Here is a 60,948-nt window from a genome sequence, read left to right as displayed (position 1 = left end):
TGTACGTGGAACGCACAGTCCGGAAGTAAGGTGGAACGCACAGGCAGAAAGTAGGGCATGATTGGCAAAGGCTGCTTCCTTGTTATTGGCCCCTCCCCTCTACAACACGCCCGCAGCTCCGCCCCCAATAATTATTAAAACTATAAAAGTCCTCAGTGCAGGAGGCCGGTGGCCATTTTCTTGTAGACCAGTCAGGCAGCAGCAATAGGTTCCTGGCCGTGTGGTGACGTCAGGAGCGGCGGCCATTTTCCCCTGGTCTAAGCTCCTTCCTTCTATCATTCCCACAAGGCAGCAGGAGCAGAGAGCAGCCATTGCTGTGTCTGGCAGCAGGTAATGATATTATTATTATTATTATTCTATAGGCTGAGCAGCTCTGGTGTCAGGTTCTGTACTACAGGGGGAGCAGCCTCTGGTGCCTTGTTATAGTGCAGCTGGAGCAGCCTCTGGTGCTGCATTATCCCTGTACAGGTGGCTGACACTCTAGTGTCCTATTACTGTAATACAGGTGGCTCAGACCCCGCCGTTACCGTAATACAGGTGGTGCAGACCCCGCCGTTACCGTAATACAGGTGGTGCAGACCCCGCCGTTACAGTAATACAGGAGGCGCAGACCCCGCCGTTACCATAATACAGGTGTCGCAGACCCCGCCGTTACAGTAATACAGGCGTCGCAGACCCCGCCGTTACCGTAATAAAGGTGACGCAGCCCCTGCCGTTACCGTAATACAGGTGGCGCAGACCCCGCCGTTACCGCAATACAGTGGCGCGACCCCGCCGTTACCATAATACATTCGGCGCAGACCCCGGCGTTACCGTAATACAGGTGGCGCAGACCCCGTAGTTACCGTAATACAGGTGGCGCAGACCCCGTAGTTACCGTAATACAGGTGGCGCAGACCCCGGAGTTACCTTAATACAGGTGGCGCAGACCCAGCCGTTTTCGTAATACAGGCGTCACAGACACCGCCGTTACCGTAATACAGGTGACGCAGCCCCTGATGTTACCGTAATAAAGGTGGCGCAGCCCCTGCCGTTACCGTAATACAGGTGGCGCAGAGCCCGCCGTTACCGCAATACAGGTGACGCAGACCCCGCCGTTACCGTAATACAGGTGGCGCAGACCCCGCCGTTGCCGTAATACGGGTGGAGCAGACTCCGCCGTTACTGTATTTCCATAAACGGAACATTACAGGTGTTGTGTCCTTTGGCATTGTACTATACAGGGGGAGCGGCCTGTGTTGTATTAATATTCAGGGGAGCAGCATGTTTTGTCATAATATACAGGGGTAGCGGCCTGTACTGTCATAATATACAGGGGCAGGGTCCTGTGGTGTCTTATTATTATTATATAGGGTGAGCGGCAAGTATTGGCTTTCTATATTAGCATCCTGTGCTGTCCTAGTATACAGGGGGAGCGGCCTGTGTTGTCATAATATACAGGGATAGCATCATGTGCTGTCATAGTATACAGCGGGAGCGGCCTGTGTTGTCATAATATACAGGGGTAGCATCCTGTGCTGTCATCGTATACAGCGGGAGCGGCCTGTGTTGTCATAATATACAGGTATGGCATCCTGTGCTGTCATAGTATACAGCGGGAGCGGCCTGTGTTGTCATAATATACAGGGGTAGCATCCTGTGCTGTCATCGTATACAGGGGGAGCGGCCTGTATTGTCATAATATACAGGGGTAACGTCCTGTGCTGTCATAGTATACAGGAGAAGCGGCCTGTGTTGTCATCCTGTGCTGTCATAGTATACAGGGGGAGCGGCCTGTATTGCCATAAAATACAGGGATAGCATCCTATGCCGTCATTGTATACAGGGGAGCGGCCTGTTCTGTCATAGTATACAGGGGGAGTGGCCTGTGTTGTCATAATATACAGGGATAGCATCCTGTGCTGTCATCGTATACAGGGGGAGCGGCCTGTATTGTCATAATATACAGGGGTAACGTCCTGTGCTGTCATAGTATACAGGAGAAGCGGCCTGTGTTGTCATCCTGTGCTGTCATAGTATACAGGGGGAGCGGCCTGTATTGCCATAATATACAGGGATAGCATCCTATGCCGTCATTGTATACAGGGGAGCGGCCTGTTCTGTCATAGTATACAGGGGGAGTGGCCTGTGTTGTCATAATATACAGGGATAGCATCCTGTGCTGTCATAGTATACAGCGGGAGCGGCCTGTGTTGTCATAATATACAGGGGTAGCATCCTGTGCTGTCATCGTATACAGGGGGAGCGGCCTGTTCTGTCATAGTATACAGGGGGAGCGGCCTGTGTTGTCATAATATACAGGGATAGCATCCTGTGCTGTCATAGTATACAGCGGGAGCGGCCTGTGTTGTCATAATATACAGGGGTAGCATCCTGTGCTGTCATCGTATACAGGGGGAGCGGCCTGTATTGTCATAATATACAGGGGTAGCGTCCTGTGCTGTCATAGTATACAGGAGAAGCGGCCTGTGTTGTCATCCTGTGCTGTCATAGTATACAGGGGGAGCGGCCTGTATTGCCATAATATACAGGGATAGCATCCTATGCCGTCATTGTATACAGGGGAGCGGCCTGTTCTGTCATAGTATACAGGGGGAGTGGCCTGTGTTGTCATAATATACAGGGATAGCATGCTGTGCTGTCATACTATACAGGGGGAGCGGCCTGCGTTGTCATAATATACAGGGGTAGCATCCTGTGCTGTCATCGTATACAGGGGGAGCGGCCTGTATTGTCATAATATACAGGGGTAGCATCCTGTGCTGTCATAGTATACAGGAGGAGCGGCCTGTGTTGTCATCCTGTGCTGTCATGGTATACAGGGGGAGCGGCCTGTGTTTTCATTATATACAGGGGTAGCATCCTGTGCTGTCATAGTATACAGGGGGAGCGGCCTGTATTGTCATAATATACAGGGGTATCATTCTGTGCCGTCATTGAATATAGGGGGAGCGGCCTGTGCTGTCATAGTATACAGGGGGAGGGCCCTGTGGTGTCTTGTTACTGTTATTATATAGGGAGAGCAGCATGTATTGGCATTCTATACAGAAGGAGTGGCCTGTGCTGTCATTGTATACAGGGGTAGCATCCTGTGCTGTCATAGTATACAGGGGGAGCGACCTGTGTTGCTAAAATATACAGGGGTAGCAGCCTGTGTTGTCATAGTATACAGGAGGAGCGGCCTGTGTTTTCATAATATACAAGGGTAGCATAATGTGTTGTCATAGTATACAGGGGGAGCGGTCTGTATTAACATAATATACAGGGGTAGCATCATCTGCTGTCATAGTATACAGGTGGTGCGGCCTGTGTTGTCATAATATACAGGGGTAGCATCCTGTGCCGTCATTGTATACAGGGAGAGTGGCCTGTGTTGTCATAATATGCAGGGGGAGTGTCCACTGTTATAATATACAGGGGGAGTGGCCTGTGCTGTCATAATATACAGGAGGAGTGGCCTGTGTTTTCATGATATACAGTATAATATACAGAGTGAGCGGCAAGTGTTATAATATACAGGCGGAGTGGCCTGTGCTGTCATAGTATACAGGAGGAGTGGCCTGTGTTTTCATGATATACAGGGGTAGCTTCCTGTGCTGTCATAATATACAGGGGGAGCGGACTGTTTTGTTATAATATACAGGGGGAGCGGACTGTTTTGTTATAATATACAGGGGGAGCGACCTGTGCTGTCATAATATACAGGTGGAGGGGCCTGTGCTGTCATAGTATACAGGGGGAGCGGCCTGTGTTGTCATAATATACAGGGGTAGTATCCTGTGCTGTCATAGTATACAGGAGGAGTGGTCTGAGTTGTTATAATATACAGGGGTAACATCCTCTGTTGTCATAATAATTGGGAGCGGCCTGTGTTGTCATAATATACAGGGAGAGTGGTCTGAGTTGTCATAATATACAGGGGTAGCATCCTGGGCTGTCATAGTATACAGGGGGATCAGCCTGTGTTGTCATAATATACAGGGAGAGTGGCCTGTGTTGTCATAATATACAGGTAGAGTGGCCTGTGTTGTCATAATATACAGAGGGAGCGGCCAGTGTTATAATATACAAGGGGAGTGGCCTGTGCTGTCATAATATACAGGAGGAGTGGCCTGTGTTTTCATGATATGTAGTATAATATACAGATGGAGCGGCCAGTGTTATAATGTACAGGGGGAGTGGCCAGTGCTGTCATAATATACAGGAGGAGTGGACTGTGTTTTCATGATATACATGGGTAGCATCCTGTGCTGTCATAATATACATGGGTAGCATCCTGTGCTGTCACAGTATACAGGGGGAGCGGACTGTTTTGTTATAATATACAGGGGGAGCGGACTGTTTTGTTATAATATACAGGGGGAGCGACCTGTGTTGTCATTATATACAGGTGGAGTGGCATGTGTTGTCATAATATACAGAGGGAGTGGCCAGTGTTATAATATACAGGGGGGAGTGGCCAATGTGTCATAATATACAGTATAATATACAGGGGTAGCATCCTGTGCTGTCACAGTATACAGGGGGAGTGGACTGTTTTGTTATGATATACAGGGGGAGCGGCCTGTGTTGTCATTATATACAGGTGGAGTGGCCTGTGCTGTCATAGTATACAGGGGGATCATCTCAGTTTCGAGTTGGTGCCTGCAGTAGCAGGTCACCGAACAGGAGGGCAGCACTGGGCAGCCCTGAAAAGCTTTTCTCTTGCGTCCTAGTGGATACTGGGGTCTATTACTTTAGTACCATGGGGTATAGATCGGTTCCACTGTAGCAGTGGTTCTCAATCTTGGTCCTCAGGACCCCACGCAGTGCATGTTTTGCAGGTAACCCAGCAGGTGCACAGGTGTATTAATTAATCACTGACACCTTTTAAAAGGTCCACTGGTGGAGTTAAGTATGTCACTTGTGATTCTGTGAGGAGACTTGCAAAACATGCACTGTGTGGGGGTCCTGAGGACCGAGTTTGAGAACCTGTGCACTCTAGCCTGGCACTTAAAAACTTTTAGTGTGTATGTGTGTGCTGGCTCCTCCCCTCTTTGCCCCTTCCACCAGATTCAGTGTAGAAAAATGTGCCCAAGGAACCAGGTTATTTTCTCTGGAGCTCCAGAGAGTTTCCTTTATTTTTCTTGTATTTTATTATGTTCAGGTAGCTCTGGTTGGCAGACAGACCACCTGCTTCATGGGGCTAATGGTGTGTACACACGGCAAGATTTTATCGGTAGCTAAAAGAGAGAGACAGATACCAAGAAGGCTTCTCAGCTCCCTCTAGTGGTTTCACTAAGAAATGTAAAATTACTCAGAGGTTTTTAACTACGTTTCGCCTCCCAGCTGAGGACAGGAAGGTATGGAACATCTCCCCCCCCCCCCTTCCCGTCAGTCTGTATCCAGGGGCTATATACCTGAACGAGCCGGCTGACCATAACATTGAGACCATGCTCAAGGCAATTTATACAGCAGCAGGTGCAGCACAACACCCCAGGGGTGGATTTCCAGGGCGGTAGTCAAGTGGTCTGATATGGTTATTGAGTTTATACTCTCTGGTCATTACTCTGCTCCAACATATACAGGATGCTGCAAATTTTATGAGCGAGGCTATTAAAGATCTTCCCTTTCTGCAGCGGGGTACACTGGTATTCCACAGGGAATAACATTGGGGTGTAGAGTTGGATCTTGATGTGAGGCACCAACAGGCTAAAGCTTTGACTGTTCCCAGGATGCATAGCGCCACCTCCTCTATAACCCCGCCTCCAGGCATTGGAGTGCAGTCTGTAAGTTGGTGCCTGCAGTGCAGGCAGCTAACGGGGGGGGGGGCTGCGCTAGGCAGCCTGAAAAGAGCTTTTTAAGAAGAAAGAAGACTTCAAGGTCCGCAGCACAGGCACTTGGTGCTATATGTCATGCTGACCTTCCGTGCTGCGGCTCCCTCACCTCCCCCAGCGGCGCTGTATACTCCTGTGCCCTGGTTGCCGGGTACTTACAGCGGGGGCGCTCCCGTCCCATCAGGCACACATACCGCCGTTGCACTCCTGGATCGCGTGGCAGCATCATCGGGAGGAGGTAAGAGGGTCCCCGAGGCTGGACCCACCGAAATCACGATCCAGCGCAGTCTCCGGAGACAGTCTGCACTGCTGGTGTGGACACTGTGGCCGTGCAGGGACCCCACTATATCCACCAGGGCAAGAGGCACAGGTCGGATTTACTAAATCCGTTTAGTATAGGCCCCGCAGTACCGGTGGTGAATTCCAGCAAGGGGATAATGCTCTGACCTGTAGCCCCAGCCCCAGGCGCCATTAAGAGTAAATGTTCCCGCCCCGGAGCTGCATCTCTCTGTCTCCCTCACTCCCTGTCAGCGTTTGGGCGCCATTACACAGAGCTGCGCTGATTCTGGGACTGCTGGGCGATGTCTTCTCTGTAAAGCCGCCTGTCTCATCAGCGCTGTCCATTTACAGACACTTAAGTATTCTACAAGTCGTTTAGACAGTGCATACATTCAGGGATATTTAATACAAGTATCCTGTGATATACACCCAGTGGTTACTGTGCATTGTTATACAGGTTGAGTCTCCCTTATCCAAACTGCTTGGGACCAGAGGTATTTTGGATATGGATTTTCCCGTATTTTGGAATAATTGCATACCATAATGAGATATCATTGCGATGGGAGCTAAGTCTAAGCACAGAATGCATGTATGTTTCATATACACCTTATACACACAGCCTGAAGGTCATTTAATACAATATATTTAATCACTTTGTGTATTAAACAAAGTTTGTGTACATTCATCTATCAGAAAACAAAGGTTTCACTATCTCACACTCACTCAAAAAAGTCTGTATTTCGGAATATGTGGATATGGGATACTCAACCTGTATCTGTATACGTACATACATAGCTTTACTTAGTATTGCTAGTCCAGTGCAGTTTTATTATTGTTTGTAATAATTCCTGCATTGCACATGTGACTGTGTGTGCCTATAGCTGCTGTGTGGTTCCAATTCTGTGTATCTCACACACATTGCTATCACTATATTCTGTACCCTGAGGGGGGCTAAGTGCGTCAGGGTCCTATATAGTGTTTCACAGGATAGGGCAATCTGCTACCGGGACCGGGATCGTCGTACAGTCTGTTGTCTCCTGGGTGCTCGGGTACGGCACATTGCAGACCGGGTAGAAAGATTGTTGGGAGGGGCCGGGAACAACCCGGTGGTCTTGGTGCACGTTGGCACCAACGACAAAGTTAGTGGTAGGTGGGATGTCCTTAAGCTGATGCCACGGATTGCTCGGAGGAAAACGTTGCAGCTGAGGGTTCAGGTATTGGGGGTTCTATACCCCCCAGTCAGCCTGCAGCACTGGGGGCACACGAAAACCCACCTTGGTCTGCTTTTTCCAATTACTGATTACGCTAGTAACGAGACTTAAGCCCCCTATGGGACCTCCTGTGCTATTGCAGCCACATATTGTCCCTGCAGTTAGTACGCCATGGGCAGATACTCTGTCAATTCAGTTACAGCAATTAAATCAGTCTTTGGTTAAATATAAACCTAACCCTCACCCTCCTAGGACCAAAGGGTCATCTAAGCGGGCCATTACTACCTCACAATCCACGCATGTTTCGGGTACTTCATCCGATGAAGATGGCGTATACACTGACCCCTCAGACACTGATGCAGATGCTTCTGATGGGGAATCTATTACACAGGAGGATGTTCCTGACCACTTGGAGGCTATCAAACTGATTCTTCAGATTGATGATGAATCTGAACCTCCGCATACGTCTAAGAAACCTGATAAGTTCAAACGTCAGAAGGTCACTAAATTAATTTTGCCCCATTCTGACCATTTCGTTGACATACGTCAGGTATCCTAGGAGTCTCCAGGAAAGAAATTCTCTCTGTCTAAGAAAATACTAGCTCATTATCCCCTCGCTGCTGTCACAACTGAGGGCTGAGGCTGACTGAGGGAACCCTCAGATGTAGGGGCTGGCATGTAAGTGAACCATGGAGGTGAGATTAGGTTCCTAGACATACTGGATGATTAGAACACCATGAACCCTCAGATGTAGGGGCTGGCGTGTAAGTGAACCATGGAGGTGAGATTTGGTTCCTAGACATACATGATGTTAGAACCCAAAGGCGTGATCACAACAACGGAGTAAAATATAACAGTCAGTTTATTGAACACACAGTATAACTCTTGGCAATGAGATATCTTCAACATTCCTGGGAATGCAACTGGTATTTGTGACTGTGGCTATGCAGAACAAGATGGTAAAGTCCTTGCCAAAATCCGGAGTTGGAAAGTCTGTGGCCACAGCTAACCGCTGTAATGAGGAACGAGCAAGTACCGCCCAGTAGGTGGTAGACAGAAGACTGGGATAGGCACTGATACACTGAGGCTGAAGAGATGTAGATAGGATTGCCATAGACTACTGGACGGACCCGGTGTGAGGAAAGATGTGCTGAACTCACCACTGGAGCAACAGTTCAATGGTGAGCATCGATGGATACTGTGGTCCGATGTTGTGTGGAATAATATGCAGAGCGATATATGAATACCGTTGGAGATGACGTGAAGCACCGCTGTAGGCAGATGGTAACACCAATCACTGCTGGAAGCTGAGGGTGATGTAAGTGACGCGCTGGAAGCTGGAAGCCAGTGACACTTCACCACAGAAGCTAGTGAGCGATGCTGTAGATAATGGAAGCAATAACGATACCAGGATACCGCTGGAAGCTGGAGGCAGAATAGAACCAACGCTGGAAGCCAATGTCAGGACCGCAGTAGAAAGCCAGGAAGCAGAGCTGGAACACTGCAGGAGTCAGGCTGCACCGCAAGATGGGGATTGGTGCCGGTCTCTTGGAGAAGCTGAATCACAGGAGCTGGAATCCCTGGAAAGTCAAGCTGAGAATTCACCAAACAGGACAGGCATGTATGCAGGATTGACAACCAAAGCACTGACCCTTACCCAGCCCTGGAGCAGGATATTTATACCAGCTGGTGAGCAGGGATTGGCTGGATAATTATACAGAGCCCAGACTGCAGTGGATAGGCTGAAAACAACATGTGATGCAAAACAAACATGGCTGCGCCCATGTTTGAAACTGGAGGGAAAGTCTGTTTGTATTTAATGTGTGAGAATCGGCAGTAATGGCGGCGGAGGCCGCAGAGGGCAGGAGACGCCATACTTTAAACAGATGGATGTTTAATATAATGTTGCCATGTCAGCGCTGCTGCGATCACCCGAGGAGCACCTTGAGATACAGATATGCAGCGCGCTGCCCGCAGACAGCGCAGGTAGAACCCAGGCCTGGAACGCTGGGCCAGTCTCAGAAGGCACTTAGCAGGTAAATAATGGGGGCTAATAACCCGGATCGTGACAGCTGCAGAGTTAAGTAAAAATTGGGAAACACCGCCGCCGGTAGATTCACAAGTGGCGCGTCTGGTGGTGTTATTTATTCTGCCTGTCACTTCTGTCACCTCTCTGAAGGAACCGACGGATAAGTGCATGGAGGTTTGCTTAAAGTCTATTTGCACTCTTGCGGGTGCTGTGCATACTGTAGTGGCTTCTTGGGCTGCGAAGGCTATTAAAGCCTGGATTCAAGAAGTTGAAGTGAAGCTACCTTCTAATTTTTCTGATATTGCCAGACAGTGTCTTTCATATATTATCACAGCCTCTCATTATATTCAGGAGGTGGCCTCTGATGCCGGTGTCCTGGCGGCCAAAGCGTCTACTACGTCCATTATGGCACGCAGGGTTCTGTGGTTGTGGTCCTGGTCTGTGGATCTGGACTCTAAAAATACCTTGGAGGTTATCCCTTTTAAAGGAGACATCCTTTTTGGGGAAGATCTGAACAAGATTGTTGCTGACTTAGCGTCTGCTAAAACTGCATGTCTGCGTCGTACTAATCCTTTGGTTCCGAAGGCTAAAAGTACCATCTTTCGTTCCTTTCGACCTCTAAGTAAAGTAAAGGGTCAGGCGTACCCGAAACAGGCACGCACTTCCAAAACCTCTAAGCCCAAACCTAAACGTTCCTGGGCTTCCCATCAGCCTGCTTCCAAACCAGATAAGCCTGCTGCATGACGGGGCGGGCCTCCCCTTGGGGGATCCCAGGGTGGGAGGCCGACTACTACGGTTTGCCCAGGTATGGTTACAGACCACTTAGGACTCCTGGGTAAGGGAAGTCGTCACTCATGGATACGCCATCTCTTTCAAGAAACGTCCCCTCGCCAGTTTTCCTAGACAAATATACCTTCGGATCCGGTGAAGCAAAAACTCTCCATTTGGTGGTACAATCCCTCCTGGACACAGGAGTGATAGTGCCTGTGCCTCTGGCTCAGAGAGGCAGGGGGTACTATTCAACATTGTTCCTAGTTCCGAAACAGAATGGTTCCTCCCAGCCCATTCTCAACCTCAAGTCTTTGAACAAATTTGTGTAGGTATCCAAGTTCCGTATGGAAACTCTTCGCTCTATTGTTCTGGCCTTGGAGCCCATGGACTATATGGTATCCCTGGGCATACAGGATGCTTACCTACATATACCTATTGCCATGTCACATCAGCAATACCTGCAGTTTTCTATTGGCAACCTACATTATCAATTCCAGGCCTTACCTTCTGGACTGACCACGGCTCCGCGAATCTTCACCATGGTCATGGCGGTTATGACGGCTCTGCTCCGCCGTCAGGGTATCGGGATCCTGCCGTATCTGGACGACTTGTTGATCCTGGCAAACTCCCCAGAGGTTCTCCTCCATCATCTGGAACTGACGGTCCAATTCCTACAAGAACATGGGTGGCTCATCAACTGGAAGAAATCCTCCCTGGTGCCTGCTCAGAGCATGGTGCACCTGGGGGCATTGTTGGACACACACAACCAACGGTTGTTCTTGTCCCAAGAGAAGGTCCTGCAGCTTCAGGACAAGATAAGATACTTCCTTTCTTGTCCGTGAGTGTCGGTACACTCGGCGATGCAAGTACTTGGCCTCATGGAGTTGGCTTTCGACATGGTAGAGTACGCTCAATTTCACTCTCGTCCTCTGCAGAAGCTAATCCTGGTCAAGTGGGATGGCCTACCTCACCGGATCAGATCTAACACGATCTCCTTGATTCCGGAACTTTATCTGCCACTGAGCTGGTGGCTAGAGGACCAACAATTGAGCAGGGGTCATTCCTTCTGGATCTCCAACTGGGTCCTTCTAAAGATGAATGCCAGTCTGCGGGGTTGGGGCGCGGTGTTATAGCAACACTCTCTTCAGGGTCGGTGGAACAGGGAGGAATCTCTTCTTCCAATAAATATTCTAGAGATGCTTTGATACTGGCCCTGCCTCTGTTACAGAACAGGCCTGTTCAAGTAAGGTCGGACAATGCCACCACAGTGGTGTACATAAATCATCAAGGCAGCATGCGAAGCCACATGGCAATGATGGAAGTGTCAAAGATTCTTCAATGGGTGGAACACCATCTGCCAGCCATATTGGCAGTGTTCATTCCTGGGTCCTCAACTGGGAAGCGGACGTCCTCAGTCGTCAGGATGTACACACCGGAGAGTGGAGCCCTTCAGTCAGAAGTATTTCAACTCCTAGTGTACAAGTGGGGCCTACCATATGTAGACCTGATGGTGTCTCGACACAATCACAAGGTTCCGGTCTTCGGTGCAAGAACAAGGGATCTTCAAGCAGCGTTCATGGATGCACTGGCAATTCCATGGAACTTTCGACTGCCGTACGTTTTCCCTCCGGTGTCACTTCTGCCCAGGGTGATAAGGAAGTTCAAGCAAGAAGGAGGAATACTACTTCAGATCGCTCCAGCGTGGCCCAGACGGCATTGGTTCTTAGACCTACAGGGTCTCTCGATAGAGCATCCTCTTCTGCTTCCGCAACGCCCAGACCACCTCATTCAGGGCCCCTGTCTCTACCAGGATTTGGCCCGACTGGCTTTGACGGCGTGGCTCTTGAAGCTTCAGTTCTGAGGGCCAAAGGTTTTTCCTGAGGCGGTCATTCAAATGATGTTGAAAGCCCGTAAACCGGCTTCGGCTTGGATTTATTATAGAGTCTGGAATTCTTCACCCTGTGCGCGGCTAAGAATTTTGATGCATACAAGTTCAGTACTGCGAACCTTTTGGCATTTCTGCAACAGGGCCTGGAATCAGGCCTTTGTCTGGCCTCTCTCAAGGTTCATGTCTCAGCCTTGTCGGTGTGGTTTCAGAGAAAAAATTGCGACTGTGCCTGACGTTCATACCTTCACTCAGGGTGTTTTACGGATTCAACCTCCCTATGTTCCTCCTGTGGTTCCTTGGGATTTGTTGGTTGTTCTGGATGCCCTACAAGAGTCTCCGTTTGAACCTCTTGAGCCTGTGGACCTTAAATGGCTTACACTTAAGGTCTTGTTTTTGCTGGCTATTGCCTCTGCTAGATGGGTTTCAGACTTGGGTGCCTTATCCTGTAGGTCTCCCTTCCTGATTTTTCACTGTGACCGTGCGGTTCTAAGAACTCGCCCTGGTTATCTACCTAAGGTGGTGTCATCTTTCCACCTTAACCAAGATATTGTGGTTCCGGCCTTTATCTCTCCTGATTTGTCCTCCAAAAAGCGGTCTTTGGATGTGGTATGGGTTCTCCGTATCTATGTGAAGAGAACCGCTACCTTAGGAGATCTGATTCTCTCTTTGTTCTTTTTGGTTTTCACAAACATGGCTGGCCTGCGAATAAGCAGACCTTGGCTAGATTGATTAGTATGGTGATTGCACAAGCTTATTTACAGATTGGACTTCCAGCTCCTTCTACTATCAAGGCCCATTCTACTCGGTCTGTTGGACCTTCTTGGACGGCCCGCCGTGGCACGTCCCTCGAACAATTGTGCAAAGCGCCTACGTGGTCCTCAGTGAACATGTTCATTAGGTTCTATGCCTTTTATATTCTGCCTCCCAGGATGCTTCCTTTGGACGCCGGGTTCTTGTGCCCACTACAGTGCATCCCCTCCCATGAGGAACTGCTTTAGGACATCCCCGATGTTATTCCCTGTGGTATTCAGTGTACCCCGCTGCAGAAAAGGAGGTTTATAGTAAGAACTTACCTTTGTTTAATCTCTTTCTGCGAGGTACACTGGATTCCACAAGGCACCCACCCTGACGCACTTAGCTTCTTTGGGTTTGTATGGCATTAGCTGCTGGTACTTTCTCCTGTCGTGAGAATGTGGTGTCTGTGGCTACTTACTGTTGTCATCTCTTTTACCTGCACCCCAATGTTATTCCCTGTGGAATCCAGACTGAGCAGTGTTGTCAGCAATCTGCTTCACAGTCAGCCACTGCAGATATATCAACCGACTGAGCAGTGTCGGCAGCAATCTGCTTCACAGTCAGCCACTGCAGATATATCAACCGACTGAGCAGTGTCGGCAGCAGTCTGCTTCACAGTCACTGCAGATATATCATCAGACTGAGCAGTGTCGGCAGCAGTCGGTTTCACAGCCAGCCACTGCAGATATATCATCAGTCTGAGCAGTGTCGGCAGCAGTCTGCTTCACAGTCACTGCAGATATATCATCAAATTGAGCAGTGTCGGCAGCAGTCTGCTTCACAGCCAGCCAATGCAGATATATCATCAGACTGAGCAGTGTCGGCAGCAGTCTGCTTCACAGCCAGCCATCACAACTCAGGAGACCATACCGATTTGGGTGTCTGCTTTAACAGGATTTATGGCTGACCTATCCTCAGAATTGGCAATTGCCAGGAGAGATAGGGAAATCTTTCATTCGCACACATTACACACCCCTGAGCCTATCTGGGAGCAGAATGCGGCAAAGAGTTTTGGTTTTTAGTCATGGACAGGGTAACAAAAGAACGGTCACTCCCTGCAGTACTAAAATCGTGGTGATATGCCACCTCTAGAGAGAGGCACATTTGTGGAAGCTGAGGAGAAAACAGATTGAATCTTCCTCACAAGGGCTTGAATCTCTACTAGAGACTGTGATGGGAGTCTCACAATTACCCAAGAAGAAAGGTGAGCTGCAGCAGCCTTCCTATTTGGTAGACAAGAGAGTCCCTGTGTGACCTTTCTGGTATCACTGGAACTAGATAGCCACAGTTCAAAGTCGGATAAGAAGTTCAAATCCCTAGGACAATTCTACTTTCTTTTCCTTTTCCTTTTGACAGTAGGGAACTAGGGAAAAATCCACCAACAGTGGATCCTTCGGTTACCCAGTTATCAAAGCCGATCGTACTTTTGATCCCAGGAACTCTCTTCCTTAAAGAAATCCTTATACATAAAATCAGCAGTCTATCTCTGAGGCTTCCAGGGATGTAGGACTGCTCACTCCAGGTGATCCTCGAAAGCATTTTCGGCGCATAGGATTTTGTGACTATCAATGGACAGCGGATGCAGAGTCAAAGAGAGGTGGAGCAGGCTTTCCATACGCAGGAGATGCCCTGTTTGGATCAAAATTGAATAAGTGGCTATCACAGGTCATGGTAGGTAAGTCTGCTTATCTCCCTTCTGCAGTTCCACCTCCAAGAGCACATACACTGGTCCTTTTCAGCTTACAGGGTTTAGAGGTAGAGCCAGGGGAGCCTCAAACGCAGAGGTGCCAGAGGTCATAGAGGTCGGGGAGCCACTACTACCCATCAGAACCTGCAGCAGGACTCCCTCCCCTATTCTCAGGGATCCCAAGGTGGGAGCGTGTCCCAGAATTTTCAGTCACATCTGGGAAGGCACCTGCTGAGATGCCTCGGACCTGATCTGGGGGGGTTACAAACTAGAGCTCGATACTCCTCCTCTCAGAATTTTCCACTCAGGTTGGCAGCTTCCCTAGAAAAACAGGTAACTCTGCAAGCGGCTATTCATAGGCTCCTGGAAGCAGAAGTCATTATTCCAGTTCCAACACATCAAAGGAACTGTTCTTCTCAAATTTATTGGTGGTCCCTAATGACGGACAACTCGGTCAGTCACATCCTGCAACTGAATTCCCTGAATCCATACCTAATAGTCTACGGATTCAAGAGGATTCACTAACGGTGGTAATCGTGGCCTTGGAAGAGTCTGAGTTCTTGGTGTCATTTGATTTTAAGAGCGCATAGCTCCACTTCCCAATCTGACCTACACATCAGGTACTCCTACGGTTTGCCCCAAAGAACTCTCAGTGTCGGATCCAGGCACCGCCCTTTGACCTCTCGACAGCCCCGAGGGTCTTCACAGACGTAATAGCGGAACTGATTTCTCTTACGTCCTAGAGGATAGTGGGATCCACATTAGTACCATGGGGTATAGACGGGTTCACTAGGAGCCTTGGGCACTTTAAGAAAATGATAGTGTGCACTGGCTCCTCCCTCTATGCTCCTCCTACCAGACTCAGTTTAGAAAATGTGCCCGAAGGAGACGGTCACATCTCTGGAAGCTCCTGAAGAGTTTTCTACATTTAGTTTCTGAGTTTGTTATTTTCAGGCAGGACTGGTTGGCACCAGCCTGCCTGCTTCGTGGGATTTAGGGGGGTTAATGGCCCAACCTCTCTCAGGGTTAATGGTCCCGTTCCCCGCTGACAGGACACTAGCTCCTGAGGGAACTATTTGCAAGCCCCACCACGATGAGCGTACATTCCCGCAGCATGACGCCACCCCTAACAGAGCCAGAAGAATGAAGAGTGGTGAGTACTAAGCCTGCGTCCTAGTTAGTGGTTCGCCGGCCATTATGGCTGAGCAGCGGACACAGTACCTAGACTGGCAACAAAGATATAAAAGGAGTTGGTATCCATTTTATGCACATAAGACATACAGCTAGTATAAAGAAGAACGGGAAGACCGCGTGCCATTGAAGGGGCGGGGCTTCAGCATGAGCGGATCCAGCAGCTCACAGGCGCCATTTTCCCTACTGCAGCTATACAGACGCTGACTGACAGGGAAGCGCAGCTCCTCTGGAGAGACTACAGATTACTTCAGCGGTACCCGGGGGTTATAGCAGGGTGAAGCGATTATTAGTGTACGAAGTCCCTAATCTAGGTTATTAGTCTGCGACCCGGCTAAGCTTGACATCAGCGATAAGGGCGCCGTGTGCTGGTTCCATAATCTCTGTGTCTCCCTGGAAGGGCTCTTTGTGGGTTAATTGTGCATTTAACCTTTTCCTGTGTGTGTGTGTGTGTGTGTGTGTGTGTGTGTGTGTATGCTGTCACTATACAGTATGTCAGGCAAAGAGTGTGTTATATGTAAGGCACAGTGCTCCTCTTTCCCAGGGGTCAATAGTGTGCACTCAGTGTAGTGTCCCTTCCCAGGCTAGTGGGGCTGAACCAGCATGGCTGGACTTTATAGGGGAATGATTTCTTCCATTTATACGAAGTTATCTCGGGGACTAATTCAGTCCTGATCGGTGATGTGCATGTTGACACAGCAGCGATCAGGCCTGAACTGCCCAGAGACTGACAGGCAGAGGCGGTCGCTGTGCGGGCCAGCGGCATTTAGCAGCCATTTAGGGGGTGTGGTCCGTGCAACGCAGGCATGCCCGGATCGTGCCGTGGGCGGGCAGTGGCAGCTGCGTGATGTCATACGCAACCGCTGCGACCCGAGCAGCGATGAGTAACTCCCAGCCAGTGCGCGGGAACTGCGCTGGCTGAGAGCTACTCCTACAGTACAGAAGCATCGCCGCTGTGCGATGCTTTTGTACTTGTATGACAGGGTCGGGCCTGACATGCTGGGCGGACTAGCCCTGTGCTGGGCATTCCCTCGCATGTCAGAGAAGCTGGTCGTAGTTGGGCTAAAAATTTAGCACATCACCCGAATCACCCCATCGGAACGAGAAAGAGACACAATACTTAAGACAATCCATGTCTGAGTTTCTGAAAAGAGAAATCAGCGTCTCAGTCCCCTGCCATTTGTCCGCAGAAACGTACTTTGGTCCACATACTGCAGTCTGCCTCTGATGATGAGGGATCGGACTTGGAGGAGGGTGAGGTGGACTCAGAGGTGGTGGAGGGTACTCTGTCACAGGGAATAGAGGCTCTCATAGAAGCTATCAGAGAAGTTCTGAATATCCCTGATAAGGTGACGGATGAGATTGAGGAATCTCATTTTAATATAAAGAAGAAATCCTCAGCCACTTTTCCTGTGTCAAAGGAACTAAATACCCTGTTTGAAGAACCATGGGTAAATCCCTAAACGGTTGTTATCATCTTTTTCTTTTTCCTCCTGAGGATAGGAAAAAATGGGAAAATCCACCAATAGTAGATGCTCTCGTGAAAAATTGTATTGCCTGTCCTGGGTGCAGCCTCCCTAAGAAACGTCTGATTGCAAAATTGATTTTACACTTAAATCTTTGTATACAGCTTCAGGGGTGGCCCAGAGACCCATTATAGCATATGGGTGGATTACACGAGCCATTGATAAATTGTCAGGTAACATAATTGAGGGGTTAGATACCTTGCCTCAAGGGGAGATTATTTTGCTCCTGCAACATATACAGGACTCTGCAAACTTTATGGTGGAAGCCATAAAAGAGATAGGCCTGCTTAATGCATGCACTACAGCTATGGCAGTGTCGGTACACAGGGGTTTATGGCTACGCCAGTGGACTCCAGGAAAGGCGTGGAAGGCCTACCTTTCACAGGCAAGGCTTTATTTGGAGATGAACTTGACAAATGGATCTCCAAAGCTACTGTGGGTAAGTACACATACCTTCCTTCTGCAGCTCCCCCAGCTAGGAAGACCTCTTCAGCACCCAACCTACAGTCCTTTCGGACGGCCAAGTATAGGGGCAAGGCCAGAGGTTCTTCTGCCGCCGCCAGATGTGCTAGAGGTAAACCACGGAAACCTGCTACTTCAGGGTCGCAGGAACAGAGTTCAGGCTCTGCTTCCTCAAAACCTTCCGCATGACGGTGGACCGCAATGCCTGGAAGTCTGTCAGGTGGGAGCCCGGGTAAAATTCTTCAGTCACATCAGGACAAGATAGTGCCAGGATCCCTGGGTCATAGACCTTATATCCCAGGGCTACAGACTGGAGTTCCAGGAGCTCCCACTTCACAGATTCTTCAAATCAGGCTTACCAGATTCACAAGGTGCAAGAATAACCTAACAGGATGCCATTCAAAAACTGTTACAGACCCAAGTCATTGTTCCAGTTCTACCTCATCTACAAAACAAGGGTTACTATTCCAGCTTGTTTGTAGTACCGAAGCCAGACAGTTCAGTAACACTGATTCTGAATCTCAAGTCATTGAACCCATACTTATGGGTGCTCAAATTCAAGATGGAGTCTCTGAGATCGGTGATCTCATGTCTGGAGGAGGGGGAATTCCTAGTATCTCTGGATATCAAGGATGCGTACTTTCATATTCCGATCTGGCCGATTCACCAGACTTATCTTCGATTGCACTGCAGGACTGTCACTATCAGTTCTCTCCACGGCACCAAGGGTGTTCACCAAAGTGATGGCAGAGATGATGTTACTACTCCGCAAACAAGGAGGGAACATAATTCCGTACCTGGACGATCTTCTGATAAAGGCACTGTCCAGGGAACAACTGTTGGAGAGCATTGCCCTCTCGACCAGACTACTTCTGGCTCATGGGTGGATTCTGAATTTTCCAAAATCTCACCTAGAACCAAATCAGAGGCTTTAGTTCCTAGAATGATACTGGACACAGAATCTCAGAAAGTATTCCTCCCCTTGGAAAAGGCGATTGTAATCCAGTCGATGGTTCGGGCTGTCTTGAAGCTGACTTGAATCTCAGTGCATCTCTGCATACGCCTTCTGGGGAAAATTGTGGCTTCTTACGAAGCAATTCAGTATGGGAGGTTTCATGTGAGACGCTTTCAGCTGGATCTGTTGGACAAATGGTTTGGATCACATCTTCACATGCACCAGGGGATTCTTTTATCCCCTAAAACCAGGATCTCCCTCCTGTGGTGGCTACAGACTGCTCACCTTGTCGAGAGCCGCAGGTTTGGGATTCAGAATTGGATACTGCTAACCACAAAAGCAAGCCTCAAAGGTTGGGGCGCAGTCACCCAGGAGGTACAGTTTCAGGGAAGGTGGTCAAGTCAGGAAGTCATCCTTCCAATAAACATCCTGGAACTTAGGGATATATACAACGCTCTTCAGCAAGCTGCATTTCTTTTTCAGAATCAGGCTATTCAGGTCCAGTCGGACAATGTGACGGCATTGACGTACATAAACCAACAGGGCAGAGCCGCAATGTCAGAGGTGTCAATAATTCTCCTCTGGGCGGAAAAACATGCAATGGTGTCGGTGGTCTTTATCCTGGGAGTGGACAACTGGGAAACAGACTTACTCAGCAGATACGATCTGGACCCAGGGGAATGGGGCCTTCGCCTGGAGGTGTTCCAGTGGTTGACACGTCGGTGGGGATATCCACCTATATCTCGACTCAACAATAAACTCAAGCGGAATTGTTCCAGGTCGAGAGATCCACAAGCAGTGGCGGTAGACGCTCTGGGAACTCCGTGGGTCTACCATCTGGTGTACGTGTTTTCTCCACTTCCTCTGATCCCAAGCATTCTAAACAGAATAAAAAGGGAAAAGGTTCAAGCAATCCTCATTGCTCATGACTGTCCATGAAGGGCCTGGTATGTGGATCTTCTCAAGATGCTCCTCGAAGATCCGTGGCCTTTACCTCTTCGCGAGGATCTTCTACAACAGGGCCCGTTCGTGTATCAAGACTTACCACGGCTACATTTATCGGCATGGAAGTTGAACGGCTGATTCTAGTCAGGAGAGGGATTCCTGACAAGGTCATTCCGACTATGATCCAAGCAAGAAAGGGGTTAACGTGTAAACATTACCAACATTTCTGGAGGAGAGCAGACAATATTCTGCGGTGGAATTTCATCTGGGACGTTTCCTGCTTTTTCTGCAATTGGGAGTGGATGTGGGCCTACGCCTAGGCTCCATAAGAGTCCAGATTTGGGCCTTGTCTATTTTCTTTCAGAAACAATTGGCTTCTCTCCTTGAAGTCCAGATGTTCTTGAAAGGTGTTCTGCACATCCAAGTTCCAGGGACGTGCTGTCATGGGAGGCAGTGCCTCTTCTGTCATACAACAGATACAGAGTTTTTATTATAAAAATCATCTGGACAGTACAAAGTAAATATTTCTAACTTGTAAGTATAATCTTTGTATTCGTCAAATAATGTTTATAGTCTAGACTCACGTGTGTTGCGGTGCTCCAGGAAGACACAGAGAGGCGTGAGGCAGCATCAGCCTTCCCTGTGATAGTAAGGACTGCCTAGTGCAGGGGGGCGGGGCTCTGCCGTGGCCAATAATCTCACAGAGAAAACAGACCACGGGAGACAGCTACTACATCTGCCTCAATGATGATCAGCTGACCTATCCAGGACCTGACCAGGAAGTTCAGACAGCTCACTTCCGACAGAGCACTCGGCACTGCCGCTGCCTTCATGCTCCTAATCCTCCAGTGCTCTGGCTAGGTAAGGTCCTGTAACATCCCTTTTCTGTGCCTCAGCTCTATATACTCTATACTGTATACAGTGAGTATGATCTGCACTGTTATCACACAGCTGATCTACCCTTCTCTCATGGGTAACCTGAGCCTGCCTGCCGCCCTACACTGGTGCAGAGGACAAGGCTCATCGGCACTGGCAGCACACCTCTGTGCACAGCATGCAGCAGTCTCTGTGTGATACTGCTGGCTGGGACCTCTGCACAGGGGAACTGCAGGAGTTTGGCTCTGCACTGCAGTGCACCATTCCTGCTGCTCTAGGTCTATTAATGCTGCACACTGCTAATCTACAATTGTGTGTGGCCCTCCCATAGGCATATCATACTTGTTGTTTTGATAAATTAAATGGATTACTGTAAATAAGTGTTGGACAAGGTGATAAATCAATGCCCTCGAATAGCCACTGGCACATCAGGAGCTGCACTGACTGTCATCTGGTGTGTACAGTACTGCATGTAGCATACTCTGCACATTTCTACTGTGTGTGATTAGTGGGAGTGGCCTAGGTGGGACCTGTAGCTACAGTATGTGTCTGTTATATAGAATGCAGTTAGTGTGTGTCTGTTATATAGAATGCAGTTAGTGTGTGTCTGTTATATAGAATGCAGTTAGTGTGTGTCTGTTATATAGAATGCAGTTAGTGTGTGTCTGTTATATAGAATGCAGTTAGTGTGTGTCTGTTATATAGAATGCAGTTAGTGTGTGTCTGTTATATAGAATGCAGTTAGTATGTGTCTGTTATATAGAATGCAGTTAGTGTGTGTATAGAACAGTTTAAGGTGACTCCTCTAGTTAGTGTTGTTTTGTAGTGTTGCCCTCTAAAAATGAAATAACATTAACTGCAATTTGTGTTATTATTTTTAGTTTTGTGTGTGATTTTACCACATAATTTCCAATATGTTTTTTTTCTATTTGTCTACGTTGCATAACTGGAATAAAAAGTACTGTACCTTTACTTTGTATGCTCCCTCTGCACAGTGCCGTAACTAGGCATTTTAGTACTGTGTATAAGAAACAGCACTGGTGCCCCCCTCCCCCCAATACAAGATAGGGGCAGTACGCACAGTAGGTGCGGGGAAAAATGTATATGGGCGTGGCTTCATGGGAAGGGGCGTGGCCACAAAATAATACCAATTCATACTACGGTGCACAGTAGTCTCCATTATTCAAATTACGCTGCACATTAGTGCCACTACACCAAGTAGAGCCCTTTTTACACCTTACGGCAGACAGCGTCCCTCTTTTTACACATTACAGCAGACAGCGTACCTCTTTTTACACATTACAGCCGACAGCGTCCCCCTTTTTACACATTACAGCAGACAGCGTCCCCTTTTTACACATTATAGCAGACAGCATCCCCTTTTTACACATTGCAACAGACAGAATAGATAGAGAGAGACAGACAGATACCATCTCTTTGGTTTAGCTGCTGTGTTGATCCTACGCAATCAGCCCCTGGAGACAGTTACCCTCGGGTAATTTTCCCTTTTTTTGTAATTATACAGGGACATGACTGAGGAAGTGAGGGGATCTCGGAGTGTGATAGTAACGTCACTTATATCTATAGTAATAATACAGGGACATGACTGGAGAGGTAAGGGGATCTGGGAGCGTCACAGTGACATCACTTATATCTATAGTAATAATACTGGGACATGACTGGAGAGGTAAGGGGATCTGGGAGCGTCACAGTGACATCACTTATATCTATAGTAATAATACTGGGACATGACTGGGGAGGTGAGGGGCTCTGGGAGTGTAACAGTGACCACTTATATCTATAGTAATAATATAGGGACATGACTGGGGAGCTGAGGGGATCTGAGAGCGGCACAGTGATGTCACGTATATCTTTACAAATAATACAAGGACATGACTGTGGAGGTGAGGGGGTCTGGGAGTGTAACAGTGATGTCACTTATATCTATAGTAATAATACTGGGACATGACTGGGGAGGTGAGGGGGATCTGGGAGAATATACATTGGTATTTGATGTTTCCCTCATTACACAGAATTACACAGTAGTGAAGACATCCAGTGAGTGTAAGACACCCAGCAGCTGTCCACTTGTGTCAGGAGGACTGAGCAGGACTCCGAGCCCCATCACTGTGCCTCCTCCTTACTCGCGGATGCATGTGAGACACAATGACCAGAAGATCCTGGAAATCACCAACAAGATCATTCAGCTGCTGACTGGAGAGGTGACTGCTGGGAATGGGACATTATACAGTAACACCAGGGAATGTGTCTGGGTGATGACTGGAGAGGTGACTGCTTGGAATGGGACACTATACAGTAACACCAGGGGACGTGTCCGGGTGATGACTGGAGAGGTGACTGCTGGGAATGGGGCATTATATAGTAACACCAGGGGAAGTGTCTGGGTGATGACTGGAGAGGTGACTGCTGGGAATGGGACATTTATACAGTAACACCAGGGGAAGTGTCTGGGTGATGACTGGAGAGGTGACTGCTGGGAATGGGACATTATACAGTAACACCAGGGGATGTGTCTGGGTGATGACTGGAGAGGTGGCTGCTTGGAATGGGACATTATACAGTAACACCAGGGGATGTGTCTGGGTGATGACTGGAGAGGTGACTGCCGGGAATGGGACATTATACAGTAACACCAGGAATGTGTCTGGGTGATGACTGGAGAGGTGACTGTTGGGAATGGGACATTATACAGTAACACCAGGAGGCGTGTCTGAGTGATGACTGGAGAGGTGACTGGTGAGAATGGGGCATTATGCAGTAACACCAGGGGATGTGTCTGGGTGATGACTGGAGAGGTGACTGCTGGGAATGGTACATTATACATTAACACCAGGGGATGTGTCTGGGTGATGACTGGAGAGGTGACTGCTGGGAATGGTACATTATACAGTAACACCAGAGGATGTGTCTGGGTGATGACTGGATAGGTGGCTGCCGGGAATGGGACATTATACAGTAACACTGGGGGACGTGTCTTGGTGATGACTGGAGAGGTGACTGCTGGGAATGTAACATTATACAGTAACACCAGGGGACGTGTCTGTGTGATGACTGCAGAGGTGACTGCTGGGAATGGGGCATTATACAGTAACTCCAGGGGATGTGTCTGGGTGATAACTGGAGAGGTGACTGCTGGGAATGGGACATTATACAGTAACACCAGGGGATGTGTCTGGGTTATGACTGGAGAGGTGACTGCTGGGAATGGGACATTATACAGTAACACCAGGGGATGTGTCTGGGTGATGACTGTATCCCTGTGTGTGTCAGGTTCCTATAAGGTGTCAGGATGTCACTGTCTATGTCTCCATGCAGGATGGGGGAGTATATAGAGGAGCACAGGGGTCTGTACAAGGACATGATAATGGAGAATCACCGGCCCCTCACATCACTGGGTAAGAGGAGACTGTCGTGTATTGTACAGGGGAGAGCAGGTATGGGGGCCCCTATATACACACATCATCTGATAATCACATATATACACTGTACTCAGTCACTGTGTGTCTCCTACAGATGGACCCAGTAACAGAGATACCCCAGAGAGATGTCCCCGTCCTCTGTATTCCCAGGACTGTACAGGGGAGAATCACAGGATCCCACAGGAGGATCAGGTAGGTGGGATTTAGGGTCTCACCCATATACCAAAGTGACTGTCTCTGTATGACAGGGATAGAGAACATCCCAGCATGCTCTGCAACAGTTTTAGTATAACCAAATTGCAAAACTGTTTCAGGGCATGCTGGTATGTGTAGTTCATTAACAGCTGGAGGGCAAAAGGTTTCCCATTCCTGCTATATGATCTGTAAAAAAGCTGCATGTGTGTTATACTATTTCACCTCCGCTTCATTTGACTCTATGTAAGTGTCATTATATATTGTTTTTTGGGGTTATATAGGTAGAAGATCTGTCAGATATAAAGGCAGAAGATATAGAGGGAGAAGAAGAGACGTATGACTGATATAAAGGCAGAAGATACAAAGGGAGAAGAAGAGACGTATGTGACTGATATAAAGGCAGAAGATACAGAGGGAGAAGAAGAGACGTATGTGACTGATATAAAGGCAGAAGATATAGAGGGAGGAGAAGAGACGTATGTGACTGATATAAAGGCAGAAGATACAGAGGGAGAAGAAGAGACGTATGTGACTGATGTGAAGGCAGAAGATATAGAGGGAGAAGAAGAGACGTATGTGACTGATATAAAGGCAGAAGATATAGAGGGAGAAGAAGAGACGTATGTGAGGGGTGATCAGCAGTGTAAGGAGGAGGAGATCACTACAGATATCAGCACAGGTGAGTAATAAACACTTATTACAGAAAAGAGTCACATAGTCTCCTTTCTCAGTCACTACAGCAATCTCTTATCCTACACCCTCCTCTGTCAGTACAGACTAATATGGAAAATGTATCTGCCCGTCAGCCCCTATTATACTCCTGCTCTCCCCCTCACATCATGTCACTCTGTGTTACCAGCCCAGAGATCTGACCAGTCTCCTTCCCACACTCTCTGGTGTATCTCGTACATCAGTATCCATCAGCCCCTATTATACTCCTGCTCTCCCCCCTCACATCATGTCACTGTGTGTTACCAGCCCAGAGATCTGACCAGTCTCCTCCCCACACTCTCTGGTGTATCTCGTACATCAGTATCCATCAGCCCCTATTATACTCCTGCTCTCCCCCCTCACATCATGTCACTGTGTGTTACCAGCCCAGAGATCTGACCAGTCTCCTCCCCACACTCTCTGGTGTATCTCATACTAAAGGAGCCATCAGCCACTATTATATTTTTGCTCTCCCCCTCACATTATGTCACTGTGTTACCAGCCCAGAGATCTGACCAGTCTCCTCCCCACACTCTCTGGTGTGTCTCATACATCTGGAGCCATGAGCACCTAATATACTCCTGCTCTACCCTCACATCATGTCACTGTGTGTTACCAGCACAGAGATCTGACCAGTCTCCTCCCCACACTCTCTAGTATATCTCATACACCAGGAGCCATAGCCCCTATTATACTTCTGCTCTCCCCCTCACATCATGTCACTGTGTGTTACCAGCCCAGAGATCTGACCAGTCTCCTCCCCACACTCTCTAGTGTATCTCATACATCTGGAGAAATCAGCCCCTATTATACTCCTGCTCTCCCCCTCACATCATGTCACTGTGTGTTACCCGCCCAGAGATTTGACCAGTCTCCTCCCCACACTCTCTGGTGTATCTCATACTTTAGGAGCCATCAGCCACTATTATATTTTTGCTCTCCCCCTCACATTATGTCACTGTGTTACCAGCCCAGAGATCTGACCAGTCTCCTCCCCACACTCTCTGGTGTGTCTCATACATCTGGAGCCATGAGCACCTAATATACTCCTGCTCTACCCTCACATCATGTCACTGTGTGTTACCAGCACAGAGATCTGACCAGTCTCCTCCCCACACTCTCTAGTATATCTCATACACCAGGAGCCATAGCCCCTATTATACTTCTGCTCTCCCCCTCACATCATGTCACTGTGTGTTACCAGCCCAGAGATCTGACCAGTCTCCTCCCCACACTCTCTAGTGTATCTCATACATCTGGAGAAATCAGCCCCTATTATACTCCTGCTCTCCCCCTCACATCATGTCACTGTGTGTCACCAGCCCAGAGATTTGACCAGTCTCCTCCCCACAGTCTTTGAGTGTTTATTATACTCCAGTCCAAGCTTCCTAGTATTTTTAATTAAACATAAAAGCAATGCCAGAACTATAGTACTGGTTAATGTCAGTTACAGAATTATATAATGTACCATGTAACATCCTGGGTCTTCTCTACTCATTTATAGTAATTTTCCATTTTTGAACATAAACTACAATATTTAATTTGTTTCATTCAAGTTTATTTGTGCATAATGTATTTTACTTCCAGCAGATGGACACACAAGCAGGAATATCTCAGGAGGACATCTAATGTTATCCCCGGATTGTGAAATAAAAGATAATGACAGCAGACAGGATTCTCCAGGAACTAACCCCATTACCCTAATTATACATCCAGCTCTATCAGCTGATCCCCCTGATCCTGGGGAATGTTCTCCTGATCACTCTGATATTGGTGCATCTGTTACAGCTCTGACAGTAGACACAGCGTTTCCCTGTTCTATAGATGCCAAATGTTTTCCACAGAACACAAAGGCTCTTAACCCACAGACAGGTAAGGCAGGTGAGAGGCCATTTCTATGTTCCGAGTGTGGGAAATGTTTTACATACAAATCAGCTCTTGTTATACATCAGCGAAGTCACACAGGTGAGAGGCCATTTCCATGTTCTGAGTGTGGGAAATGTTTTGCACATAAATCAGATCTTGTTAAACATCAGAGATGTCACACAGGTGAGAAACCATTTCCATGTTCTGAGTGTGCAAAATGTTTTGCACATAAATCAGATCTTGTTACACATCAGAGAAGTCACACAGGTGAAAAACCATTTTCATGTTCTGAGTGTGCGAAATGTTATGCACATAAATCAGATCTTGTTGCACATCGGAGAAGTCACACAGGTGAGAAGCCATTTTCATGTTCTGAATGTGGGAAATGTTTTGCACATAAATCACATCTTGTTACACATCAGAGAAGTCACACAGGTGAGAAACCATTTTCATGTTCTGATTGTGGGAAATGTTTTACACAGCAATCAAATCTGATTACACATCAGAGAAGTCACACAGGTGAGAAACCATTTCCATGTTCTGAGTGTGGGAAATGTTTTACACTGAAATCAAATCTTGTTACACATCAGAAAAGTCACACAAGTGAGAAACCATTTTCATGTTCTGAATGTGGGAAATGTTTTACACTGAAATCAGAACATGTTACACATCAGAGAAGTCACACAGGTGAGAAACCATTTTCATGTTCTGAATGTGGGAAATGTTTTGCACATAAATCAAAACTTGTTACACATCAGAGAAGTCACACAGGTGAGAAACCATTTTCATGTTTTGAGTGTCGGAAATGTTTTACACAGCAATCAAATCTGATTACACATCAGAGAAGTCACACAGGTGAGAAACCATTTCCATGTTCTGAGTGTGGAAAATGTTTTACACTGAAATCAAATCTTGTTACACATCAGAGAAGTCACACAAGTGAGAGGTCATATCCATGCTCTGAGTGTGAGAAGTAAATCAGCTCTGTTTCACACAATAGACATAACACAGGTGAGGATCCTTTTTATTCTCATCACCATTGCCATGCAATGTTCCTCAAGGTTCTTATCCTATCTCCTATGCTTTTTGCTGCCACTGGGTGAAACAATAAGACGTCATGCTCTTGTCTACCACTGCTGTGCAGATGACCTGTCTTTTTCTCTGTGTACTCGGAAACCCAATACTAATCCTAAGTGGCTGTCTAGCTGAGCTCCAGGTGTGGGTGATGGCAGTTGTCTGTGGGGCAGATGTATTAAGCCTGGAGAAGTGATAAAGCAGTGATAAATGCAAGGTGATAACGCACCAGCCAATCAGCTCCTAACCGTAAATTTAAATTTTGGAGCTGATTGGCTGGTGTGTTATCACATTACATTTATCACTGGTTTATCACTTCTCCAGGCTTAATACATCTGCCCCTGTGACTCAGTCCTTGAGTAACAGAGGTCTTTATGGTAGAAGCTCACAAACAAAGGTCAAGACTACAGCTTCACCAACCAACTGAAGTTACGCTTTGGGGTTCAGTTACAAAATGCTGGTCATGGGCGGAGTCTTGGCATTGTCTTGGATTGTGTCTGACACAAACAACAGGTATCAGCCATATTCGAATCCTCGTTCCTTCATCAGTGGACCATATCCAAAATCAAGCACCTGATTCTTTTCGAAGATCTACCTGAAGTCATACATGCACTTGTATCATCACGCATAGACTACTGCCATACCCTCTACCTGGGTCTCCCAGCAAAAGAATTGCACCGCTTGTAGCTTGTACCTAACCATCCCGTTCCGCCACATAACACCCTTTCTCTGCTCCTTCCACCGGATGCCTGTAAGATGGGGACTGTATTACATAATCTTACTGACTCTCCCAGCCCTACATGACCAGGGTCCATGGTACCAGAAGCAACTTCTGCCTCCTTACTGCCCTGGTTACTTCCATCTACAGATAAAGGACTTAACCAGCAGCACCAAGAATCTCCATTAATTCACTTGAGGATGATCTTTTAGCATTGTAGCCCTGACCATGGAACCTGCTGCCTCGCACAGTCCAAGAGACCTCCACTCTGGAGACCACAAGCAGACTGATGATTGTGACTCACGCGTTTCATTAATGTTCCTTAATTTCTAAAATAATACATCCCACATGCTGAGGTCTTTATTCTGTTCTACTTATTGCGTATCTTGTGCTCTGTGTAAATGTGAATATAAAGTTCTGTGAGTGCTATTGGTAGGAAAGTGCTGTATAAGTAACATTATTACTGAGGAGAATGACAGGAGTCAGATCTAGTTACACCATACGTTCCATATACAGAAGGGGAAATGTATAAGTAACATTATTACTGGTGAGAATACCAGGAGTCAGATCTAGTTACACCATACATTACATATACAGAAGGGGAAATGTATAAGTAACATTATTACTGGTGAGAATGACAGGAGTCAGATCTAGTTACACCATACGTTACATATACAGAAGGGGAAATGTATAAGTAACATTATTACTGGTGAGAATGACAGGAGTCAGATCTAGTTACACCATACGTTACATATACAGAAGGGGATATGTATAAGTAACATTATTACTGGTGAGAATGACAGGAGTCAGATCTAGTTACACCATACGTTCCATATGCAGAAGGGGAAATGTATAAGTAACATTATTACTGGTGAGAATGACAGGAGTCGGATCTAGTTACACCATACGTTCCATATACAGAAGGGGAAATGTATAAGTAACATTATTACCAGTGAGAATGACAGGAGTCAGATCTAGTTACACCATACGTTCCATATACAGAAGGGGAAATGTATAAGTAACATTATTACTGGTGAGAATGACAGGAGTCAGATCTAGTTACACCATACGTTACATATACAGAAGGGAAAATGTATATTTGACATTATTACTGGTGAGAATGCCAGGAGTCAGATCTAGTTACACCATACTTTCCATATACAGAAGGGGAAATGTATAAGTAACATTATTACTGGTGAGAATGACGAGTCAGATCTACTTACACCATACGTTCCATATACAGAAGGGGAAATGTATAAGTAACATTATTACTGGTGAGAATGCCAGGAGTCAGATCTAGTTACACCATACGTTCCATATACAGAAGGGGAAATGTATAAGTAACATTATTACTGGTGAGAATGACAGGAGTCAGATCTAGTTACACTATACGTTACATATACAGAAGGGGAAATGTATAAGTAACATTATTACCGGTGAGAATGACAGGAGTCAGATCTAGTTACACCATACGTTACATATACAGAAGAGGAAATGTATAAGTAACATTATTACTGGTGAGAATGACAGGAGTCAGATCTAGTTACACCATACGTTACATATACAGAAGGGGAAATGTATAAGTAACATTATTACTGGTGAGAATGACAGAAGTCAGATCTAGTTACACTATACTTTACATATACAGAAAAGGAAATGTATAAGTAACATTATTACCGGTGAGAATGACAGGAGTCAGATCTAGTTACACCATACATTACATATACAGAAGAGAAAATGTATAAGTAACATTATTACTGGTGAGAATGACAGGAGTCAGATCTAGTTACACCATACGTTACATATACAGAAGAGGAAATGTATAAGTAACATTATTACTGGTGAGAATGACAGGAGTCAGATCTAGTTACACCATACGTTACATATACAGAAGGAGAAATGTATAAGTAACATTATTACTGGTGAGAATGACAGGAGTCAGATCTAGTTACACCATACGTTCCATATACAGAAGGGGAAATGTATAAGTATCATTATTACTGGTGAGAATGCCAGGAGTCAGATCTAGTTACACCATACGTTCCATATACAGAAGGGGAAATGTATAAGTAACATTATTACTGGTGAGAATGCCAGGAGTCAGATCTAGTTACACCATACGTTCCATATACAGAAGGGGAAATGTATAAGTAACATTATTACTGGTGAGAATGACAGGAGTCAGATCTAGTTACACCATACGTTACATATACAGAAGAGGAAATGTATAAGTAACATTATTACTGGTAAGAATGCCAGGAGTCAGATCTAGTTACACCATACGTTCCATATACAGAAGGGGAAATGTATAAGTAACATTATTACTGGTGAGAATGCCAGGAGTCAGATCTAGTTACACCATACGTTCCATATACAGAAGGGGAAATGTATAAGTAACATTATTACTGGTGAGAATGACAGGAGTCAGATCTAGTTACACCATACGTTACATATACAGAAGAGGAAATGTATAAGTAACATTATTACTGGTGAGAGAGACAGGAGTCAGATCTAGTTACACCATATGTTCCATATACAGAAGGGGAAATGTATAAGTAACATTATTACTGGTGAGAATGACAGGAGTCAGATCTAGTTACACCATACGTTACATATACAGAAGAGGAAATGTATAAGTAACACTATTACTGGTGAGAATGACAGGAGTCAGATCTAGTTACACCATACGTTACATATACAGAAGGGGAAATGTATAAGTAACATTATTACTGGTGAGAATGACAGAAGTCAGATCTAGTTACACCATACATTACATATACAGAAAAGGAAATGTATAAGTAACATTATTACCAGTGAGAATGACAGGAGTCAGATCTAGTTACACCATACGTTACATATACAGAAGGTGAAATGTATAAGTAACATTATTACTGGTGAGAATGACAGGAGTCAGATCTAGTTACACCATACGTTATATATACAGAAGGGGAAATGTACAAGTAACATTATTACTAGTGAGAGTGACAGGAGTCAGATCTAGTTACACCATACGTTACATATACAGAAGGTGAAATGTATAAGTAACATTATTACTGGTGAGAATGACAGGAGTCAGATCTAGTTACACCATACGTTACATATACAGAAGGGGAAATGTATAAGTAACATTATTACTGGTGAGAATGACAGGAGTCAGATCTAGTTACATCATATGTTCCATATACAGAAGGGGAAATATATAAGTAACATTATTACTGGTGAGAATGACAGAAGTCTGTTCTAGTTACACCATACGTTACATATACAGAAGGGTAAATGTATAAGTAACATTATTACCTGTGAGAATGACAGGAGTCAGATCTAGTTACACCATACGTTACATGTACAGAAGGGGAAATGTATAAGTAACATTATTACTGGTGAGAATGACAGGAGTCAGATCTAGTTACACCATACGTTACATATACAGAAGGGGAAATGTATAAGTAACATTATTACTGGTGAGAGTGACAGGAGTCAGATCTAGTTACACCATACGTCACATATACAGAAGGGGAAATGTATAAGTAACATTATTACTGGTGAGAGTGACAGGAGTCAGATCTAGTTACACCATACATTACATATACAGAAGGGGAAATGTATAAGTAACATTGAATAAATAATCACCTGCACTCCTTGCTTAAAGTCTGGCTGCAGAAATTAAATGTGACTCACACCATTCACTAAAACACAATATAAACACAAAAAACAAAATTCCTGCGCACTGATCAAGGGTATAAGACACTCTGTTAGATGTCAGTGAATGAAAAAACCCATCTAGGTTTAGCGTTCAAAATGGATCCGAAAGAAAGTCTCAGTAGGTCAATTTCAGAGACAGTTAATGTTCAAAGATACTACGGTCAGTCCTTTTACTGATTTCCTTTGAATATAGAAGATCAGGCCGATAGTTTGAAGCAATGTCCCAATAAAATGAATTTTAACAGTCAAATGTAAATTCTCTTATCTGGTCTCGTCCTGGGTCCTCCAACCAAAAAGTAAACGTGATAAAACTTGAATTCAGTCAGCCCCACCGTTTTTCAATTCTTTGTCTCTGTCCTCAAGCAATGGTACATGAAAGACAAATGATGGGGAAGCATAGTGCAGACTTATAAAAGTTTATTTGAACACGTTTACAATTAAAAGACTTAGCAAGCGTACCCTAATGCTGCTTTCACATCGCAAAACCTGCTTTTGAAATGGTATTTGAAACGGTTCTTAAAACGGGTCTGAGCAGTTAAACCCCTTTCACATCTCATGTTGTAACCAGTAAATTACCATTTCATTACCGTTTTGGTACCTTTCACACTGAACCCGTTTCACCCATAGAAAACAGTGGTTGTCATTATAAATGGACTTTTCTAGCCCACACATTATTAATAATTATTAATTAATTATTAATAATTTGGATAGTCGTACGATGGAACCCAGCAGCTTGAAGCATTTTTGCTATGTTTTTATATATGAGGGTATCCTTGACTGTCCCAGTAATTTGGCAGCAGATTTCCTCATCCCCTCTGATCCTAAAGCAGCTCCCTCAGCTCTTCATCACTCCAATTAGACATTTTATAATGGCTTTGCAGTCTAAAAGTTTATAAAGCCACTCTCACATGTGCCTCCTGTGTTTTCCAAGCTGTTTCCTGGTTGTGGCTGCTGACATCACACATGGAGACAGCCTATGACCTGCTGGGGCTTGCAAATACTGTTTCAGACCCTTTCACACTGCACAGTGAAATGAGACTGAAACGGGTAGGACCCTTCTTTTTTACCGTTTCAAAATACCTGTATTTTGAAAACGGTAAATTGAAGGGGACCCTTTACATCGCAGCTTGACCCGTTTAGGAAGCCAGTTAAAACGGCAAAATACCGGGTACAAGCTGCGGTGTGAAAGGGGTATAAGTAACCTTCGGTGGAAGGCATAGTAATAGGGGTGACAAAGAAGCTTCCCCTATTAAGCTTTTACCTTCACCGAGTTCTGGGCCGCAGGAAACACCAACGCGTTTCAACCGGTATGGTCTTTATCAAGGTGTATAGAGTGTATGGAGGACCAGGTATTTAAAGATAACCTAAACCACACCCATGTCCTGTGTACAATGGGCGGGGTTTACAAGCGAATTTCATAAAACAAACAGTGGATCAATGTTCCTACATATAATGAAAGGATTATTCTCCTCACTAATAATAGTTAACCTGGTGTTGGTTTCCAAGGCTAAACATAACTCAGAAAAGATATAAAACGCCATGCGTTCCAACCCCTGGAATGCATGACGTGACTTCCGGTTCCGCCGGAAGTGAGGTAGCGGCCAGTCCGTTTCACCTGTGGGGGTACGCGACGTCACTTCCGGTTCCGCGGGAAGTGACGTCGCGGATAGCCGGGGATTAGTGAGAGTGTAACACCATCTCTTTCTCCCTCCGGAAAGTGTTTGGGCACCATTTTAAGTGTGGGCAGCATGGTAACCCTTTCCCAAATACAGATGGATGACTACATGAAACTAAAAAATGCATTCAGCGGCTATTACTACCCTCCACCATTCAAAATAGTAGTACCCATACTATTCTAAAAACAGTAAAAATGTACAGCCACATAATCATAAGTTTCCAATAACAAAACATTGCATAACCTCAGGATTCTGCTTACAGTAAAGAAATGGACAAATGAAAGGGGAAGTGTTACGGCAACACGGCTGGATTCTAAATATTCCAAAGTCGCAGTTGGTTCCTACGACTCGTCTGCCTTTCCTGGGCATGATTCTGGACACAGACCAGAAAAGGGTTTATCTCCCGATGGAGAAAGCTCAGGAACTCATGACACCGGTCAGGAACCTATTAAAACCAAAACAGGTGTCAGTGCATCACTGCACTCGAGTCCTGGGAAAGATGGTGGCATCATACGAGGCCATTCCCTTTGGCAGGTTCCATGCAAGGACTTTTCAATGGGACTTACTGGACAAGTGGTCCGGATCACATCTTCAGATGCATTGGTTAATCACCCTATCCCCCAGGACCAGGGTGTCATTCCTGTGGTGGCTACAGAGCGCTCACCTTCTCAAGGGCCGCAGATTTGGTATTCAGGACTGGGTCCTGGTGACCACGGATGCAAGCCTCTGAGGTTGGGGTGCAGTCATACAGGGAAGAAATTTCCAAGGTCTGTGGTCAAGTCCTTTTTTTTATATATAATACCTGTACCCTTGCTCTGCTGCCTCTGGTCAGAATATTCTGTGGCTACTGGGACGCTGGTTATACTGAACTCGGAACAGTTTGTGAGTTCTTGCGATCCATATTCATACATAACTAAGTAACACATTACGGTACTGTTATGTCTTTTAAATGATTTTTCTCTGACGTCCTAAGTGGATGCTGGGGACTCCGTAAGGACCATGGGGAATAGCGGCTCCGCAGGAGACTGGGCACATCTAAGAAAGCTTTAGGACTACCTGGTGTGCACTGGCTCCTCCCCCTATTACCCTCCTCCAGACCTCAGTTAGAATCCTGTGCCCGGCTCGAGCTGGATGCACACTAGGGGGCTCTCCTGAGCTCCTAGAAAGAAAGTATAGTTTAGGTTTTTTATTTTACAGTGAGACCTGCTGGCAACAGGCTCACTGCACCGAGGGACTAAGGGGAGAAGAAGCGAACCTACCTAACTGTGGGTAGTTTGGGCTTCTTAGGCTACTGGACACCATTAGCTCCAGAGGGATCGACCGCATGGAACCGTCCATTGATGTTCGGTCCCGGAGCCGCGCCGCCGGCCCCCTTACAGAGCCAGAAGCAAGAAGAGTCCGGGAAATCGGCGGCTGAAGACATCAGTCTTCTCCAAGGTAGCGCACAGCACTGCAGCTGTGCGCCATTGCTACTCATTACACATTTCACACTGCGGTCACTGAGGGTGCCCGCTAGGGGGGAGGGCGCCCTGAGCAGCAATAAATACACCTTGGCTGGCAAAAATATCACAATATATAGCCCCAGAGGCTATATATGTGATAATTACCCCTGCCAGAATACAGAAAATAGCGGGAGAAAAGTCAGCCGAAAAGGGGGCGGAGCTATCTCCCTCAGCACACTGGCGCCATTTCTCCCTCACAGCTCCGCTGGAAGGAAGCTCCCTGGCTCTCCCCTGCAGACTACACTATAGAAAGGGTAAAAAAGAGAGGGGGGGGCACAAATTTAGGCGCAATATAAGTATACAGCAGCTATAAAGGGATTAAATTTAGTTAATCCCTGTATTATATAGCGCTCTGGTGTGTGCTGGCATACTCTCCCTCTGTCTCCCCAAAGGGCTTTGTAGGGTCATGTCTTCTATCAGAGCATTCCCTGTGTGTGTGCGGTGTGTCGGTACGGCTGTGTCGACATGTTTGATGAGGAGGCTTATGTGGAGGCGGAGCAGGTGCCTATAAATGTGTTGTCACCCCCTGCGGGGCAGACACCTGAGTGGATGGACTTGTGGAAGGATTTACGCGAAAGAGTCGACTCCTTACATAAAAAATTTGACGACATGCCAAATGTGGGACAGACGGCTTCTCAGCTCATGCCTGCCCAGGCGTCTCAAAGGCCATCCGGGGCTTTAAAGCGCCCGCTACCTCAGATGGCAGACACAGATGTCGACACGGATACTGATACCAGTGTCGACGACGATGACGCAAATGTAATGTCCACTAGGGCCACTCGTTATATGATTGAGGCAATGAAACATGTTTTACACATTTCTGATGTAACCCCAGGTACCACAAAAAAGGGTATTATGTTTGGGGAGAAAAAACTTCCAGTAGTTTTTCCCCCTTCTGAAGAATTAAATGATGTGTGTGAGGTAGCATGGGCTTCCCCCGATAGAAAATTGGTGATTTCGAAAAGATTACTAATGGCGTACCCTTTCCCGCCAGAGGATAGGTCACATTGGGAGACACCCCCTAGGGTGGATAAAGCGCTCACACGTTTGTCAAAAAAGGTGGCACTACCGTCTCCGGATACGGCTGCCCTAAAGGAGCCTGCTGATAGAAAGCAGGAGGCTCTCCTGAAGTCTGTATATACACACACTGGTGTTATACTGAGACCAGCTATTGCTTCAGCCTGGATGTGCAGTGCTGCAGCGGCGTGGTCGGAATCCCTGTCAGAAAACATTGACAGCCTAGACAGGGACACTATATTGCTTAACATAGAGCATATTAAAGACGCAGTCTTTTACATAAGAGATGCACAGAGGGATATTTGCCGGCTGGCATCTCAAATCAGTGCGCTGTCCATTTCTGCCAGAAGAGGGTTATGGACCAGGCAGTGGACAGGAGATGCAGATTCTAAAAGGCACATGGAAGTTTTGCCTTATAAGGGTGAGGAGTTGTTTGGGGATGGTCTTTCGGACCTAGTGTCCACAGCAACGGCTGGGAAGTCAGCTTTCTTACCACATGTCCCCTCACAACCAAAGAAAGCACCGTATTATCAGGTGCAGTCCTTTCGTCCCCAAAAGAACAGGCGAGGTAGAGGCGCGTCCTTTCTGCCCAGAGGCAGAGGTAGAGGGAAAAAGCTGCAGCATACAGCCAGTTCCCAGGAACACAAGTCCTCCCCCGCTTCATCAGCTAAGTCCACCGCATGACGCTGGGGCTCAACAGGCGGTGACAGGTACGGTGCGGGCCGGTCTCAAACATTTCAGCAATCAGTGGGCTCGCTCACAGGAGGACCCCTGGATCCTTCAAGTGGTATCTCAGGGGTACAAGCTGGAATTCGAGACATTACCCCCCCCCCCGCCGTTTCCTCAAATCTGCCTTACCAACGACTCCCTCAGACAGGGAGGCTGTGTTAGAGGCGATTCACAAGCTGTATTCCCAGCAGGTGATAGTCAAAGTGCCCCTACTTCAACAAGGATGGGGTTACTATTCCACAATGTTTGTGGTACCGAAACCGGATGGTTCGGTGAGACCCATTTTAAATTTAAAATCCTTGAACACATATCTAAAAAAATTCAGGTTCAAGATGGAATCGCTCAGGGCGGTGATTGCAAGCCTGGAAGAGGGGGATTACATGGTATCTCTGGACATCAAGGATGCTTACCTACATGTCCCCATTTACCATCCTCACCAGGAGTACCTCAGATTTGTGGTACAGGATTGTCATTACCAATTCCAGACGTTGCCGTTCGGCCTGTCCACGGCACCGAGGATATTTACCAAGGTAATGGCCGAAATGATGATACTTCTTCGAAAAAAGGGAGTTTCAATTATCCCATACTTGGACGATCTCCTGATAAAAGCGAGATCCAGAGAGCAGTTGTTAGTGGGCGTAGCACTATCTCAGGAGGTGCTACACCAGCATGGTTGGATTCTGAATATTCCAAAGTCACAGCTGGTTCCTGCGACACGCCTACTGTTCCTGGGACTGTGTCACGATCCGGGTATCTGGACGCCATTTCTTACCCATCAGATGCCTCCTAAGGCTGGCTCAGCGCTCCAGGACCGGATCCCATCTGTTATCCTGATGTGTACATTCCTGTATCCTCTCCTGTCACTCTGGGACGCTGTCACAGTAAACGCCATATTACAACTGGCATGGCGTCTCCCGCGGCCTCCGCCGCCGTCCCTGAACTTCTGCATGCAGAGTGTCTGAGTGGCGATTACGTCAGCCGCGGCCTCCGCTGTGTCCGCGTGGTTGGATGTGCATCTGTCAGCCTGGCGCCTCCTGTCTCCGGTGGCCGGCGCCGCCATTACTGTTTTCATTACCACATGGATTACAAACCAAACTTCCCTCCAGGTGTCTGCATGGGCGCAGCCATCTTGGATTCTGTCAGCTGATCATTTCCACCAATCTGTTCTCAGTATTGATAATCTGCATAATTGCCTAGCCAATCCCTTCCTTGCTGCAGGTATAAATACACTGTGCCTGAGCAAGGAAGGCGTCAGTGCTTTGGTTGTCAAACCTAGTTCCTGTTTGTCTCTCTCCTGTGATTGTCTTCCAGGTTCCAGCTCCTGTCTCAAGACTTCCACCATAGAGACCCGCACCAGCATTCCACCTGCGGTGTAGCCTGACTCTCCAATCCATTGTGGATTCATCTGTTTCCAGCTACAACATTACCTGCTTCCAGCTCAGCTTCCAGCAGAGTACAGCTTCCCTTAAAGAGCCGGTGTCCTTTCTACACTTTACCACTCTCCACCGGTATTATTATTTCTCCGCTCTCAAGTTCTACATTTCAGTTCATATTTCATCGCTCCCAAGTTCATTTATTATTTAACTGGTTCCAGCCAGTATCCACTCCGTGCTAACAACAGTCTGGTTCCAGCCAGTATCCACAGCAGCTGTTTTATCTTCAGCAACCCAGCTTTTCCTGGAACACCAGCTGGCACAATCCTGGGTTATCTCCATTGCTACAGTCGGGCCTGGTAAGGACTTTCCATCTAGAAGATCATAAGAACTATCTCACACTACCAGTGCCCTGTGGCTCCTGCCATCCTGTAGTACCCAGGAACTGTATTTATTCTTTGCTGACTTTTTACGTTTTCTTTTACTGCTGCTGTGTTGCGGAGTTGTCATAATAAACATCATTGACTTTTATCCAAGTTGTCGTGGTCACGCCTTCGGGCAGTTATTATTCATGTTACTTACATGTCCAGGGGTCTGATACAACCTCCCAGGTTCCGGTACATCTCAGCCCCTACAACTGAGGCTGCCTCCCGTCAGCTCAGGCCCTCAGTTGTGACAGTAAGCACTGACCTAATGAATCCAGCCGGAGACCAGGATCAAGCGGCCAGGCCGATGCAAGAACTGGCAGCCCGACTAGAACATCAGGAGGCTGCACAGGGCCACATCATCCGCTGTCTCCAGGATCTCTCTACTCGGCTGGATGGGATTCAGACAACTCTCCGTGGATCAGGCGCGTCTGGTGCGTCAACCACAGTGACTCCAGCTATAACCCCACCCACCTTACCCATTTCTGCTCCACGTCTTCATCTTCCAACGCCAGCAAAATTTGACGGATCTCCAAGATTCTGCAGGGGATTTCTCAACCAGTGTGAGATTCAGTTTGAGCTACAACCTGGCAATTTTCCCAGTGACCGTACAAAAATTGCCTACATTATTTCTCTTCTCAGTGGCTCAGCCCTTGATTGGGCATCACCGTTATGGGAGAGGTCCGACACCCTGCTATCTTCCTACACTGCCTTCGTGTCAACATTCAGGCGCATCTTCGACGAGCCAGGCCGGGTAACCTCAGCTTCATCCGAGATTCTCCGTTTACGCCAGGGGTCACGTACTGTAGGACAATATCTGATACAGTTCCAGATCCTGGCATCCGAACTGGCATGGAACGACGAGGCCCTGTATGCTGCATTCTGGCATGGCTTATCTGAGCGTATTAAAGATGAGTTAGCTACCAGAGACTTACCTTCTAAGTTAGATGAGCTAATCTCACTCTGCACGAAAGTTGATTTACGTTTCAGAGAGAGAGCAACTGAGCGTGGAAGATCATCTGCTCCAAAATCTTCTGCTCCTCCTCCTCGTCAACTGTCACCATCTAAAGATGAGCCCATGCAACTTGGCTGTTCCCGTTTAACTCCTGCTGAGCGCCGAAGACGTCTCTCCGAGTTTCTCTGTCTCTATTGTGCAGCTCCGTCTCACACCATTAATGCCTGTCCCAAACGTCCGGGAAACTCCAAATCCTAGCTCGCCAAGGAGAGGGCCGGCTAGGAGTAATGATCTCCTCTCCATCTCCTCAAGATTGTAATCTCCCAGTCTCGCTTCAAGTTGCTCAACATTATCGGAACGTCCTTGCCCTCCTTGATTCCGGAGCAGCTGGGAACTTTATTACCGAAGCCTATGTTAAACGGTGGTCCCTACCCACCGAGAGACTTCCTTCGTCCATTTCTTTAACTGCCGTGGATGGCAGCAAAATTTTTGATGCAGTTATTTCTTTAAGGACTCTACCAGTTCGTCTGAGAGTGGGAGTTCTTCATTCCGAACTTATTTCTTTTTTAGTGATTCCAAGAGCCACACATCCTGTGGTCCTGGGCCTTCCATGGCTCCGTCTTCACAATCCTACAATTGATTGGACGACTACGCAAATCCTGGCATGGGGTTCCTCCTGTGCTGAGACATGTTTGTTTAAAGTATTGCCTGTCTGTTCTTCCTCCCCCAGGTCGTCTGATGTTCCACCTCCTCCATATCAAGATTTCACGGATGTGTTCAGTAAAGCTTCTGCTGATATCCTTCCTCCTCATAGAGAATGGGACTGTCCGATTGATCTCGTTCCAGGGAAGGTTCCACCTCGAGGCCGAACTTATCCGTTGTCTCTGCCTGAGACGCATTCTATGGAGGAATATATTAAAGAGAACCTAGCAAAGGGGTTCATTCGACCTTCTCCAGCCGGCGCAGGCTTCTTTTTTGTAAAAAAGAAAGATGGTGGTCTGCGGCCGTGCATCGACTACAGAGGTTTGAACGACATTACCATCAAGAACCGTTATCCTTTACCCCTGATTACTGAGCTCTTTGACAGAGTTAGCGGAGCTACCATCTTTACAAAGCTGGACTTGCGAGGTGCATACAATCTCATCCGGATCCGTGAGGGTGACGAGTGGAAGACCGCCTTTAACACCCGTGACGGACATTATGAGTACCTCGTCATGCCCTTCGGATTGAGCAATGCTCCAGCTGTCTTCCAGCATTTTGTCAATGAGATCTTCAGAGACATTCTATACCGTCATGTCGTGGTCTATCTAGACGATATCCTCATTTTTGCCAACGATTTAGAGGAACATCGTTTTTGGGTTAAAGAGGTTCTGTCCCGTCTCCGTGTCAATCATCTCTATTGCAAATTAGAAAAATGCGTCTTTGAAGTCAAGTCCATTCCGTTTCTAGGGTACATTGTGTCCGGTTCCGGACTAGAGATGGATCCTGAGAAACTACAAGCAATGCAAAATTGGCCGGTACCCTTAACCCTCAAAGGGGTCCAGAGGTTCTTAGGGTTCGCCAACTATTACCGAAAGTTTATACAAGACTTTTCCACCATTGTGGCGCCTATTACTGCTTTCACTAAGAAGGGTGCTAACCCGTCCAAGTGGTCTGAAGAAGCCATGCAAGCATTTCATCTTTTAAAACAAAGGTTCATCTCTGCGCCTGTTCTGAAACAGCCTGACATCGACTCTCCTTTCATCTTAGAGGTGGATGCCTCCTCCGTTGGAGTAGGAGCGGTGTTATCTCAGAGGGCTAAAGATGGCCATTTACACCCTTGCAGTTTCTTCTCCCGGAAGTTCTCCCCAGCTGAGCGCAACTATGCCATTGGCGACCAGGAGTTGCTAGCCATCAAGCTCGCTCTAGAAGAGTGGAGGTATCTGTTGGAGGGAGCTTCTCATTCAATCACCATACTTACAGACCACAAGAACCTTTTATACCTGAAGGGCGCACAATGTCTCAACCCTCGTCAGGCCAGATGGGCACTTTTCTTTTCCAGGTTCGACTTTAAACTCCAGTTCTGTCCGGGCTCTCAGAATCGCAAGGCCGATGCCCTTTCCCGCTCATGGGAGCAAGAAAATGAGTCAGAGTCTTCAGACAAGCATCCTATTATAAATCCGTTGGCATTCTCCACGGTAGGGATGGACTCTACGCCCCCATCAGGGAAAAGTTTTGTGAAGCCGATGCTAAGGAAGAAGCTCATGCATTGGGCCCATGCTTCCCGTTTTGCCGGACATACAGGTATCCAAAAAACCCTGGAGTTTATCTCTAGGTCCTATTGGTGGCCAACTCTGAAAAAGGACGTCTTGGAGTTTATTGCATCTTGCCCAAAGTGTGCCCAACATAAAGTATCCCGCCAGTCGCCTGCGGGGCAACTGGTTCCACTATCCGTTCCCCGTCGACCATGGACCCACTTGTCGATGGATTTCATTACAGACTTACCCATGTGCAACAAGTTCAATACCATCTGGGTGGTAGTTGACCGGTTCACCAAGATGGCACACTTCATTCCTCTCACCGGTCTTCCGTCAGCTTCCAAGTTGGCTCAAGTATTCATACAAGAGATCTTCCGACTCCACGGTCTTCCTGAAGAAATTATCTCAGATCGAGGAGTTCAATTCACAGCCAAATTCTGGCGAAGTTTATGTCAAGTCCTCCAAGTCAAGCTAAAGTTTTCCACGGCTTACCATCCTCAGACCAATGGTCAAACCGAGAGGGTGAATCAGGACTTGGAGGCCTTCCTCCGCATCTATGTGTCCTCCTCTCAAGATGACTGGGTTCAATTACTTCCCTGGGCCGAGTTCTGTCATAACAACCAGTATCATTCTTCATCTGCTTCAACACCATTCTTCACTAACTTTGGATTCCACCCTAAAGTCCCTGAGTTCCAACCGCTTCCAGCAACTTCTGTTCCCGCAGTGGATATCACCTTGCATCAGTTTGCCAATATCTGGAAGAGCGTACGATCAGCTCTGCTCAAGGCATCGTTCAGGTACAAGAAGTTTGCGGATAAGAAGCGTCGAGCAGTTCCTGCTCTCAAGGTGGGTGATCGGGTATGGTTATCCACGAAGAATTTGAGGTTAAGAGTTCCCAGTATGAAGTTTGCACCTCGCTATATCGGTCCTTTCAAGATTGAACAAGTCATCAATCCTGTTGCTTACAGACTCCAGTTGCCTCCCTTCTTAAAAATACCCAGGACATTCCATGTTTCCCTGTTGAAACCGCTGATCTTGAATCGGTTTCATTCCTCACTTCCTCCAACTCCGAAAGTCCAAACTCAACGAGGCGTTGAGTATGAAGTGGCCAAGATCCTGGACTCACGTCACCGTTACGGTCAACTACAATATCTTATTGACTGGAAGGGTTATGGTCCTGAGGAACGTTCATGGACCAATGCTTCTGATGTCCATGCTCCTGCCTTGGTCCGGAGATTCCATTCCAAGTTTCCTCAAAAGCCAAAGAAGTGTCCTGGGGCCACTCCTAAAGGGGGGGGTGCTGTCACAATCCGGGTATCTGGATGCCATTTCTTACCCATCAGATGCCTCCTAAGGCTGGCTCAGCGCTCCAGGACCGGATCCCATCTGTTATCCTGATGTGTACATTCCTGTATCCTCTCCTGTCACTCTGGGACGCTGTCACAGTAAACGCCATATTACACCTGGCATGGCGTCTCCCGCGGCCTCCGCCGCCGTCCCTGAACTTCTGCATGCAGAGTGTCTGAGTGGCGATTACGTCAGCCGCGGCCTCCACTGTGTCCACGTGGTTGGATGTGCATCTGTCAGCCTGGTGCCTCCTGTCTCCGGTGGCCGGCGCCGCCATTACTGTTTTCATTACCACATGGATTACAAACCAAACTTCCCTCCAGGTGTCTGCATGGGCGCAGCCATCTTGGATTCTGTCAGCTGATCATTTCCACCAATCTGTTCTCAGTATTGATAATCTGCATAATTGCCTAGCCAATCCCTTCCTTGCTGCAGGTATAAATACACTGTGCCTGAGCAAGGAAGGCGTCAGTGCTTTGGTTGTCAAACCTAGTTCCTGTTTGTCTCTCTCCTGTGATTGTCTTCCAGGTTCCAGCTCCTGTCTCAAGACTTCCACCATAGAGACCCGCACCAGCATTCCACCTGCGGTGTAGCCTGACTCTCCAATCCATTGTGGATTCATCTGTTTCCAGCTACAACATTACCTGCTTCCAGCTCAGCTTCCAGCAGAGTACAGCTTCCCTTAAAGGGCCGGTGTCCTTTCTACACTTTACCACTCTCCACCGGTATTATTATTTCTCCGCTCTCAAGTTCTACATTTCAGTTCATATTTCATCGCTCCCAAGTTCATTTATTATTTAACTGGTTCCAGCCAGTATCCACTCCGTGCTAACAACAGTCTGGTTCCAGCCAGTATCCACAGCAGCTGTTTTATCTTCAGCAACCCAGCTTTTCCTGGAACACCAGCTGGCACAATCCTGGGTTATCTCCATTGCTACAGTCGGGCCTGGTAAGGACTTTCCATCTAGAAGATCATAAGAACTATCTCACACTACCAGTGCCCTGTGGCTCCTGCCATCCTGTAGTACCCAGGAACTGTATTTATTCTTTGCTGACTTTTTACGTTTTCTTTTACTGCTGCTGTGTTGCGGAGTTGTCATAATAAACATCATTGACTTTTATCCAAGTTGTCGTGGTCACGCCTTCGGGCAGTTATTATTCATGTTACTTACATGTCCAGGGGTCTGATACAACCTCCCAGGTTCCGGTACATCTCAGCCCCTACAACTGAGGCTGCCTCCCGTCAGCTCAGGCCCTCAGTTGTGACAGACTGATTCTGGACACAGTCCAGAAAAAAGTGTTTCTCCCAGAGGAAAAAGCCAAGGAGCTGTCATCTCTGGTCAAAGGCCTCCTAAAACCGAAACAGGTGTCAGTACATCACTGCACACGAGTCCTGGGAAAGATGGTAGCTTCCTACGAAGCGATCCCATTCGGCAGGTTCCATGACAGAATTTTTCAGTGGGACCTCTTGGACCAATGGTCCGGATCGCATCTTCAAATGCATCGGCTGATAACCCTGTCCCCAAGGACCTGGGTGTCTCTCTTGTGGTGGCTGCAGAGTGCTCATCTCGTGGAGGGCCGCAGATTCGGCATACAGGACTGGGTCCTGGTGACCACGGATGCCAGCCTTCGAGGCTGGGGGGCAGTCACATTGGGAAGAACTTCCAAGGACTTTGGACAAGTCACGAGACTTCCCTACACATAAATGTTCTGGAATTGAGGGCCATTTACAATGCCCTGAGTCAGGCAAAGGCCCTGCTTCAAAACCAACCGGTTCTGATCCAGTCAGACAACATCACGGCGGTCGCCCATGTAAACCGACAGGGCGGCACAAGAAGCAGGGCGGCGATGGCAGAAGCCACAAGGATTCTCCGATGGGCGGAAAATCACGTGTTAGCACTGACAGCAGTGTTCATTCCAGGAGTGGACAACTGGGAAGCAGACTTCCTCAGCAGGCACGACCTCCACCCGGGAGAGTGGGGACTTCATCCAGAAGTCTTCCAAATGCTGGTAAACTGTTGGGAAAGACCACAGGTGGACATGATGGTGTCCCGCCTCAACAAAAAACTAGAAAAATATTGCGCCAGGTCAAGGGACCCTCAGGCGATAGTGGTGGACGCTCTAGTGACACCGTGGGTGTACCGGTCGGTTTATGTGTTCTCTCCTCTTCCTCTCATACCCAAGGTGCTGAGGATAATAAGGAAAAGAGGAGTAAGAACGATACTCGTTCCGGATTGGCCAAGAAGGTCTTGGTACCCGGAACTTCAGGAGTTAATTTCAGAGGACCCATGGCCTCTGCCGCTCAGACAGGACCTGCTGCAGCAGGGGCCCTGTCTGTTCCAAGACTTACCGCGGCTGCGTTTGACGGCATGGTGGTTGAACGCCGGATCCTAAAGGAAAAGGGCATTCCGGAAGAAGTCATCCCTACGCTGATTAAAGCCAGGAAAGATGTAACTGCTAAGCATTATCACCGCATATGGCGAAAATATGTGGCTTGGTGTGAGGCCAGAAAGGCCCCAACAGAGGAATTTCAACTGGGTCGATTTCTACACTTCCTACAGGCAGGAGTGTCTATGGGCCTAAAATTAGGCTCCATTAAGGTACAGATCTCGGCTCTGTCGATTTTCTTCCAGAAGGAACTAGCTTCACTACCTGAAGTTCAGACATTTGTAAAAGGAGTGCTGCATATTCAGCCCCACCTTTGTGCCTCCAGTGGCACCTTGGGATCTCAACGTGGTGTTGAGTTTCCTAAAATCACATTGGTTTGAACCACTGAAAACCGTGGATCTAAAATATCTCACGTGGAAAGTGGTCATGTTATTGGCCTTGGCTTCGGCCAGGCGTGTATCAGAATTGGTGGCTTTGTCATGTAAAAGCCCTTATTTGATTTTACATATGGATAGGGCAGAATTGAGGACTCGTCCTCAGTTTCTCCCTAAGGTGGTGTCAGCTTTTCACTTGAGCCAACCTATTGTAGTGCCTGCGGCTACTAGGGACTTGGAGGATTCCAAGTTACTGGACGTAGTCAGGGCCCTGAAGGTTTATGTTTCCAGGACAGCTGGAGTCAGGAAAACTGACTCGCTATTTATCCTGTATGCACCCAACAAAATGGGTGCTCCTGCTTCTAAGCAGACTATTGCTCGCTGGATTTGTAGCACAATTCAGCTGGCGCATTCCGCGGCGGGACTGCCGCATCCTAAATCTGTAAAGGCCCATTCCACACGGAAGGTGGGCTCATCTTGGGTGGCTGCCCGAGGGGTCTTGGCTTTGCAACTTTGCCGAGCTGCTACTTGGTCAGGGGCAAACACGTTTGCAAAATTCTACAAATTTGATACCCTGGCTCAGGAGGACCTGGAGTTCTCTCATTCGGTGCTGCAGGGTCATCCGCATTCTCCCGCCCGTTTGGGAGCTTTGGTATAATCCCCATGGTCCTTACGGATTCCCCAGCATCCACTTAGGACGTCAGAGAAAATAAGATTTTACTCACCGGTAAATCTATTTCTCGTAGTCCGTAGTGGATGCTGGGCGCCCGTCCCAAGTGCGGTTTGTCTGCATTACTTGTATATAGTTATTGTTAACTAAAAGGGTTATTGTTGAGCCATCTGTTGAGAGGCTCTGTTATGTTCATACTGTTGACTGGGTATAATATCACGAGTTATACGGTGTGATTGGTGTGGCTGGTATGAGTCTTACCTGGGATTCAAAATCCTTCCCTATTGTGTCAGCTCTTCCGGGCACAGTATCCTAACTGAGGTCTGGAGGAGGGTCATAGGGGGAGGAGCCAGTGCACACCAGGTAGTCCTAAAGCTTTCTTAGATGTGCCCAGTCTGCTGCGGAGCCGCTATTCCCCATGGTCCTTACGGAGTCCCCAGCATCCACTACGGACTACGAGAAATAGATTTACCGGTGAGTAAAATCTTAATTTTTCTTTCATCTCTCTGCACTGTTTATCAAGGCACTGATAGTACTGCATAGTATGCGTATACCATTGAGATAAAGGGAAATTGCCTCATCCTAACTGATGCCGCTGTATTATTATGTTATTTCATAGTCTAAAGTACATAGATAAGATATTGTAGGATTTATGCCGGCTTGAATAGAAAAGTGAGTTTAGTTTTGGATTTTGATGTTGTTTTAGTTCCGGAATAGTATTCCCTGTGAAGGAATAAGGGAATAGAGAAGTGAGTCACTTGTTGATATAACGTATAGTTTGGCATCACAAATTTCTGAAAGACGCTCACGCGCTGTCTATTTGAGACTCTTTGTGACCACAGAGAGCAGTCCAGGCGACAAATTGGGAGAAATAATATACTGTGTTGTTGAAAAATGGGAAGTGACTCTTCAGAGAGTAATGACAGTACTGCTGTTACTTGTATGTTCAGCCTTTATGGACAACCGTGTGTCCAGTATGTTTCTAAGTGGAATGACATCACACAGGATGAGACTGTACCATTTCCTAACACAGGCAGTTTTGACCCAGTAGTACTTCAATGCCTTGAGAAACGGGTAAAGTCAGTTATAAAACCTAATGAGCGCATTAAACATTTGCAAGTTTTAGATGTATGGAAAAAGGAAATGTGTAACTGGACTGCAGATAACGTTAAGATTAACCTCTGTATTGACACATGTACTGACACACCAAACCCACATAGTAATCCTCCACCATACAATATCACATCATCACCAGCATCTCTATATCCAGTAAGAGAATTAGTCACTACAGAATACACCTAATGACATATCCAGCCTAGAGGATGACGCAGCATTCATCCAGTTTCCAGCTTTTCACAATGCAGTTCCTCCTGCTGTACAGCCTTCGTACATACCTCCACCAGCACAGGATACACAGGGCTCTGCCCCTCCTGTAATATCCACAAGTACACAACACATAGTCCACCTACGGCACATGGCTCTGACCAAAGAAGCCCACACCAAGAACAAGATGGTGACACAGAACATGACATTGACATATTACAGGAAAATCTTAAACACCATGTCTATAATATCTGATGACTCTTCTGCTTCTTCTGTCTCCCATCCATCTGCTAACTCCCCTGATTTCTATCAGCTTCCGCTACCTAAGCTTTCCTTTGCTACTCCACCAGTGACCTCTCCTGTATATGTAAGTGGTAATCAAGCATGTCTCAATGTCACCAGTATACCAGGACATATTGCACAGTCCATAAGAACACTCAGAGATGGACCCAGGTTTAATTACAGAATACTAAATAACAGGACAGCGTGTATTCCACCGCATAGGGACAAGAGAAATCATTGAGGCAGTCAAGATAAGCTTGCAGCGTACACCATACAAGTGCCTACAGACCAAGCCATCATAGATACTGACAGTGAGACCATAGCACTGAATACTATGCACACAATGAAATTACCGGCTAGGGCAGAAGTGAACAATGGAGAAGACACAGTTGTAAGCCCGACTGTACCAGCTTCCTCAGTTGAGGTCAGTTGCCCACTATCAAAAACTGATCTGTTAAGTGTAAAAGCTGGATTCCCAGATCCGCGGAAAGATTCAGATGCCACATGTAGGTACCTCTCACAGGAGTATTATGTACATAAGTTTACTTGCAGGGATCTAGAACAGATATTATATACTTTACCTGAGGATTTAGCACAATCCCTCACAACCAGTATTGATCTATCTGCAAATGATTATGGTGACCCAACTAAAGGAAAGATAGATGCACTTAATGCTAAGATGCGTGACCTATGCCCACCAGTCCCCAAATGGGACGATTTGTTCACAATCAAACAGGCAGACAATGAAACAGTAGATAAGTATTTTGATAGATTTAAGTTAGTGGTGCCCACATTTACTGCTGGAGAAGTGATAGTTAAACCAAATGAGGCTAGTTCCATGCTAGTTCCATGTTTTGTGGAAGGTCTAAAGCCTGCAGTAATGTCCGCACTCGACTACTAAACTAGCATGGAGAGACGCCCCAATAAACACTGTAGGGGGAGAAGCAAGAGCTTGTGACCTTAATCTTGTCAAACCCATTCCTGTTCTTGTTGTAGATCAGATTGCTCCTACACAACCCCAGCAACAGACAAATATAACAAATCCCCAGGGAGTCCAAAACAGTCAGGGACCACCTGTGCAAAACCTTTGGGACCCCAGACAGCCATGGCATAGCCAGTAAAGGAGAAATTCATGGCAGGGACAACAAGGAGGTAAGTACACCACAAATAGAAACACAGGACCAACATACCAAGATCCTAGATACCCAGACCCAATGGCATGCTTCATATGTGGTAAGTATGGCCATAGAGCTAGATATTGCAGAAGTCAAGTATCTTCTCAGGACAGGATGTACCCACATGGAAATGAGGGAACACCCAGCGGCCCTACACAACCCCCCTACCACCAACATTATAATCAAGGACCCCAGATGGGCACTCATGCCCCACACAATGTTCCACACAATCAGTTGTCATGCTGGCAGCAGCAATCATACTGATGTTTAATCCATCCAGTGTCTTCATTATGCAGCGTGCAATGCCAACACATTGAGGAACCCACGGTTACTGTGCATGGAAATAATGAACATGTTTCTTTTTTACTAGACACTGGAGCTGCTAAGTCACTACTTACCACTGCACTACCTTCACAGATGCTTTCATGGCACACAGTCCCAGCGGTCGGAGCCTCAGGACAATTACAGCACTTACCAATACTAGCTGATAGTAATATACAGATGGGACCATTGAATGATACGCATGCTTTCTTACTAGCATCCAACGCACCAGCAAACTTGCTGGGCCGTGACCTACTATGTAAACTCAAAGGCACCATTTACTGCACTGCGGGTGGTATTTATTTAGACATTCCTAAATAGTTAAAAAGCAATACACAAGCGCTGTTAGACACACCAGTCCCACTCCTGTCATTGCAACTTGAGCAAACCAACTCCCATATGCGTGAAACCATACTGGAAGCAGTTCCTAGCTGCTTATGGGCAAATTATAAGGATGAGGTAGGTTTACTTCAAGATGTGGACCCTATTATGGTAAAGCTGCAGCCAGGAAAATCCCCACCATGCATTTCACAGTATCGATTGAAGCCAGAGATGGAGAAAGGGGCGTATCCATCCATCCACTCACTTCTGCACCAGGGGTTCTTGTGCAAATGCGTCAGTGCCACAAATTCTCTGATCTTTCCTGTCCAAAAACTGGGCCCCGCGCAAACTTACCGTATCGTGCAGGCCTTGCGCGCACTCAATGCAGTCATACAAGCTTGCCACCCTGTGGTGCCAAACCCGGCTACAATACTTACGCAGGTCCCGCCTGATGCGTTGTTTTTCACAGTTATTGACCTATGCTCAGCGGTTTTCTCCATTCCATTACATACAGGCTGTCAGTACCTGTTTACATTTAAGGGTCAACAGCATACCTGGACGCGAATGCCTCAAGGGTTACTGGATGCACCGTTATTTTAGCCAAGCCCTCCATGATAAATTGCAGAATTGGTCCCCAACACACAACTCAGTGCTTATTCAATATGTTGATGATTTGTTATTGTGTTCACAGACAGAGGAGGAATCCTGGGAAGACTCAGTGTCCCTGTTGACTTTCCTCACCTCCATGGGGTTGAAGGCCAGCAAAGCCAAATTGCAGCTGTCCCAGCAGAAAGTGCAGTATCTAGGTCACTGCCTCTCCCAAGGACAGCGCCATCTCCTACCATCACGCATCCAGGCCATACAGAATATGCCGCTGCCACTCACCCAAAAGCAGATACGCACCTTTCTAGGGATGACCTCTTTCTGTAGACATTGGATACCAGGATATGCTGCTATAGCACTACCTCTCCAGGAACTGGTAGCCATAAAAAAGCCTGATCCGGTCATCCATGATGACACCACACTACTAGCATTTCATCAGTTGAAGGAAGCCCTCACTGCCACCCCAGCCCTAGGCTTCCCATGTTACACTAAACCATTTTTTCTCTTTTATATAGAGCTCGACGGCTGTTCTGCAGGAGTACTAACTCAGAAAAATGGGGACTGTCACCACCCAGTGGGATATTACAGCACACAGCTGGATACAGTAGCTAGGGGTGTGGTTCCTTTTGTCGACAATGTTTAGGTCGACCACTATAGGTCAACAGTCACTAGGTTGACATGGATGGAAGGTCGACAGGGTTTCTAGGTCGACATGTGCTAGGTCGACAGGTCTAAAGGTCGACATGAGGATTTTTTAAAAAAAATTGTGTCGTTTTCTTCGGAAAGTGACCGGGATCCCAAATTAGTGCACCGCGCCCCCTCGCATGGCTCGCTTCGCTCGCCATGCTTCTGGCATGGTGCCTTCGCTCCGCTGCCGCTTCGCTCGGCACACTTTACCGTTCCAATCATAGTCCACGTGGATCATTAAGTATGAAAATATATATATATATAAAAAAAACTCATGTCGACCTTTATACCTGTCGACCTAGCACATGTCAAACTAGAAACCCTGTCGACCTTCCATCCATGTCGACCTAGTGACTGTTGACCTATAGTGGTCGACCTAGACACTGGATCTTCAGATTGGATCCCGTAGCTAGGGGGCTGCCGCAATGCTTGTGCACGGTGGCTGCAGCAGCTACACTTGTTGACAAGACAGCAGATATAGTTCTGGCACACACTCTACCTGAATGTCCCGCACGCAGTTGCTGCTTTATTAAATGGCTCAGCCACAAAGCACGTCACAGGGTCCAGGTTAACCAAATGGGAACTCGCGCTTCTTATGCCCCCTAACATAATATTGCAGCGCTGCACAACTTTGAATCCAGCAAATTTCCTCCCAGGTGTGACTGGATAGTCACAAAGTGGGGAGAAGGTAGATGATCATGATTGTGAAAAGCTGACCCAGACTTTATGCACTTCAAGACCAGACATAAGAGACACTGAGATACAGAATGCAGACCTGAACCTGTATGTTGATGGTAGCTGCCACCGCCAGAATGACATGGGCATTCTGACATCTGGATACGCCATAGTGGATGATACACGTCATTGAAGCACTCCCGCTTCCACCACCTCAGCCCAAAAAGCAGAACTCATAGCGTTGGGGAGGGCATGTTACTTGGTGTGAAACAGAATTGTTAACATTTATACTGACTTACAATATGCATTTGCCTTTCTGCACAATTTTCCCGCTATTTGGAAACTTAGACACATTTTAACATCAAATGGAACAGCGATCTCTCACGCAGAGATAGTTAAGTACCTCATGGAAGTGGTATTGCTACCAAAAGAGGTAGCAGTCATCAGATGTCAAGCTCACACAAGCCACTCAGACCCGGTGACAAAAGGAAATACCTATGCTGATGAAACAGCGAAAGCAGCAGCCTCAGTGGCAATAAACAATCATGGCTCCGTGCCAGAGATACGGAGTCTCATCTCGTTACAAATATTTTCACCTGTAACACTGGAAAATTAATGCATTTGTACCAATCTTGTTCAAAGCAGAAAATGTCCTCGTGGAAGAAGCTCAAAGGGTGTAATCCAGATTCCTCTGGTATCTGGAGGGACATGACAGGAAGGACCGGTAGCACCAAAAGCCATTCTACCAAGCCTGGCTGAGGCAGCCCATGGGCTCACTCATCTGGGAAAGGGAGGTATGGTAAAGACCCTCAGGACTTACTGGTCTGCCCCTGGTTTCTCATCCTATGCAGGTAAGAAAGCTCAATCATGCCTTATCTGTCTAAGAAAGAACCCAGTAAGACTGTCCCAGCACCAATTGCCCACATCCCGCATACCCAAGGACCTTTCCAGGCAATACAGATAGACTTCATCCAATTACCACCCTGTAGAAATTTCAAATATGTACTTGTTTGTGTTGACGTCTTCAGTGGTTGACCTGAGGCCTACCCAGCGGTAGCCTGCACAGCACATTTTACAGCTGAGAAGCTAGTACAGGAGTTTGTATCTAGATATGGTATTCCAGGGATCATTGAGTCAGATCAAGGCACACACTTCACGGGTAAGGTCTTCCAAGAGATGTGTAGGATCATGGGTAAAGAGTCCAAACTCCATTGTCCTTATGGACCCCAGGCAGCTGGACTCGTGGAGAGAGCTAATTATACCATAAAGAATAAACTTTCCAAGGTCATAGAAGAGACAAGCCTAAACTGGGTAGAGGCACTGCCCATCGTACTACACAGTATTAGAGTGACTCCCAAACCTCCACTCAGTCTGTCCCATTACGAGGTGTTATTTGGAAAACATCCCAACCTGATGATAGGCCCAGAAGAAAGCCACTCCACCCTACATGATCTAAACACAAAATATGTCCTAGACTTGCATGAACAATTCAAACAAATACACAAAGGACAAATTCTCTCTAAAGGTGCTAATCAATTTCACTTGAAATGCCACGACGTGAAACCAGGAGAATTTGTAATGGTTAGAAATTTCTTATGCTCTGGTTCATTTGTGGACAGGTGGGAGGGACCATACCAAGTACTGTTGACCATGCCCACGGCAGTAAAGGTTGCAGAGAAATCGGCTTGGATACATGCATTGCATTGCAAGAAAGTGACTGAGGACGGGAAGAGCAGAGTCCCAGAAAAAGCCTTGCAGGCTCTGTTTGAGGAACCTCAGTAACCAGAGAATAAGAGATAATAAAAATGGCCTGGTTTGGTAAGATGTATGTTGATAATTATGTGGGATAGTCAGTGTTGCTAAACCCCAATCAGGTGAAGAAAAGATCCAGACGGGCCATCGAGATTGGAGTATCGGTTGTAAGCCTGGGAATAATTATATGGATGGGGGGATTATTGACTTACTACTTATTGACAAGGATGACTGAGGGCCCAGGGAAGGGTCAGTCTCTGATGACCTTTGAGGAGGTAATACATCCTTATCCTAGTTATGTACCTCTCATCACACCCCTAGACACTAGAAACGAGAGGAAGATAAAAGAGGCTAAAGAGGTATACCCAAATAGATGTCAGCAGCTACCCCCAATAGCCAGATGTATTTGTAAATATTGCAGACAGAACCCTGAGCAAAGATGTATAGATTGGTGCCACGATAACCCATTGCTCTTTGGAGGTGCACGCACAGTTAGAGCACCCATAGAACAGACCGAGTGCCACAAAATGGTAAATGTGTATAGATGTCTCTGTACCCACTGTGGAAGGATCCCACAGAATGATTACATAGTATGGTGTTATGAAGGTGAGGAGAGTAATCAGACACAACACTCAGACTGACACTGCTAAATTCCTTTGTCGTATAAACAACCCTTTATGAAGTCTAAGAACACTGTACGCTGTTTGCTTAAGAAGTACCGTAATGGTACGCTAGTTGCGTGACGATCGCTCAGCCGTAGGCGAGACGCTCAAGCGTCACGTTCGCTCACGGCCCAGTGATCACAGGACACGTTATTGGCTATGACTAGAGTAATGATTCGCTATGGCGTAGCATACGCTCGAGACCACGAGGAGGTCACCAGCGGCGCAGACGCTCACAACGCTATACCTTAATGTTTAAACCTTATACTAATGAAATACACAGAATAACTTAATGTGAATACAGGGTGTAAGTGCAACCTTGTGTAACCTGACTAACTACAAAGCTGCTTGAGCGTCACCGACGCTCAAGTGAACACTTAACACTATAGGAAATACACAGATACTGGTTTAGGTTCCAAAGCCTATTAACTGTATTATATCTAATATATTTGTAAAAGGGGATAACAGTACAAATGATACACTACAATATAACAGAGACTTCCTAACCACAGAACTAAACAATAAATACAAAAAGACAATACTACACTGACCTAAATGCAATACAATACAATACTATCTAATACAATACAATACTAGCCTAGTCTAGGGGAGATATGAGAGAACAGAACAGGGAGAGAGAGAGAGAGACGGAGAGAGAGAGATTGGCTCACAGTAAGACAATATGATTACGGAGAGAAACTTACGCACAAGGGGAAACGATCGCATGCGCCTGGACATCCAGCACCCGATTTTCAGCAATGAGAACCGTTGAAGAGTGAGAGCTGGATGTGGTCGGCCTGCCTATTTATGCCCCACACACAATGCAATCTCCTGGTCCTACAATCCCATTGTCCATTGGCCGAAGGAATTCGGCCCTGCATCATAACAAAAGGTCATAGGGTGATTCATACAGGTGGGCTGTGACGATTTCAAACAGCTCAGGTGGGTGGGGAACTAGGTTTCCCGCCGCATACCTGAGTATGAGTAAATAATAGAAATGGACATAAACTTCTTATGTCCATAACTATTCGCACGAGCGATTAATACGCTCCAAACCAACACCGGAATATTGCTAATTAAATACTCTTCCGCTGGGTACCAAACACTGCTGTATGATTCCTGTCAGACCCTTCGTACAATACAAAGAGGGATTCCTCAGCTCAGGGACATTCTATATTAACCAAACTTTCAGAATCTATCAAGGGGACCATGATCTACAAACTACATTAATTGTGAAAATATGTAACGAATGAGTCGCACGCTACGACTACATAAACTCTACCGTAAATACGCATACCGCGCCTGCGAGTGCACGCTATCGCGGGTATGCGCCTTCACGGGAGAGCGTACGCATGCGCAGCGCGGACCAGTGTGCGGTGCAAATATGGCAACGTGCATAGAGACATTTTTCTGACTTTGACAGTCCACCCTTTGGCAGTCAATAATAACTGCCACCTTCTAAAATATTTAAGGAGAAAAATGTAAGTCAGGGGTTAATTGATTTCCATGGTTGGGTAGGGGAGAAGAGTGGAGTAGGTGTGAAGAGGGTATGACCTAGTGAGAAAGTAGAAGCATGTGTGTATGAGTCCATGTTTGGAGGGTCATGTATCATCGTGCCGTACGTGTGGTAAATCAAGCTTCGAGGTATTGCGAAGTATACATTTGAATTCCTTCTTATCCTGTGGTACAGGTCTGTGGATGGGCTGTCAAACTCTACCGAGCTCATTTCGGCTGTGGTTGTAACAAAATGGGGATGCACATTTTAGTTGATGATACATGAATGGGGGAGGTATGTGGTTGCTGCTATCTGTGCCTGTATTCCCTATCGTCTATGTGTGTCGTTACCTGGGGGTTGTAGAGATGAAGATAAAGAACACTTACGAAAAATGCAATGATATTCTATGTCAGGGAAATATACATCTGTTGTTGAAGTTGTGTTCGGTATCTGTTGAGAGTCGTCTTCTTTGCGCTGTTTTGCTCCTTAGGCATGAGCAACAAGCTTTGTCAGTGCCATCAGATTTACAAAAATGTTGGGCTAGCGTGAGTTTAAAAATACTAGGGAAACTGGGGATCCATGGCAAAGTTCATCAAGTGTCCATATTTAAAGTTGTCAAATCTTCTTCTTTGGTGCTTGTCTGTTGTCTGTATAGCGTCTCGTCAACTTCCTCATCCAAGGGGGTCTTTGTATCTTGGAGAAAAGCAGAAAAACAGGTGAAAGAAACGGACCGTATAATCGCATTTTCATCACATTCTGGTTTCTATCATTGGGTCATAAATCAAATCCAGGTTAATTACAGTTTCCTCGCTCCTCAAGCTCATCACTCTTGTACTTTGTTTGCACCTCATTAAAGCCTGCCCGCATCTAAATATCAATCCAATCGATATAATGACACCCAAGATACATAGTAGAAACTTTCCAACATCCATTATGACTCCTTGAGCCCAGTCTCCTAAACCGGAGAACCAATTTCGCGGGTTCAACCATGACACCCAACCAGTCAGCTCATTACCTACAGCAGCAAGGGTGAGATTGTGTTTTCGACGAAATTCCCACTTCAATTGGAGAATATCGTCCATCTTTTGGTCTATGACCTCTACCGGATCCTCGGTGCTATTTGTGATATACGTGCAACACTTTATGCCGTACTGTGTTGCCAATGTAACACAATATCCGCCTGTTACTGCTGTAAGATAATTAAGAACCATCCTATGCTGAACTAGTTCTGTTTTGTAAGCTTGAAGTTCTCTTCCAGTGTATCTAAACGTGTCATCATACATTTCAGTGATATTATCTAACAAATTGGCGAGTGCGGAAATGTATCTATAATTCATCACACCTCGAGCGGTGCGAGTGAAATCTAACGCTACCAGAACCTGAATCCCGGTGGATTCATGGATAAGATCAGAGGCCGGATGCTCTAACCTTTCTGACAGTTGTCTTTTAACTCGGTGCTCGTAATGAGTGTGAGTATAAGGAGCTTGGGCACCACGGTGTATGTCCTTCATTTTGTCATGTGTAACAGTCATCACTTCAGGCAATACTTTTCCAATGTAACACAATCCTTCAGAGTTTGGGGCAAGCCACTTGTACGCCTTTCTCCCGCATATGAAATATGCATCATCGGGGAGAACATAAGGGACGGAGAAGGACATGACCATGTTACAAACCTTCCAGGTGAAATCTCCTGACCCTAATTCTTCCAACTGCTTAATGCACGTATCAGTTTGTACGATATGTGCACAGTATCCTGGTGATACCTCTCCAACTCTAGTAATCCTATTTCCTAAGGTATATCGATACCGAAAAGATTTTCCTCTACTGGCTATATGGCGTACGAGCTCTGTATCTGTAGGCATTCTATCTGCTCTGTGTGAAAAGGTCATGGTAAGGTTGCTCCATGACACTTCCCAATTTCCCGGTTTTCTGGGATTGGAGATGTTAAAACATAATAGGGACCTATCCACATGGTATTGGTGGAGCTTCAAACTAGGAGGGCTGGAGATGTTAAACCTCCGGTCCACCGGTCTCCCACCCTTTAGCTCAAGTACCTCCCCTACCGTTAAAGGAAATGGTCCTAGCCCTGATTTACTATGACCCTGAGGTACTTGAGAGCATACCCAACAATCTGTTTGGTTTAACACGTTACCCACTAAAGAGTGATAGTCACTCAATGGATGCTGGTCCATATTAAGACTGGATTGGCATTTCTTTATTCATCCAGCTTCAACCATTGTCACAGAGCCTACAGATACAGTTTTTCTTTTTGAACTAACAATCCTTCAAAGAAAACGTTTACAGATAACATGGTTGTTAGATCGTGCCCGGTACTCGCCTTTGCTTGGTGATTGGGTTGCTATTGGAAATTTACACCTCCGTCTCAGTCATCAGGACCTTTCTGGATCCTTTCTCGACCTCACTGGTACTCTCACCGAAACAGACTGCTCTGGTCAACATCATGGTTAACGGGAAAATCCATATCACAGTCTCTTGGGGCAAGTCCATCTTACAGGAGGAGAAAAGAAGAAATTTGTAAAGGGGGTATAAGAAAACAGTTTGAGGGGGAGAGAACTTGTTACGATAATAAGTTCTCTCGTCTTGTTGTTCTTCTTGTTCTGCTGTCCTCTCAAAGGTGCTGTCTCTGAACATTCTGGTGATGCAATGTTCCTTCCCAACCGACGATCTTTCTGTAAGGAGCAAAAATCTGGCATTACCATTGGTCCAACTGAGGGGTGACATAGCATCTTTAAACCATGGAAACATGAGTGGGAAGAGAGAGACAAAAAAAAAAAAAAAAAAAAAGAGATAGAGAACAATTCATGTGCATATATACATTACATAACTCGACAATAACCACAAATAAAAAAAAGAGAAACAAAGCATTTTTAAACATTGTCAACATTAAGAAAACATTGTTAGCATTAGAAAAAAACATTGTCAGATTTATTAGGCTGTCATATCTATGTGTCTACTGGTCTCCTTGAGCAGTCCCTCCCCACCAGCACCTGCATTACTCCACTGTCTGTATCTGGCCAGAAATACATTGTGGCGGAGGTCATGCTGGGGTTTGGTAGACTTCTGCAAGGACCAAGTGGATATGCAATGTGTGAATTCTTACCACTACTCGTCAGAGATGGGGATAGAGAGAGAGAGGAAAACATTTTTCACAAATACATTTACAACTTTTCACCTGGTCATTCCTGTGTCTTCAGTGAATGACCTCCCACCTTATTAACCGTTACCTCAGGCTTGCCTCCATTCCTAATGTTCACCTTTCCTGACTACATACCATGAGTGTGGGCCTGAGTTCTTCCTGTCGGATCTCTGATTATAATGGTGTGTGTGTTGTAATTTTGCTCATTTCTTGGTCTAGGGGGTCTAACTTTATGTGGGTTATTACAGTTGCTGGCATAATGCCCTTCTCTCCTACAATGATAACAAATCCTGGGTTTCCTCCACGTGTCAATGACCTGAGGTTTTGGTTGATTTGATGCCTCCTCAAACGCTCGGATGCTCATCATCATCAATCGTTTCCCCTGTACTTCCCTGATTCCTTGGATTTTATGATTATGGTGTTGTCTTTCTCTTGATCTACAATCTCTTGCAAAGTGTCCCTTTTTATGACAATTGTAACAGACTTCCATATCTGGATTTCTCGCAGGGGTGTGGGGCTTTTGTTGGGGTGGTCTTGTGGTTTGGGCCTGTACATTTGCTGCCATTAACTTATCTCTTTGTGACTCTCTGTATCTGGTGATATTCTGATCATGATTGATGACGGCCTCTCTTAGTGCGGTCACCGAGATATCTCTCCAGTTTGGGTTGGTGGTCTGTACCCTTGTTTTTAATTCATCTTTTAAACCATTCATCAATACCTTAACCGCTATTCCTTTATGTTGTGCATTTGTCTTGATGTCTGCGATCCCAGTGTTTCTAGCCATTATTTGCAGTGCTCGATTGAAATAATTAGAAACATTTTCCCTTTCGTTTTGCCTTACGGAAAAAATGTCATTCCACTTGACAGCAGCTGGGAAATATATTCCTAACTGTCGGTTAATCTGCCTAATACATTCCTGATTATGTTCCTCCATACAAGGTACCTCCGTGTTTAATTTACAATCAGCAATGAATTTTTCAGGGTCAACCCTGGAGGGCAAACATGCCCTCAGCACTGTCCGCCATTCTTTGTTGGTGGGTTCTGTGGCGTTTCCTAGTTCTTTAATAAACCTTTGACATTTGGCTAGATTTTTTCTAGGATCAGGAAATTCAGACATAATTGATCTCAATTCGGTCCGGGACCAGAGACAGCGCATTGCACTGTCCTTGACGGGAATGATTCCCTGATCGTCAGTCTTCCCATTGGGGACTGAGATCACCCTGGCCAGATCGAGCTCAGTTACATCATCTGGTGTTGGTCTTACATTTTGGGGTACATCTGTTTGTGCGTGATATGAAACATTGTACGTACCTGTGGACACGACCTCACCTGACCCTCCGTTAGGGGGTTCGATTATTGCCTTTACCAATTTGGTCGCGTCCACCTGGATGGCTTTTGTGATGGTTGCTGGAAGAGGTGCTGACATCGTTCTGGGTTCACTTTCTTGTTTGTATTCCTTAGGGAAGTTTGACATGGGGTGCAACTTGCACAGGTTAATAGTTGTACATTCAACAGTATTACAATAATCATTGTTACAGTTATTACACTTATTCTTATAATCTATACTACAGTTGCTGAGAGCGTTTTTATTGTTCAACCTTGTGCTTTTCTCTCCGCAATCAACTCCTCCCCCGATGCCATTATCTCTCCTCTCAGAAAAGTCAA

General features: G+C 46.5%; 1 protein-coding gene across 3 annotated transcripts; it reads left to right on the top strand.

Annotated features, from left to right (window-relative positions):
• Nucleotides 1-231: 231 nt before the first annotated feature.
• On the top strand, nt 232-27,917 carry LOC135036326 (zinc finger protein OZF-like). Of its 3 annotated transcripts, none has more exons than XM_063954430.1 (6): nt 232-330; nt 22,465-22,653; nt 23,768-23,847; nt 23,966-24,067; nt 24,352-24,745; nt 26,368-27,917. In XM_063954430.1, the coding sequence occupies exons 5-6, from the start codon at nt 24,403-24,405 to the stop codon at nt 27,618-27,620; spliced, it is 1,596 nt and encodes a 531-aa protein (XP_063810500.1). In that variant the 5' UTR covers nt 232-330; nt 22,465-22,653; nt 23,768-23,847; nt 23,966-24,067; nt 24,352-24,402; the 3' UTR covers nt 27,621-27,917. The 3 variants fall into 3 exon arrangements, with proteins under 3 accessions (XP_063810500.1, XP_063810498.1, XP_063810499.1); XM_063954428.1 differs by having other exon boundaries at nt 26,365-27,917; XM_063954429.1 differs by lacking the exon at nt 232-330 and adding an exon at nt 21,941-22,045 and having other exon boundaries at nt 26,365-27,917.
• The last annotated feature ends 33,031 nt before the right edge of the window (nt 27,918-60,948 follow it).

This window comes from Pseudophryne corroboree, unplaced genomic scaffold (genome assembly GCF_028390025.1).
Source record: "Pseudophryne corroboree isolate aPseCor3 unplaced genomic scaffold, aPseCor3.hap2 scaffold_641, whole genome shotgun sequence".
In the NCBI taxonomy this organism is placed as follows: Eukaryota; Metazoa; Chordata; class Amphibia; order Anura; family Myobatrachidae; genus Pseudophryne; species Pseudophryne corroboree.
This window is presented reverse-complemented; position numbering and strand designations above follow the sequence as displayed.

Coding starts and splice junctions, on each gene's coding strand:
- LOC135036326 (XM_063954428.1), top strand. CDS start 24,403: ATGACTGATATAAAGGCAGAAGATACAAAGGGAGAAGAAGAGACGTAT. Junction 24,746..26,364: donor CACTACAGATATCAGCACAG/GTGAGTAATAAA, acceptor TTTTACTTCCAG/CAGATGGACACACAAGCAGG.